The sequence below is a fragment of the Dasypus novemcinctus genome, chromosome 14 (assembly GCF_030445035.2).
Source record: "Dasypus novemcinctus isolate mDasNov1 chromosome 14, mDasNov1.1.hap2, whole genome shotgun sequence".
NCBI lineage: Eukaryota > Metazoa > Chordata > Mammalia > Cingulata > Dasypodidae > Dasypus > Dasypus novemcinctus.
This window is the reverse complement of record NC_080686.1, coordinates 26,260,479-26,332,567: the sequence shown is the minus strand read 5'-3', so window position 1 is coordinate 26,332,567 and position 72,089 is coordinate 26,260,479. Positions and strand designations below refer to the sequence as shown.

Sequence of the window (72,089 nt, the reverse complement as noted above, 5' to 3'; positions counted from 1 at the left end):
ATACCTTAAGGATAAAAACATTATAAAAATATTAAGTACCACATTTAAATGCAAGAAAGATTTCTTTATAATCAGATAATCACCAAAATATTTGCCGATCATATTTGTTATTAAATATTATCTAATTCCATCAAAAGTATTTTATACCATAAGCTTTGAAATACAAATCTGTCTACATTTAAATGAGAAGAATTTCTCTTAGGTAATATCAGAACATCACCTTTTACAAATAATTTACAAAGAAAAAAAGGCAAGAAAATAAAGTAGACTATATAACAACTATCACACTGTCATTAACAGCAGCTGACTCTAAAAGGGTTGTCTTCTAAACTGAAATAGGGAATAAAGGATTAAAGCTATTTCTATATGGTCTTACTACATCATTTATTTAATTTTTGACTGTAGTGATTGGAAAGCACAAAGAATCACATTTTATAAAATCCTTTAGCAGCCTTCCAAAATGTTAAAGAATAATTTATAGATCCTACTGTCACATGCATTGTGGTAGACATATACCAAAATGTCGATGAGTTGCTGGCACAAAGTAATTCAATATTCTAGCAGCATACTCTCCGATCAGGCCCTGAAAACAGACACTGGAGGCAATTTCAACTCCTAAGGAAGCCTCAGTGTAACAGTGTGACGTTCAAAGGCAGGCAAAGATTATGGCCATCCACATTCCAGTACCAAATAATGAAATGCCATTTGTAAGCTTCTACCTGTCTTACCCTGTTCTGAACATGTAACCCATTATGTTACTTGAATAATTAAATAGGTCTTCATTTGCAAAAACAAAGTTCTTCCGGCACAAGATCTTTAAAATACTCATAACATTGTTTCTATATGTATAGGGTCTGCTGTTGTAAGATTAATTACATAAATCCACATGTGATACCATGATTTGTCAATGTTAATACTCTATCCTTAGAGAGTTTAACAAGTCAGATTTTGTGGCATAAGGAAGAAAATTAATACATGAGAAAAGTGTAACATAAACCTGTTAGATCAAAAGAAGGCTCTCTAGAAGGATATTACAAGTTCACCCCCTGTATAAGGTACGTCACTGGACTGTACAGTGGCAATTGCTGTAGCGGGGGGCACAAGGTGGGAGATGTTTGCTCAGCTGGACTCAGGGACATGACTGCTTCTTCTAATGTCAGCATCTTGCCTCAACAGATATGACTATACATTAATGCCTTTGTATTAATATATATTTGTAATATATCATAGGCCCTAAATGCAAATCACATCATTTAGGTGATGTTCAATTGTCCTCTTCCCAAAATGTGATCTGTTTCATAAGAAAAAATTGGTAGTGATTAATTTATTGCTGATTTCTTATATGGTTCATTCCTAAACAACTTTCAAGTTTAAATTGGACTCCCACACCTTCACTCTCTACTTCCTCATCCTCTACTTCAGAGGCACCCTTGCTGCAATCAAAGGTTGGAATCTTAAATCTACAAGGACTTGGTAGGTCATCTGAAGTTAACCTCTTATTTAAAGGAGAGAGAATGCCCTATAAAGAACACCTGACTTACTCAGGTTGTACTAGGTAGCAATAAACCTGATACCACTTGCAAAGTAGTTTTAACTCCACAGTCAATAATGTGATTCTGCTGGAGGGACTGTGCCTTCTCAAGAACTTGCACATTCCCTCCACGCTCAATAGTCAAAAATCTCCCTTGTTCTGAAGATAGCATCCCACTTATTGACCTTCTGTTGCTGCCCAATCAGCTCCTATCTTGTATTGCTGCAAGAAATTCTGGGTTTCCCACTATGAAAGAGCATGAAAAATGAGTCATTAATTACTGCTGGTAAACTTACTATCTTCCCCCTGCCGTAGGACATGACTCCCAGGGATGAGGTTCTCTGGCACCAAGGAATTATTGCAAAGCATTAATCAGTGATGCATTTGGAAAAAGACATTGACCAAAAGGGAAATAGTAAATAAAATAGAGATTTTATGACTAAGAGAATTCAAAATGAGTCAGGAGGTAATTCCCAAAGGTTACGCTTATCCAGGTCTAAGACAGATTTCATAAACTGCCACAGTAAATAAGGGCTCAAACAAAAATGCTCCTGAGGGTCCTATGGACATCTAGACACTATTGGCAAGGTACACAGCCTCATGAAATCGACACCCCCTCGGCGGGCCCTATCTGAGTATATATGAAAATCTATTTCCCCAATATAATATAGTAATACTCATTTATAATTCCCCTAATTATGATTTTTCTACTCCTTTTATTTGAATCTATAATTTTCAATTTACCTGTTAAGTATATTTCCCAGAGACTTAACTCTTCTGATTCTTCATATGCTGGTTGAGTCATGAAACCCAGCAGTTTGGCCAACTCCTATGCTCAAGTTCTTTGGGCTTGCCATGGGCAACTAACAAAATGATGAAGATGGACTAGTCTCATCCCCAAAGCAAGGAGTTTCTTCCACTTGAGGCAAAACAATTCCATTCCTCTGCCCCATGTACCAGTTTGATATTATTGATGAATTCCAAATAGAATTATTGGATTATGTTTGCAAACTGGCCTTTTCCTCTGTGCATATGAGATTGTATTGGATTCAGAGGTTTACTTGATTAAGTAAACCTTTGTGTCAGTTGGGTGTTGAGTATCCATCCCTTGGTGGGTGGGTACGCACAGATAAAAAGCATGGCAAAGGACTGAGCTGAGGATTTTTGATGTTGGGTTTTGATGTTGGAGTTTGATACTGAAGCCTTAAGCTGGAGCCCCAAGAAGTAAGCTCACAGAGGAAAGAGAAGCCAGCCCCAGAAAGGGAGGAACCCAGGAAGCCTAAACCCTTGCAGACATTGGCAGCCATCTTGCTCCAACATGTGAAAATAGACCTTGGTGAGGGAAGTAATTTATGCTTATGGCCTAGTATTTGTAAGCTCCTACACTAAATAAATACCTTTTATAAAAACCAACCGATTTCGGGTATTTTGCAGTAGCACTTCTTTGGCAGACTAATACACCCCATAATATCTACATCCCTTTTCAGCCTAAAGCAATGAGTGTGGACATCATCCCAAATCCTTCAAGTTTGAGGAATGATCAAAATTAAGGGCAAAAAGCTGGTTTAAAAATGGGCAAAAGACTTGAAAAGTCAATTGTCCAAAGAAGAAATACAAATGACAAAGAAACACATGAAAAAATGTTCAACATCACAAGCAATTAGGGAGATGCAAATCTAAACTACAATGAGATATTACTTCACACCAATTAGACTAGCTGCTATCAAAAAGTTGGAAAACTGTAAATGTTGGAGAGGATGTGGAGAAATAGGAACGTTTATTCACTATTGGTGGGAGTGCAGAATGGTACAGCCACTGTGGAGGACTATTTGGCAGTTCCTAAGGACATTGAATATAAACTTGCTATGTGACCCAGCAATACATCCAGAACTGAAAGCAGAGGCACAAACAGACATGTGCACACCAATGTTCATAGTGGCATTATTCATGGTTGCCAAAAGTTGGAAACAACCCAGGTGTCTATCAACTGATGAATGGATAAACAAATTGTGGTGTATACACACAAGATGGAATATTATGCAGAGGTAAGAAGAAATGAAGTCGTGAAGCATAAGACAACATAGAAGAATCTGGAGGACATTGAATGAAGCAAACCAGACACAAAGAGACAAATACTGTATAATTGCACTATTATGAACTAAATACATTGTGTAAATTCATGGAGTTAATAATTAGAATATAGGTCACCAGAAAACAGAAGGAGGGTAGAGAATGGAAAGCCGAGGTTTAATCTGTACAGAATTGGTAAAAATGTTGTTTGTAAATCTTTGGAAATGAATAGAAATGGTGAAAGTATATCATGGTGTTTGTAACTAGCAGAGCTATTATATGATACGACAGTGGTTGAAAGGGAAAGTCTATAGAAGGAAAGCTAAAAACTTTAACGTAGTACTGAATATGACAGTAAAGCCTCATGTAAAACACGAATACGGGTGATACTGCATATGTAAGACTGTTTTTACAAAACAAATATAAATGTACTAGAGAGAAGGAAAAAGAATAGCAGCTATGTACAGCAGGGGAAGCACAGAGAGACTGAGAGGATGTGTTTTTTTTGTTTTGTGCATTTATTATTATTATTTTTATTATTAGAATAATGAAAGTGCTCTAAGAATGATTGAAGTGATAAATGCACAGATATGTGATTATATCGAATACCACTGATTATACACTTGGGATGGATTTTTGGTTTATTAATATATATCCAAAAAATTGATTTGTTAAAGAAAAGCTTAAGTAGACACTGTTGGGAACTTTGAATGATTTTATTTTTGATGTGAGAGGCAGAAGTTAAGGAGAAATGCTCTGTATGACCCTGCCACTGACCTCCTGCCTTTGAAAGTAGTGTGGGGTTGATCTGCAACCATTTTGTGACTGTGAGGTGAGGCCAAAAGAATCACAGAGATGCTGATTCAGGGCCTTGTCATCTTTGAACCAATGCTACCAAAGATTTACATCAAAATATTTGTTATGTGATGAAAGTATATTTTACCTGTTTAAACTAAAAAATAAAAATAAAAAATAAATTAAGGGAAGAGTACAACCACAGATCAAAGCAGATTTGTTGTTATTGTAGTTATTATCTTATGTTAACAGAGTAACTTGTAACATTGAAATAAAAAATTTAAAAAGAGACATACTTTAAAGGTAATTGCAGGAATTCACTATAATATTGCTAGCTTTGTTTGGCCTTATAAAGTTAGGAGACCAAAATTTTGAATGCTAGAGAGAATACCAGATTAGAGAACAAAAAATCTAGCTTTGAGACTTTGGGGTAAATGTCTTAATCCGTTTATTTCTCATTCATCTTATCTGGAATTTAAGAGGATTGTAGTAGATGATTCTTAAAGTTCCTTCCAGCTAGAAATGTCTGTAATTTTTTATCATGCAAAATAAAGTGGAGAACTGAGATTGTCATATAGTTGCTTCAAAGGGTAAACAAGGCTCAATACTTTGCACATTTCAGATGAAAACTTTTTAATCCTAAATCACCAATAAAATTGCCTCTACTTTCACTTGACTCTGTGTACTGATGCAGCCAGAACCCTATACTTCACTCATACACACCAAATCTAGTAGACCATATCAAACAGAATGCTATATTGAGCCTAGTGAAATTGGCATTCACTGTACTTAAATTAAAATGGATCCCCATTCCCTGTGGCAGCAACAGGAAGGCAATGCACACAAACATAAATAAATGGAAAACTTCAAGGCTTATTTACATAACTACATTCTAGTTTATATATGAAGATGCTGCAATTAGCGAAACTTTGCTTGTCAAAACTGGTCATTCAAAATTTGTTCTCACTTCCCCCTTGATTTTTTTTTAACAATGATTTTTTTTTTAATCACCTCCTTCACCAAAAATAAGTTGAAGTGTCTCGTCAACTCATTTGCACTTTCAGTCCCCCAGATTTTCCTGGTGTTTTTTTTCTTGTATGTAGCATTAAACAGTTCTGCTCTGGTTCCCCTGAATTAACCCTGGGGTTGAATTTTGCCTTTATATGCACACATCAATGCATTTGTAGTTCGGTAAACTTTTAATTGAGTCCTTTAAAGGATATTTAAGCTTATCAGTAGAAACAGAGCAAGTGTTTAAGTAAGAGTGTGTTCACTATTTTCCTCATTTCAAAAGTTTTCCTGAGAACACCCAGTTTTTAAAAGTTCCACTACTAAATCCTCTGTTTCCCAGTGGGAAATGGAAATAGTTTCCCAATTAAATTCTTCCCTTTCCTGTAGCCCCCAATCCCTAGATAATCCAGAAGTGGACACTATATTCAAAATAGGAGCCAAACAAATGCCTTACAAAGTTGTAGGCTCCCTCTCTCTTCCCATCCTCTTCCTCTCGGATGAGGTAACCCAGTAAATCCAGGTTGCTTTTTCTAACGCGGCTGTGTGCGATGCTGATAGTTTTGCAGATTTTCCCACAATATCCTCCAAATCCCTTTCTGGGTGCATGTTCTGCATAATTGGCTCCCTGATCCTGTACTTATTAGTTTGTATCTTTATACTGGAACTGCATTTGGCATCTTCTCCCTTAGTCACACACAATTCAAATCCTTTTCAATCTGATAATATTGCACCTTATTGTTTGCTAAGACTTCAATTTTAGTATCACCAGCAAATTCAATGATCTTTTGTCCTCTGCACATGCTCTAAAAAATGTAGGCCTTATTCCCTGAGCTCCAGAGAGCATACTATTTCTAACCCCCGTTGAAGCGGAGCTTGCCATCTACGCCTGCCTTTTGTCTACTACTCTTCAATTGGTTTTCTGCTACAATGTACTATTTTACCTGCTATTCCCTGGGCCTGTTTTAGATATGAATCTCCGATGTGAAACCTTGTCAAATGCTTTTTGAAAATATAAGTACACAGCAGCAGCCACTGAATTTGCCTTATCTATTGGGGCAGTGGTGCTGTCCAAGGGCTCTGGCAGATTAGAAAAATATGGCCCCCCATGCACCAGGGTGCTAGGATTCTCTGTCTACATTAAAAGCTAACCAAGCAGTCTCTTAAACTAGTCATTGGACAGAGAAAGCAAGACACAAACATTTCCCATTTCATTTTCTTATAGGTTTGGGGATGGACGAGTAGAGCCCAAATTTTCCAACGCTTTGTTTGGAGAGAAGTACACATTGGTGAGATGGTATTTGCCACAAAAGGCTCAGATTTAGGACAGAGTGGTTTGTGCAACCTAAGCGTTCATGTATGTACTGGGCAAGCTATTCTGGACAAACTGAAGCTATAATATTGATGAATCCGACTAGAGTTTATGAAGCATTTACTATATGCCAGGCTCTGTTCTAAGCCATTACATTATTTTGATCTAAGTACATTATTCTGAGATAAATATAGAATTACAGAAAAGTTATAAAAATAATACAGAGAATTCCCTATGTACCTTATACCCAGCATCTCCTAATGTTAACATCTTGTACAATCATAGCATGCTTATCAAAATTTGGAAGCTAACACAGGTACAATATTATTAACTAAACTACAGACTTTATTGAGATTTTTAAAGTTTTTCCCTTAATGAATTATGACCCACACCAAAACATGTTCAAGTACTAACTCCCAGTCCTGGGGGTGTGGACTCCTTTGTAAATGGGAACTTTGAAGATATTATTAAGATGAGGCACAAATGAATCAGGGTGGGCCTTAGTCCAACATGACTAAGTCCTGATAAGCAGAGGAAATCCAGATACAGTCAGTGGGTGGAAACCAGATGGAGAGATAGAAAAAGACAGATGACCACGTGGTGAAGGATCACCATGTGGTGGAGGGTGGCCATGTGGAGTGTGGCCACGTGGCAGAAGATCACTATGTGGCAGAGGATGGCCACATGGTGGAAGATGGTCATGGGTGGGTGGGGCACAAAATGGAGGGCTGACACGTGGTGGAGGATGACCACATGGTGGAGGGTGGCCACACAGTGGAGGATGACCATGGGTGGAGGGCGGCCATGACATGGAGGGTGGCCAGGTGGTGGAGGGTGGCCACATCGTGGAGGATGGCCACACAGTGGAGGACAGCCATGGGTGGAGGGTGGCCAAGAGATGGAGGGCAGACACATGGTGGAGATGGAGGGCGGCCATGCAGTGGAGGATGGCCATGGGTGGAGGGTGGCCATGCAGTAGAGGGTCACCACATGGTGGGGGGGTGGCCATATGATGGAGGATTGCCACATGGTGGAGGATGGCCACATGGTAGAGGAAGGATGGCCAGCCACCATCAGAATGCTACAGACTTCAGAGAAAGCATGGCCACTGTGACTTTAATGACTTTAATGTTGGACTTCTAGCCTCCAAAACTATGAGCCAATAAATTCCTGTTGTTTAAGTCACCTAGTGTGTGTTATTTGTTATAGTGGCCTGGCAAACTAAGACATGTCCTTTGTTCTGTTCCTGGATCCCACCATACATTGGATGTCCCTGGCTCCTTGGTTGCCACCAGTCTGTGAAAGTTCCTCCAACTTTCCTTCTCTCACATGACTTGATACTTCTGAAGCTTATGGGTTAGTCATTTCATAGAATATCCCTTAAATACTGATATATATTAATAAAGCATACAATTTATCCAAAGGGTACAATCAATGGTATCTGGTAGGATCACACTTCACTTCAATCATTATTAAAGCATTTTCATTATTTCAATAGTAATAACAAACAAAAAACAGACAAACAAGAAAATTCCTCACCTCTCAATCTCTGTTTCTCCTGAGTACATAGTTGTTATTTCTGGCTATTCTTGCACAATTATTTACTTGTTAAGCAGTTTTATTGAGATATATTCACATACCATATGATCTATCGAAAGTGTATAATCAATGACTTTTAGTATAATCATAATGTACATTCATCGACTCAAAACCTCAGTTGTTTTTTTCCTGATGTTTTCTCATGATTACATTAAGATTATGCACTTTGGGCAATAACACTACAGAAATTATGTGCCCTCTGAGTGATTCATCTCAGGGGAAGATATTAAACTTTATGCTTTGGTTAGGTGGTATCTGCCAGGTTTCTCCACAGTAAAGTGACTATTTTTCCTTTTGTAGTTAGTAAATATCTTCGGAAAGTACTTTGAGACTATGGAAATCTTTTTTCTCCTCAAACTTCTGCCCACTAATATTAGTATCCATTGACATCTTACCTGCAACAATTATTACTGTGTTCACCTAATGGTTATTTTCAATTTTTCTTATTCTTCCACATTTATTAATTGGAATTCTTCGTAAGAAAGAGATTTCCCTTGTTCCCTATTTATTTTTGTATTCAATTATGTATGTATATCAGTAAAATTGCACGGGTATCTCGTTCATTCTAAGGATGATGCATAAGATGGCCTCTGAAGATTTCCCCAATACAAAAGTATTGCTAATTATGCCATGAGAACATTGGCAAGATCCATGTCAGAAAAATAAACCCAGGAAAACATGCTTTAGCATTTTGCAGCATGAGTAGACTTTTCTGATCACTAAAATGGTTTGCCAGGACTGCTCTAACAGGCAAGTTTGCCTCATCAGATTTAAAGTAAAGGAATGTCGCCACTCCTGCATCTTACCTGATAAAATGTAGGATTGAAGAGAGGCAAAAACAGAGCGATACAGATTCAATATCAGAAATGACTGAGTAGCTAATTCTGATAATTTGGGTACAGAGGCAGGTAACAGAATATGATAATGCAAGTGCATGAAAAAAATGTTTACAAGCTGCCCATGGAGGAAGCCAAATCTGAGAAGTGGGATGTACTGGCAAATAGCAGAGAAAATTGAAACAGATAGGAAGAATAATGAAATAACCCTCCCAAATGGGCTAGCTTACCCAAGGCTGTTATTAATAAGTTGCTGACACAGTCGAGGTACTTTTCCCTGGGGTACCAGCCCTTCATCATCAACAGAACAGAAGCCCAGGAGGGTAGGACTGAGGCATCTGATATTATTCCCATCCCTGCCATACCTGGCTCAGAACTGGCAGGACAAAGAAAAATGAAATAGATGACTCTATCCAGCAGAGGCAAAGTTTTATAGCAATAGTTTTATTGAGAACATCCATGTATCCATCCTTCCAAATATCCCTTTATTTCACCAACAAATATTTACGGAGTGCCTACTCTAGTCTAAGCATTCCAAGCTAAGCTCCAGGAACACACCAGTAAATAAAACATGTTCCCTGCTCTCAAGAGGTATTTACAATCTTCAACTTCCCTCTAAGCCCCTGTTTGAGAATAGCCACCTCCGATTAATTCATTCATCAATTCAGTAAATATGCAATAAAGATCTACACTGATTCCTGCATGGTATTACATTACAGATATACAAAGATCAAAGTCTCTGTATTTGTTCTAAAGAAACTCACAGGTCAGCCTGATCAGTAAAGACAATTGTGATATGGTGTGATAAGTGCTGCAATGAAGATGTGCACAAGCTCTATGGGAACAAATGAAAGAGGCACCTAACTTGGGTCAGTGGCAGCAATGGTTACTTAAAAGCAAAGGCACTGGGCTGAGCCTTGAAGGCAGAGTAAGCATTGCCTAAGTAAGTAGTTTAGAGAAATTGGTTAAAGAAAAGCCAATTCCGGGTGCATGAGACAGCAAAGTTCCTTTGTGATAGAATTGCAAGTTATGGAGTGAGGCTGGATAACGGAGTTCAAGGAGAAGAGAGGTAAACTAGGAGTGGACAAGAAAATGAAGCACCTTATGAAATACTCTACATACATTAAATTTTTCCTGAAGGCCACTAGAAGTTATGCATGAAAAAGTAAAAAAAGGTGACTTGATCAGATTTAAATTTGGGAATGAACATTTCGAAGGCAGTGAAAAGAATAGATTTGAGCAAAGTAAAGTACACAGGGTGACAATAAAGGATGCCATTAAAATAAATCAGGCAGGAAATGACCAGAAAACAAACAAAAGAATAAAGTCTATAGCCAAGGTGTTAGAACAAATGGGATGGACTCCATAAATATTAAGTGGTCAAGATGTGCTAATTGATTGAAGAGGCATGTTCAGGATAGTTTATGACTCAGGAAACAGGGTTCCACTTTCAGAGAGATGGAAAATGAGGGTGGTAGTCGATTTTAGGTAGAAATCAATTTGCACATGTCAAATTAGATATGTCTGCAAAATAAATATCTGAAAGTGCCCAGAGAGAAGCAGAGAGTCTGGGGCTCAGGAGAACTCTGGGCTGGAGGTAGAGATTCTGGAGTCATTTATCATTCTGGGGACACACAGTCATTCATCATTTACTGTCTGTCAAGGTAAGTGCAAGAAATATCAGTGAATGCCAATGGCACAATCCCTACCCTCAAGGAACTTACAGTCATGAAAAACAGATGCCAGCAAAACCAGAGAAGTGGGAAATACCACTGAGTGGAGGGATTCTTTTCTCTACTCTTTTTTTCTTGCCATACTCTACACCAATTATTCTCAAACTTCCAGGTGCATACAAATCACCCAGAGATCTTGTTAAGAGGCAGATTCTGGGGCAATAGGTCTCAGATGGGGCTTGAAGCACTGAACTTCTGAGAAATGCCCAGCTGGTGGCTTGGTTACCACACTGTGGTTGGTTCATATCGGCACTGCTGGGGGAGGCTGAATTACAGGAACCAACACAGGTTCCTCATCATAATCCATGGTCCTGTGGGTGTGAGCCCATTGCAAATAGGACCTTTTGAAGAAGTGATGTTCAGTTAAGGTGTGGCCAATTGAGGCAGAATGAGCCTTGATCCAGATTACTGGAAGCTTTCAAATGAGAACCAGAAGTCATAGAAGCCAGAAGGGAGAGGAAATTGCCACATCACTGGAACCAAAGAGAAAAACCAAGGAACCCCAAGGATTTCTGGCAGCCAGTACTAGAACACCACAGTCCTGCAGAGGCAGCAAGCCCCATTGATACTTTGATTTTGGACTTCCCTTGCCTTAAAACCATGAGACAATAAATTCCTATTGTTTAATCCAGCCCATTGTGTGATATTTGTCATAGCAGCCTGGCAAACGAAGACAATTGCCTTTTATGGTAAGAGAAGCTAAGAGGCATCATTAGGGTGAAAGTCATCATCAGAGAAGAGAAGTAAGATAATGTCTGACCACTGGGAACAGAAGGAGAGAAGATGTGGTAGCAGAGGGGAACGGGAAAGAAATTCTTCACAAAATATGACCTTCAGTACTGGCCATCCACATTCAGCATGTACTATTCTGTAAAATTCCATGAACCTGTTAAAATCCCCAAGCACAATGGGTAATGGCTCTTCTATTAATGAGTTGGATGAGTTTCTTGTTTGACAAAAACTCTAATGTGAGAAGGCTAGGAAAAGCTCTGAGAGAGGCTGCCCAACATAGTAGGAGGCACTGGAATTGGAGTCAGAGCTTTATGGGAACCCAGATACACCACTGAGCATGTTACTTTTCCTGAGACCCAGGTCCCTATTCTACAAAAACGGGGATAATGCTTCCTTTCCCATAGGGTATTGGGAAGATCACAGGGGCTAAAGGTCACTAAGGCCTGGAAGATGGCATCTGCTATTTCTTTATGTTGTACGTTCTTTCCTTTCTTTTCTGAAAACACTTTTCTCCCATGTGGCACTTTGAGCACATACAAGTATTGGGCTCATAATTTCTGGAACAGGGGGCTCTACATCAGTGGTTCTCAAAGTGTCATCCTCTGGCTAGCAGTGTTGAAATCACCATGACATTCTTAGAAATGCAATTTCATAGGCCCTAACCTAACCCACTAAATCAGAATCTCTGGAGATGGCACTTAGGAAAATGCAGTCTAACAAGCTCCTCGGGTGATTCTTCTATGCATTGAAGTCCACAAACCATGACTTTTATGATCCCACCTCAGTTGAGTGTCCCTTATTCCAAGATTTTGGGTTTATAGAAAACTAAGGAGTATGGTCTTCCCCTCAGCAAGGAGAGGATCTTGGTGACCCAAAACAGGCCTTTCGAATAAACTCCACAACTTCCTTCTTAGCTTCACACATATACACACACACACAGAGGCTATGCAAGGGCTAAGGAGACTGAACTCTCCCAAATTCCCTCACCCAAATCAATGTTACTAAATGAAACTTTCATTTCAGGAGATCATATAATCATAGTTTCACACACTCATAATGTAGCAAAAATTCCCTTTCATATTTCTGTAATGTAATTCTTCTCAGAAATTATATCACAGTGAAGGATGTCTCAGAGAAGGAAGGTAACTCAGCTAAATGACAGACCTGGGGTTCAAACAGAACTCTGACTACAGTTCCTTTTCCTGCTACTTAGAAAAGATTCATAATGGTAGCTTCCAAAATTAAATCCCTCTTTTTTTCTAAAAGCATCCCTTATCAAATCAATACATTTTGTGAACCTGACTACATCTGGTTAATTTTGTGAGAGCACACACTATTTGGGCACTGTCTTCAGAAAAACCTCTTAGCTCTCTGAAAGTCATCTTTCACATACTGCCTTTTTCCTCTCTCAATTAGCAAAAAGGCCTGCTTACGGCTCAGCCACCAAACACACAACAGTAAATGTCAGAAAAATGAAAAGCCATTGTTCTCCCTTTGCCACTGCAGCAGGGCATAATAAGCTCAGGGACAATGGAGAATTCTGTAGAAAGTCCTTCAAAATTCTTGCACAGAGACAGACCAGAATCATTAGTCAGCATTAAAACTATAACTAAGATTACTTTTAAAATGTACTTTGCCCCACTGCTGTGATGAGCAAATTGTGTTTTTACCAGCCCATCAAAAGCTATAATGCATAATAGGGAAAGTGCAAAAGGAAAGCAAACTCTAAGACTTTAGTATCAATGGCTCTTTCCCTCCTTACTTTCTCACATGCACACTCTAACACAGAGACACCACTAAAAGACAGATTATCAGTAACTTTCTCCACACAAGCTTAAACTCAATCTGGAAGAGTTTTAAAGGCAATGGGAAAAGGGGTGGGAAAGATTCCCCAGAAACACATGAAAGCTTGCAGGATTCCTTGGGACTGAGGAATTGCTTGCTTTGAGGATTAATGGACTCAATTCTGCCAGCCTGAGGGAACAGGAAAACCTGGTTCTGTTTGGATATATGGCAACACTTTTTTTTTCAAATGAAAATAGGACATTGATACTGTCTGTCAAGTATGACTTCATATCAAAGACATTGATTATTGTATGTGTGGAATCATTCTTGACATTGTTACTCAGTTTCTAGAAAGGAAGTGGCATTCTTTATAGGATAACTAATACTTCATACCAAAAATTTAATCATGGGCTTTTATTAATCACTTTGGATACAGTCTTGAAAATTATACAGCTAACATTTATATAAAGATTCTGCTTTAAAGTTATTTTCACACATATTTCATTTTGAACCCCCGAACCAAATTAGTTTGAATAGTCATATTATCCCATCTTACATATGAGTAAACTAAATCACAGGGATTAGGTGAATTGCCCTAGGTTAGAAAACAAACTGCTGTCAGAAGCAGGATTATAACCCAAATTACTAACTCATTTTTACCTTATTTCCAAACAATCTGGCAATCTAAAAGAAGATTTTTGGTATGTGTACTGCTATATATACCAGTAGATTAGAAAACAAACTGTGCTGTCAGAATCAGGATTATAACCCAAATTACTAACTCATTTTTACCTTATTTCCAAACAATCTGGCAATCTAAAAGAAGATTTTTGGTATGTGTACTGCTATAGGTACCAGTCTGAATTAATTTTTTATGGTAACTTTTGATAGTTTGGACAATCTTTAATTCTTGAAGTCAATTAGATTCTTCACTATTAGTCTAAAAATCAAATTCAGACAAATAAAACACACAAGGAAAAATAAGAGTATACTCCTAGAGATGTTGTATCTGAATATGATACTCAAACTCAAGGGTAAATCGCTGTCCCACATGTCATATATTCATTCAATTCAACTCAAAATACAAATATGCTATGGCAGGCATTGTGAGGGATAGAAAATAAAATAGTCATAGACTACAACAAGCTCATAATATTAAAGGAATATTAGATACAAATGAAGGTATGAAATATACATATTTAAACAAGCTATAATCGATAGCATATGGAGACAGTTTTTGTGGTAGCTATCAGCTGATATCAGTAGTTACTAGATTATTGTTATTTGCTGTTAATACATTGCTTGTGTTCTTTTTTTTAACATTTCAGTTGAAACAGAGAGTTATTAACATAGATAAGTACTACCAAATAAAAAAGTTTGTGTATATATCAAATAGATGTATTTAATATGAAAGATCTTAGATGACATCAAAAATATATTTGAACATCCTAATTCTTTTGGGAATCAAAAGATTAAGTAACTAAAACCATTGGAAAAAAATAATAGGCTTCTCATGTCACTCTTCCATGCACAATACTCTGCTGTGCTTTTTAAGGGAAATTACAGCTGCTGGAGCTAATTTAACTTAATGTAGTTTAATTGTTGAATTTGTATTTTGTACACATCATTGGAGGCCCTAAAGCAATGGTATGTTTTTATTTAAATGAATGATTGTCTCTCCCAGTTTAAGGAAATGATTTGCTGAGACGACAGTAGTTGACTGTAGAAAACTAACAAAATATGCAAAGAATCATCCAAAATGGTTTTCCTGACACCAACCCACCAATGAAAGCAGTGAAGGAATTAAGTACTTTATTTCTCTCCTTTTACAAAAATGTAATTTGGTCTTAAATTCTCAGCAAATGTCGTGGTCACAGAGCTCAGAATTGATGTTCTCTCCCCCACAACTAACTTTCCCTCACCCAACTTTTCCCAACATGCAGCTCATGCTTCACCTTGCTTTGACTCTATGAAAACAAGTGCATTGACATTTGTGCAGAAGTACATCTCTCATTCAATTTGTTTTACAAATTTGTCATTAATATCAGTAAAAAGAACAGTCCCTAATCCTAAGCAGGTTAATAGATTTGCTTAAGTACACTGAAATTTAATGAAAAAATGAAGGAAAATTTCCTTATATCTGGCTTGGGTTATCATTGCTTGGGTTTTTTTACTCTTTTGGATGTCATCTATTTTCAAGTCATAGTTTCTTTTCCCCTGCCTCACCAGCAGCCCTCATCCTTACCGGATTCCTGGTCTGAACTTTTAGAGGTCCACAGGAATAGAAGGATTTAACTGCCCTTGAAAATTTGTACTCCTTTTCCTTTATGAAGGCAGATTGATATACCTAAAAAGCAAATGATTCAGTAATAAGGTAGAGTTAAAAGACATACTTAAGTCCTCTTTATTTTTTAGCATTTAGATTTCAAATTCTTACTATGTTTTAGGAACTTTTTACTCATTTAATTATTCTTACATACTTGAAATCGGTATCATTATACCCACATTTTACCTATGGGGAAACCAAGGCAAGTGAAGTTAAATAACTTGCCCAAAGTCACAGAGCACAAAAGGCAGAGTTAGAATTCCTTCCTTAGACAAGATCAACCCTGAACTGGTTTTCAATGAGATGTTCAACTACCTTATCGTGCTGCTTGCCCTCTACCCAGCATTTAGTGAGACATTTATGACCATATTTGATAATAACTGCAAATCTTTAAAACAGGGAGCATAAAACTGAAGCAAGCATGACTTAGGTATAGGTCATCAGGATGTGATTAACTGAAAAATCAAGAGTGAGATGTTTTCTTCCCTGTTTGCTGTGCATAAATCTACCCAGTTCTGTAGAAGGAGGATTTTTGATCAAACAATGGCCTAGTCTCTGTACCAAATTTCAGAACATTTCCTTTTCCCCAAAGTATCCACGACTTTTTCCCATCCTAAACCAAAGTCAAAGAAACATAAGTTATAGAAAACTAAGGACTCTGAACAATGTTACTTCGTAAATCCCTTACTGTTAAAAAAAAAAATGAAAGCATTTAAAAAATCTGTACCCTTGCTTTCATTATCCTTGAGCAGCTAAGCCAGAAACTCCCTAAACTGACACCTTTATCTCCTGCCTGATAAACTTCACAGGAAGGCATAAACATCTTGATTCTGTTGGTGTTATTTACAATAACAGAGCAAGAGTCCTTGTGCTCTGGTATCTGCCGAAAACCTACGGCAGTTTCCACTGGAGAGATCTGAAGGAATGCCATTGGTTTCTAGAAATTTCCTTGATGACCCATGTTCCATTACAGAGGAGAGCTGAGGACACTGCTCTGCTGCCTGCCATTATTTACCTCACGGATAGACAAACGGTCCAGCAGCAACCTTGCCCTGCCCCACGCAGAAGTTCAGACATATAAATAATTAATAAGGAGGGTATGTTGAAGAAACAGCTTGATTTATCCCAACCATGGGAACAGAACGAAAGGGAAGAAGACCAATGTGGAAAAGAGTTATTTTAAATCTGTGTAAAATCTCTGAGGAAATAGACTTGAGGCCCCCTGGGTCTGCTCATCTCTCTGATGACAGGATCTGGGGAAACACAAGTCACCCATCTCGGCTTTACTCGAAAAGCTTCTCTGGAAGGAGTACTGGATAACAAAGCAATCAGAGAGCATAATAACTGACCGCAATGGAGGAGGCTGCTTCGGGGCCTCCGCCAGGCCGTGGCACGCGCTCCTCAGGTTTTGCGGCCTGAGCCTTTTTCAATTCCTGAGGCAGGTGCGGTTCAGGACCTGCTCTCTGGGTATCTTGTGTTTCCTATCGTTACAGCAAACCTATCACTGAATTTACTCGATGATGAGAAGCATTTATTAAAACCACTCACGTGGCACAAACAAAGCAAGGCGGGAAATGGTAGGGTTCCTTTAAACAGCGTCTCTCAGGGCAGAAGAGGACTTAGGAAAGGAGAAAGACTCAATCTCCTGACATCAGCATTCCTGCTCTTTTGGATTTCTGCTGAAATCAGAGGTGGTTTTAAAGATGGATTTTAAAGATAACTGCCCTGGACTCTCTTCCATCCCTTCTTCCATGCCCCCCACCCCCCTTGCCTCCTCCCCCAGGGAATTTCATTTTCTAAATTTTTGTGTATAGTTTGTAAACATCTCAAACCATCTTTGGAAATATTTGCTTTTAAAATCTTCCCTGGCTACACTTAAGGGAAGAATCTTTGTCTCAAAAGACCATAAAAAAATCCAAAAAGAGAATGGTATTATACAGCATCCCAAAGATCCAGGCAGCACCTAACCATGCTCCACAAGAGGGCAAAAAGGTTAGAAGAGTACCATGCAGAAATATTACAAGAATGGCAGCTTTTCAAAAATGTCAGCTAAGTCACAATTTCTATGTTCACTGAAAATAAACAGAGGGACGAAGATGTGGCTCAAGCGATTGGGCCCCTGTCTACCATATGGGAGGCCCTGGGTCAGTCCCTGAGGCCTCCTGGTGAAGGCAAGCTGGCCCGTGCTACAACCTGGCCTGGGCAGAGTGCTGATGTAACAAGATGACACAACAAAAAAGAGACACAGAGGAGAGACAATGAGAGGCACAGAACCAGGAACTGAGGTGGCTCAAGCAATTGAGTGCCTGTCTCCCACATCAGAAGGTCGCAGGATCGGTTCCTGGTGCCTCCTGAAGAAAAGACAGGCAGACATAGAAGAATGTGCACTGAATGGATGCAGAGAGCAGACAAACAGCAAGGGGGGGAGGGATAAATAAGTAATAAAATAAAACAGAGGGTGCTCTTTCAGAAAAAATTCAAAATGTCCAAACTCTCCCTGGTTGTTCTACCTCTGTGTTTGGAGCCAGCCAAACTTTTAGCAACAGTTTTAACTCCCCTCTTTAACTGGTCCCCCTTCCCCCTGCCTGCACTGTTCCCACTTTACTCCCAGCTCTCTTCACACCCCGGAGGTGACTCATTTCAGTGGAAAATGAACAAGAATATGCCCAAGGTTTGAAAATTTTCAAATGAGAGTGTTAAGTGAATGCGGAAGATTATTCTTAAAATACCTGTCACAACTCAGGTGGCATCTGTTTCAAGAGCACAAATAATCCAATATTTTGTTGTCTCATCATTCATGGCTCTTTGAGAGAAAACAGAAAGCAGAAAGATCTACAAAAGAAACCAAATAAACAAATTTCAGTTTAGACAACGGGGACAAACCAGGCTATTTTAAAACCTGAAAATGTAATCACCTTATTTGCTTATAGGAAGTGCACATATTATTACAAAATTTTAAAGCCTACACTTTCTGAATTAACAGGGTTGTCCAAATACCGTTTGATTTAAAGTGAGAATGATAGCAGTGAGAATGAAAATGGAATACATAGCCACTGTACTATACAGAAGCAATATGGCAAAAAATTACACATTTACACCCATATATAAACTTTATAAGCAATAAGACAGGATCACTCCTTAATTTGTAAAATTAAAACCAAATGCTTTATATTAGAGACCAGTTGACACCTTTCAAGAATTCAAAATAGATTAAAAAAATAGTAAGCTTTATCTCTTGAATTTTATTTTCTATTTGTGCAAACAAAACAAAATAGAAATGAATATCCTAAAGGTTGCCATGCAAGTTATTGAAATGCATGATTTTATATAATTCGATCGCTCACATACTTATATCAATATTTAGAGATTTGCTCTAGAGAGAGATTGATTTACCATATGTGGTGATAACAACCATTACAAACTCCCAATATTTCACAAACCATGATATAAATTGACTTTACTTCACACTCCTGGATGCCTTTAGGCTCCTCCCCTACCAGAGAAATTGTTTCCATGGTAACTGAAGGGGGAAAAGAACAGGGAGGAAAAATAAAAGGCAGAAAAGCTAACAAAATGAGGTACCTATGGAATAAACAAAATATGGGAAAGTGCTGGATGTCATAATACTTTCACTGCTTTTAGACCCACAGACTCCTAGGACTGCTAAGGCCACAGCTGTCTAACAGATCGAATGGAAAGGAAAGATTCTGCCTGAGCTTGGGCTTGGTAAAATGGCCAACAATCAGCAGGGCTGCCTGATATTCCCAGTGTCATAAATGGAGCCTGTCACCTCTTTCTATCGCCACCAACTCTGCAGAAGCCGTGTAGACATGGCCAGAATAATTCAGAGTACGTAAATAGTTAGATTGGAAACAGAGCTATTCAGAGCAATGCCAAATCACCCAAAGGCATCTGTAGCCCTTGGTTGAGTCAAACATAATTCTCTGGTGGGTGTCGCATATTAAAATCCATTCAGATCAGTTGGGGCACCCAGGAAGGTCTCTTGATCAAAACATTATGTAGCACTGCTTTTATCTTTTTCCTCATGTTGCCCAAGTAAAATATGCAGCTAATGTAATTTAATTTTTATTAGATTCTGCGTATATGTGGCTTTTAGAATGAACTCAAGGGAATACACATTACTTGAGGTAGGTAGGGCTTATAAACATATACTTTTTAATTAATTTTTCTTTGTAATTCAAAGTAGATGTCTAATGCATTCATAGAGTGATATGGGCTCCCTCTGGGGGGCAATTTTAATACCTGCAATTCCCTAGCTTGTTAATCAAAGACTTTTTAGCCTTGTAGATAATTTATATCTGCTTAGGTTGCTTTCAGAAGGTTGAAATTGCGTCTATATAAAAAAAAAATCCTTACCTTTGACAAAATCAGAAAAAATTTTAAAAAACCACATACACCTCACAAATTTTACGGATATTGGGAAGAGTGGAAAAATTCTTTCTTCCTGACTGGTTTCTGTGAGAATATTTTGTGGCTTTAAGGGGAAAAAAAATGTTATTTGTTGTTTTTTTCCCAAAAGACCTAATTTAATTTCTTGGCTTAAAATGCAGCAGTGGCTAGGATTCTCCATCCAGAACGTTTATTTCTAGCAGTGTTGTATTCTGAAAGAAATTTTTTATTTTTTGTGTCTTATGAGAATATTATAGGAAAAAAATTCACGGAAGAAATTCAATTTGCAGGGGAGTTCAGCTTAGGCTTTATGTTCATTTTTGCTAGCTCTGAGGCTCCATTTGGTTCTCTTCTGTAATATTGATGTTTCACCTCATCATTGACTCAGTTCTCTCCCAGAGCTGGAGGAAGAAGTGTTCCAAGTGCGCTAAGGGTGGTGGCTTTACACACAGAACTGAAAAGAGGAGGGACCGGAAGTCAGTCGAGGGAAGTGGACAGGGCACAGTGCCCTCTCCTGAGCTCCCTCTCCATGGCGGGACGCTGGTTCCTTCCAGTGTGTGCACACTGGTACAAGCACGTGCACATATACAAACACATGCACACGTAAACACATACACACACACACAAGCACACATAGACACATACACACACACACACAGCTGTATTTTAACTTACACTGGGTGAAGGAATGGAATCATGGACAATTAGGAGTTGGAAGGAAGATTTGAGCATTTTCAGGCTAATCCCTCACATGGTAGTGGAAGCTTCTTAGAGCAGTGCTGGAAGGGGTAATTCAACCTAAGCTTCAATACTCTGGTGAAGGGAAGCCCATTATTACATGAGCCAGTCTAGAATATTATAGGATAGGCTTAAGTTATTAGAAAGTTGTCTTTTATATCAATCTTTTTTTCTGCCTTTAAGAGATACTACTGGTATTGTAGTTGAAACCAGATAGAATGTTTTTGGGTTTTGTTCGTTTGTTTTTACAGTCAGACAGTTCTTAAATTTGTATGAATGCAGTCACTCCCTCTTCACCTTCAGCCAAACATCCCTCTTTGCCTCATTTGTTCCTCCCTAGATAGGGCTTCTGGGACTCCTACCCTCCTGATTGGCATACTTAAACCAATACGGCACCAAAACTGTCCTCAGTTCTCCATAGTTTGGAGGACAATAGACTCTTGTTTTCATTTACTCGTAAGATAGACTTTCATTGACGCAGTGTAAGTTCAGTGGCCTAATCGTCACAGTCAGGTCACACTGCTAGCAGCACACACTAAGAATTAACTAATACCCCTAGGTCTTTTTACTGCTTGAAGTCTGGCCTTCCCCTCAGTTCTGCACTTGCCCAGCTGACTTTCAGAAGCCAAAAGCAGATCATTATATTTAGCACTGTTAATTAATCTCACAGGTTTAAGGCTTCCTTCTAAGAGCCTCTTATGTCATTTTCAATCCTAATTTTATTCTTTTCCTATTTGCTGCTACTCCTGGATCTTGAGTCAGTCACAGAGTTAGATAGGATGTGATTTATGACTCAATTTAAGTTTTTAGTAAAATTTTACCTCGGACAAGATTGGGAAGGGGCATTTGGGCTGCCACTAAAGACTTCTCTTGGATTAACAAGAATATACACTCTGGTGTATATTCTGGTATATGTTCTTCCTCACTGTGCTGGCAGACCACATTTTTGCATTTTATCCATTAACTGAAACCATGAAAAGGCAGTTTGAATCTTCTTGAAATTAAGGGATATCGTTCTCATTCACTGTTTGAGATATAGATACGGAAAGGAAGGAAATGTGATGAGTTTGGTATGACTGGAACATCATGCGCTGTTTTCAATATTCTTTCCTTCTGTTTGCTCCTTAGCTTCACTGGGCCTTCTTCACACCATTGTTTTCTACGCTGTGAGTACCATCCTACCCAGGAATTATTTTAATAGTTGTATCTGGGCATTTTTCTCCCTCTTATATATTTCCACTTAGAAGACTCTGGCTATTGTAAGAAAATCTCTTCCCAGATGCATTCTTCCTGATCACCATGAAACGAGAACCCAGAATTCAGTATTACAAACCCTAGTCAAGAAAGCCAAATTCTATTATTTGTCATTATCTCTTTGGCCTGCCTGAAAGTCACAGCAAGCGATAGGAATGAATTGATCACCTTAGCCTATGTCTTTAATAAAGCTTTTTTCTTTTTTTTTTTTTTCAGTAACTATCACTTCTTCATGTGAGACTGCAGAGCTGGGAAAGAGTTCCTGGATTCTGTGAATCTGGATAAGTCTGTCCTTGAGGATACAGTTTTCATGGAGAAATCTCCTGCTTCCAAGTACCCTGTCGGGATGTGGGGCTGCTTGGCTGCCTCCTCTCCCTAGGAGAAACTCGAGTCCAGTTGGATGGCCACTCAGAGGGGTTGAAGAGACAAGAATAGAACACAGCTTGGGGCAAGAAAGTTTCTGTCTGATCTGGACCACTTACCAGTGCCTACCCAGCCATGACCGAACCACAGGTGCTAAGCAAAAGCTCTGAAGACTGCCCCAGAGCCTCCAAAATTCTCTTCTGGGTCACATTGCACTATTTCAGGTCCTCATTCAGAACCCTTATCTCTCTTCTGCATTCCCAATTGCCAGTCTAATACCACATGGCTGGTTTCTACCTGTCTCATTCACCCCCTTTCTGGTACTTTCCATGGACTATCTGCTTTTAATATGAATTTCACCCTTGACATTATTTTTTCAGATCTGTTATTTGATATCTTTTGATACTGTGAACATTTTGTGACCCTGGGGGTCAGGGATGAATTAAGGATCAAGGATGAAGTTAGCTATTCTTTGGTCATCATTTGTTTCAATGAAAATTTTCTCTCCAGAGCCTGAAAACACTTATGGCATCAAAATGGCTGTATCAAAATGACTACTTCGAAACCTTTCTTCCCTGGCTCTCTGTTCAGCTTCTGACCTCTGCTGCCCACACCTCATTCCCAGGGATAGCACGCAGGACGAGGCACCCAGCCTCGAGTCCTGAGCCCTGCCTACCTGGGAGGTGAGTTCAGGTCAACGTGTGAGGCGATTGAGCCAGCTGTGTACAGTTCTGGCCACTCCTAATTTCTTTGTTCTTCTTATGCAAAGAGAACAAACTTTTCTTTCAGTGTTTAAGTTGTTTACTCTCCAAACGGAATACAATCCTTCAGCTAAAACAGGAATAATGAGACAGAATGGTCTGAGAAGTACAATAGAAAAATACTGTTCACTGGTTTATTTTTTCAAATGAGCAGTAGGCTATTTACAAATAACTTCTTTATGATGTTCACCATTCTTTCATCAGCTCACAGAGAAGAAATTCGGGGACAATCATCACAGAGTGCAAAGATTTGAGGGGACATAAGGGTTCAAATATAGAGCGTGGTGATACAAGTTCAATCGTGTATAGAGTTTGGAGCAGGCAAGTATTTTATAGATTTATACAGTATTTTTTGCATAATAGGACAATAAGCATTCAGGTGGCTAAAGAGCCATGTAGAACATGACCAGAAATCAGTGCTGGACCATTGCAGAAGGAACCGTCCCCAGTAAGGATGACTATTATCCTGCAAGACAATAGAAATGGGACAGTTCATGAGGAAAGTTAGATTTTCTCTGCATCCTGGCCTTTTGGAGTCTTAAAGTTGGGGAACCACTAAACTGTTCAGGACAGCAAAACGACTACACATCCAGTGCAGATATTTCCAGGCTTTCTTCCATGGCCACTTGACTCTCATGCACGCTCGTCCAGCTCTGACTTCTCCTCTGAGCAAAAGGTGATTAATCTAACTCCCACAGAGACCACAAATTTCACAGGCCCAAAGAGGATGCTTGATTGTTCTTCTTTCCCCAACCTACTCTGTCCCCAAACTTCCCTATAGCATTGCTGTCTACCTAGTTGCTCTAATTCCTTCACCACCCACACCTAATTCAGCAGCAGGTCCCATCAGCACTGCCTCATGATGATATCCCAAATCTGCCCACTTCCTCCTTCCTCCCCTGCCCACTATCTCAGTTCAGGTCACCAACTGTTCCTTCCCTGGGCTACCTCATTAGCCTCCTAACAGGTCTCCTTGTAGCCTTAGATATCAGTTCACCTTTTTCCTGATCAAATCCTTTGATGACTTCTTACCATAATGAAATAAAATAATATCCAAACTCTTAGCCGTGGTCTGTTAAGTCCCCTGATTCCTTCCAGCCTTTCTATCTTAATCTCCTACTACTGTCCCCCCCTCAATGTGCTGAAGGCTCACTGCCTTCCTTCTATTATGCACTCCCACCAAAACCCTTCCACCCCCAGGGCCTTTGAACTGACCCTGTCTGCTGCCTGGAAGCTTTCCTCCTCCAGACCTTCTACTTGATAAACTCCTTATATTCAGATCTCAGCTCAAATGTCCTTCCTCAGTGGGGAGATTCCAGCCACCCTATTTGATATTTCTGAAATGCACTCTCATTCTCATGGCTCTGTAGTATTTTCCTCATCGCACTTGCCACCTAAAGTTGTCTTCCTGACTTATTGATTTCTTTACTTATTCTTTATCTGTCTCTCCAACTAAAATGTAAGTTCTCTGAGGGCAGACACCTTATATAGCTATTCTACCACCACAACTGCTGTGCCTGAAACATGATGAATGAATGTAACACAGTGAAAATCCACCCCTTCCTATTTAATTTCTAAGATCCTAATTTATAAGAGTTTAACTATACTTTCTGAATACCAACAAAGTACATACACTGTTAACTTATAATGACAATATAGTAAATTATTGATTCAAATAAAAATTGTTGAGTAGCTACAAAAACCAGTGAACTAACAAATATTGCTTTATAACAGGGTCATTCTTCTAGATCTCTCATTGGAAACCATTAATATCATTATAATTTTCTAATCTTCTATAATTATGTGAAATTTCAGCTTTATACAGAATGTCAAGAGAAATAGACTTTTCAACTCAGACCAGCAAAATATCTCAGTGTACATGTAGGATCATGTGTTAAAAACTGATTTTTGACCTTGAATAAAAGGGGGAAATGGCAAAGACAAATGAATTTATATGACTAAGTCTTCAAAAAAGAGTCGGGAGGTAATCAGAGGGGTCACGCTTATGCACGCTTCGGCATGACCCCAGAGACAGCCAAAGTAGATACAACCCCAGATACTGGTTCTCCTGAGGGCTATGGAGACCCGCAGGTTCTGTGGTCATGGCAGATGGCTCTGGAATTCAGCGCCATGCAGTTGATCCTACTTTGGAATTTGTGTTCCTGAGTGTGATGGAGTTGGACTCAGATGTGACCTTTCTACACATGCCCCTTCTGTCACTTTTACTGAAACTGTGGTTGGCGCTGGGGTTTCTGTATACTCAGGAGACTTGAAAATCTGAACTGGCCATGTGCTACCTTGGCCCTGAGACTCAGCAGAGTTGCAACTCCTACCCTCTGGTTCATTGGACTTACCCAGGCCAGCTGACAGGGAGGTGAAGATGGTCAACCACCACACCAAGAAACCGAGAGTGCCTAAAACAGCAAGCAGGAGAATTGCATCCATCATCTATGTGGAATCTAAGCTCCCTCTCAATATAGAGGTGGGGTGCACATAACCATCCCAAGGTCCACAGGATGGAGGAATAAAATATGGATTAGAGTGGACTTACTAGTATTCTACTATGGAACTATTGTGACTAGTAATGGAAGAAACTGTATCATTGATGTGGAGAAAATTGCCAAGGTAGTTGCTGAGGGCAGGGAGAGGGAAGAAGAGATGCGATTTTGGGGCATTCTTGGGACTTGGAGTTGTCCTAAATGATATTGCAGGAACGATGCTGGACATTATATATCCTGCCATAACCCGCTGAATGTATTGGAGGAGAGTGTAAACTACAATGTAAACTATTATCCATGTGGTGCAGCAGTGCTCCAAAATGTATTCACCAAATGCAATGAATGTGCCACAATGATGAAAAGGGTTGTTGATGTGGGAGGTGTGGGATGAGAGGGGGGGTGGGGGTTATGATAACATCTTATATATTTTTTAACGTAACATTTTTAAAAAAGGAAAAAAAAAGAGAAATAGACTTTTTCTTGATAGCCTCACTTCCTTTCTTACTTGTAGATATCCCTTGAGAGGACATGAGGGGATTGGCAAGGTTGTGCATACACTAAGATGGCAGAATTTGTGGCAATTAAACAACCAGAAATAGGTAGTATTGCTATCTCCATTTAACTAACATACAGAGAGATAAGGTAACTTGCCCAAGGTCATAGCAAGTATTCGGTGGAGTTAGGATTTGAACCCAGGCCAACTGCAGAACCACTATGCCATCAAAACAACATTGGACAAGGTCATGAGACAGCTTTCACGGATTCCTAAGATTCCCAAGGTTAAGTCACTTTTATACCCTCTACCTCTGTTTCCTATTTATAGAATTAAAGACTGGAAGACACTACTTCTTGTAAACTATATAGTCTTATATCTTCCTTTAGATGATATGCATAGATATATATGTGCATATTTATACCCACACATACATTTTGGTGGTGGTGGTTTGTTTTCCAACTGAACCAATTCCTGCAATACGCACATTAAGTTTAACCAAGTAACTTTGTCCATGTGCACTTGTTTCTGTCCAATGAGGCCAGGGATATCTGATTCAGAGTGTCTATGTGAGGATATATAATTGGAAATGCTTCTGGAGGCAAAAGTAATCAATTGACTTAAGGTATTGCAACTTTTTTTTTCTTTATTTTCTTTTAATGTTACATTCAAAATACATGTGGTCCCCATGTACCCCCACCCCACTCTTCCCACATCAACAACCTCTTCCATCATCATGGCACATTCACTGCACCTGGTGAATACATTTTGGAGCACTGTTGCACCACATGGATAGTGGTCTATATTGTAGTTTACACTCTCCCCCAGTCCACCCAGTAGGCCATGGCAGGACACACAATGTCCAGCATCTGTTCCTGTAGCATCACCGAAGACAACGCCAAATCCTGAAAATGCCCCCACATCATATCTCTTCTTCCCTCTCCATACCATCAGCCGCTAATGTGGCCACTTTCTCTACATTTACCCTGGCCAGCTAACTGGGAGGTGAAGAAGGTCAACCATCACACCAGGGATATGAATCTTCTTCAGTCTGCCACCTCCCTCTGCAAAGCCCCTCTCACTAGGACTCTCAGTCTAAGGGGATTTATCTGGAACCTCAGTCTACTCTCTTCAAGCAATGCTCCCTTGTCTCAAATCCTTTTTCAATATGCCCTTTGGCTCAGTTAACTGGCAGTTCTGGAATGTAACTGAGGAAGAAATTTAGAACATTAGAATTTTCCTAACTTAGGAAAACCAAAGATTAGGTAGTTGAGAGAGAGGATGAAGGTAGAGGGAAAATAATCCTTAGAATTCAGAGTAGATTCTGAATAGTATGAGAGAAATCATTCAAACATCTCAATCTTGTGGCAAAAGGCAAATCTAAGACCATGTCAGTAGCTGGTTTTAAGAAACTGGGAATTTGTAGGACAAATAGAATGAACATATATTGAGAAATGAGAAAGATCTAGGCATAGAAGTCCTTTGGAACCGTTCCACGGCCCAAGTCTTTATTTGGTTTATGAGGCTCCACATAAGATGGTCTCTGTCATACCTCTGACTTCATCTTCATTATTCTCACCTCACACACTCCACTCCAGTAACCTTGGCTTCCTTGTTGTTCCTCCAGTAGTCTAGGCATGCTCCACTTTATAGCCTCTGTACTGTTCCTGTCTCTTCCTGGAATGTTTTTCCTCCAAATAGCTTCACAATTACCTCCCACATCTCTTTGAAGTGCTCTCTAAATTGTTACCTTCTCAATGTGGCTGCTCTGACCATCCTGTTTAATACTGCAATCTATTACCCTCCACCAACAGCTCTGCTGATTCCTAACCCTATTTCTTCTTTATTTTTCCATAGTATTTATTACCTTCTCATATATTATATAATTTACTTTTGTAGTATGTCTATTGTTTATTGTTTATTTCTAGCATTTAAGGTCTAAAAGGGCATGGATCTTGCTCTATTTAAATAGATTGCAAAAATGCCTTGATACTTCACCCTTCCTTATATCCATACCCTTTGTCTTGTAACTTTATAGGGCTCTTTCACTCTAGGCTTGGTCATGGGGTATGCTTTGCTCAATGGTATATTAGGACTAGAAACAGACCTTTAATAAAAGGGGGAAATGATAAAGACAAATGAGTTTATATGGCTAGGAGACTTCAAAATGAGTCAGAAGGTCATCAGAGGGGTCGTGCTTACCCATGTCTCAGCAGGATCCTAGAAACAGCCAAAATAGATACAAGCCCAGGTACTGGTGCTCCTGAGGACTACAGAGACAACCAGGTTCTGTGGTCATTGTAGATGGCTCTGGAGTTCAGGGCCTTGCCAGTGGGCCCTACTCTGGAATTTGTGCTCCTGCATGTGAAAGAGTTGGACTCAGATATGACCTCTCTACACATGCCTCTTCTTTCACTTTCACTGAACCTGTGGTTGGCGCTGGGGTTGGTGTATACTCAGGAGACTTGAATCACTGGACTGGCCATGTGCCAGCTGGACCCTGAGCCTCAGCAGAGTTGCAACATCTACTCTCCAGTTCATTGGACTTACCCAGGTCATCTAACAGGGAGGTGAGAATGGTTAACCACCACACCAGAGAACAGAGTGTCTACAACTGCATGCAGGAGAATCGCATCCATCAGCCATGTAGAATCTAAGCCGCTTCTCAGTTTAGAGGTGGGGTGGACATCATCATCCCAGGGTCCACATGATGGAGGAATAAAATATGGATTAAAGTGGGCTTACTGGTATTCTACTATAGAACTATTGTGACTCTAGCAATGGAAGAAATTGTATCCTTGATGTGGAGACAGTGGCCACAGGAGGTGCTGAGGGCAGGGAGAGGGAAGAATAGGTGTGATATAGGGGCAATTTTCAGGACTTGGAGTTGTCCTGAATGACATTGCAGGGACAGATGCAGGACATTATATATCCTGCCATAACCCACTGAATGGACTAGGGGAGAGTGTAAACTACAATGTAAACTACAATCCATGTGGTATAGCAGTGCTCCAAAATGTATTCACCAAATGCAATGAATGTGCCACAATAACGAAAGGGGTTGTTTATGTGGGAGGAGTGGGGAGGGCGGGGTATGGAGCATATGAGAACCTCTTATATTTTTTAATATAACATTTTTTTGTGATCCATGTATCTTTTTAAAAAAAAAAAGGATGAAAGATAATTTAAAAATTTTTAAATGATATATTAGGAAATGTGACATAAGCAGATGCTTGAAAAGCATATATATGACTGTACTTTCCCACTCTTGCTCTTCTTTCATGGCCATGAGAACATGCCCAGACTAGCCTGTTGAAGAATGAAACACATAAAGCAGATCTGTATTTCCGCAGTTGTACCTTATCAGGCCATCTTAGATGAGCTACAGTCAGCCAACGTCCAGATGTGTGAACAAGCCCAGCCAAGCCCAGCAGCGTTACCAGGTCCACCTATAATGACTGCAGACTTATGAGTGAGCCTGTCATGATCAGCCAGGCCCATCCCAGACCAGTCAAACCCTTCAAAACACATTTATTGTATGGTATGGCACTAAGACTTCATGTTTATTTGTCATATAGTATGGTGGCAATGGAAAACTGATGCAACTGTTTTGCTCACTGATGCATCCTGAGTGGCAAGAACAATGCCTAGCACATAGTAGGTGGTCAATAAATTTTTGCTGAATGAATAAATGGGCAATGTCTAGTGTTAAATCCATATAAACAATGCTTGGTCCACAGAGAGCCTCTCTTCAAGAGCCATTATCCATTTCCATAGGGATCCCTACCTCTGGCTTAATCTGCTTAAGTTTCTAGGTGGCATCATTAGTTAGCATCCAGTATATGATTAATTATGGCTTAATGGGTTTACTACTCTTTAAGGACTTCATATTTCTTCAGAAAATGATGCCTGAAACATAAGAGCACATGTGTCATGCTGATAAGGGAAAAGTTGAGGAGAAGTCTTTGAAAGCCTTCCTGCTGACCCTTGTTTCATTAGGTACAGCAAGCAACTAAATCCACCATACTTGCTCTTGGCCCAGGCGGGCCTCGTGAGTCCACCCTAAAGCTGTAGGCCAAAGTAAGCTGTATAAAGATGGGGGAAGAATATTAAAAAGAGGAAGAATGGAGTAATTTTTGTGAAAATAAATGAAAATTTAGGGGGAAACTACTCTCTGGGGCCTGTGTGATGCCAAACATCACTTTTACAGGCTCTTCCCTCAGTGTGGACAAATCTCCCCCTCATCACCCCACTTCATCTAGATTGGCTCCATTCTTTCTTTCAGCATAAACATCACTTCCACTGCATGGCAGTGGGACAGGGAGCAACTCTTTCATACCCTTTCCAGCCCCACCCCTGGACCTCTTATCTACTCTCATAGCACCTTTTATTTGCCTTTACATTTTCCACAGTTCATGATTACAAATCTATGTGACTTGTGATTAATGCATATCTCTTGCAGTAGATTTTGACTTCAGGAAGGTAAGACCACCATGCCTGGCAATAGCAGATTTTCAGTAAATATTTGCTGAATGAATGATTAAATAAATCAAGGGTTAAAAAAAAGAATGAAGAGAGTCTTCAGAAGCATGTCAGAAGTCACCAGAGAATACCATTTTCCTTTCTGAATCGCCTGTTTCATGACTTGCAAGCATCCAATCATTTCTTTCACTTTTTAAGCATCCATATAGATATCCCATCTGTATGCTGAACCATAAGTTAAAATAAACTGAAAATGCTCACACTGCAAAGTGTACATGCCTCTGGCACATGTTCGGTTTCAACACTGGCATAACCAAAATAACTAATGCGATTGTTCAGTCCTAAGATCAGCAACTTGTCCTCTCTGAATTTCTAAATCCCAGGACAGACAGCTTTGGGATGCTAGAATGAAGAAAGCTAAGAAAGAAATCACCAGTTCTTTTGTTGCCTCATTAAGTCTGGAGTATTCTGTGTAATCATATCTTCCTCTAGAAGAAATAAACTATTTGAAGAAAAACACATTCCTAGCATCTGAATGCTGCCTTTCAATGAGGATCAAAGATCAAAGAGGGTGTGTTTTCTAATCCTTGACCATTAGCAATGTTCCTTGTACTGCAAAATGGAATTACTTAGGGCTGATATGAAGACCCCTGTAGCTTTCAGCATACAAAGGGAATGTCTTAATACTGTATATGAAATTAATTGCAACATGTTTAATGTCCCTCAAATAAATTGGAAAGAACAAGGTATTAGGCACTTGGTTATTTATTTTAGGTATTTCATCAAGTGCACGAAGCTCTGTGATGTGTCTTATATATTTTACACAGATAAGATACTTACCAAGCTCAGCATTTTTTCCTAATATTTGTAATTTTTGTCATAAGAATATTGGACAGTTTTATCACCAGGTAATACTTGCTAACCAGTGTCTGGGAAAGGGAAAAAGATGGATGACTGCTGTATCAGCATGTGGCTTGCCAAGAAAATAAAAGGACACTCATAGTAAGTGCTTTTACTCTGTTGGTCAGTGTCCTATTCAGTATGCCAGATTTTTTTTATGAAAATGCAGAGAAAAGGGCCATAGCACATGGTGGTGAAGTGTATAACTTTTGTTTCATGATTAGCAAGGAAAGAGCAGGCAGCCCATTGACAGGTGAATTTATTCTCTATCTTTGAAAGGTAGCACTTGGAATTTATTACCCAAAGGGAACCTTCTCATTTTTGTAATTGCCGTATCATTCCAAGGGGATGCTAGCACAGTGCACCTCTCCCCCTCCTCCTAAAGCCCCGAGAATTTCTGCCTCTTAATCACAAGACCTTTTGCCAAGAAAGCATTTATAGAAAATTGAGATGCACATTCTATATGGATGAAGGCAAAGGTGTCCTCCACATTTTTCACGATTCAGCCATGCCCTTTATTCTTGGACATCAGAGAAAATCTGCTCTCTCTCAATTGGAAAGCCAGCATGGTTTACAGCAGATGGCTGCTGACCTTCAGGCAACAGAGAATGGGAGCGATTCCCAACTGTTCTCATTACTCTAGGCAGTGGCCTCCTCTGGAGCAACAGCCCCCAGAAACTGACACCAAAGAAACTTACTCTTTCTCCTTAAACAAATAGACTCTCTAGTGGTTGTGTGCCGAGAAGCTCTAGACTGCTTGATTGTTACAGTGGCAATGCCCTGTGCAACATTCATTGACATTGCTCTTGACCCACTGAAGTCAAGTTGCTGGCAGTCCAAATGTTCTTTTTAAGTAATGAAGACACCTGAGTTCCGACATCTGGAGATGTGAGAATTTTATTTTTCCATTTCTATATCCCTATGCCTAACACAGTGACAGTAAACATTCAACACGTGTGTGTGTATGGTTCGACTGATTGAATGCTTAGAAGAATAAATGAGGGCTATTCAACCTATTTCGCATTACCTTAAGATATATGCAGAAAATATATACCTACAGAAACACAGACATTGAAAACATATTTCATTTTGTTTCCCAATTGTGTTTCCCAATACTGCTTCCCCAGCTAGATGGCTGACTGAGGTTAAAATTATATATCTGAAGTCATGGAATAGTTTCCCTGTAGATTTCCTTTCAGATTCCATGCCTACTCAGTCTCCACTTATTTGCATACTTTAAAGGAATAAATGGCTGCACGTGAGCTACATTGGTAAACTTGCTACAAAATTGAGAGAGCTGATGAATGCTTTCCCAGGGTTGGGATAAGGGTATTTTTCAATTCTATTTCTATCAGGTTGCCTTTTAGATCTGATCTGACCTGACATCTCCCCCCAGGAAGTTTGAGTATGCAGGGTTATCAGTCCTCCATCTATTTCCTATTGTCTAGGCCAGGAGACTCTTGCTGGGCTGGCTCTCTAGCTCTCTGGACTGCATATATTAAATGAATAAGGCTGAAAGAATTAGGTCATTGGAGCAAGTGAATCCATTTATTGGGCCACAGATGAAGGGAAATGTAAAAAGCATCCTTCAATATGGACTGGATCTGAATCCAGTGTTATGTCACGTATTGGTTAAAATCACAGACAGAACAGCCCTTTTCACCCACACAGCCATACAAATATAGCTTCTTGGCAAAATTATGTTCACACACAAGATGGCAGTAAATGAGATTTAAAAAAAAAAATTGATCTCAAAACAATCCACTTTCTTTACATCATTGTGCCATAATTCTGTCACCTGGCTAAGCCAAAGTAACTGTCACTCAGGTGTTAGGGCAGAGTGGAATGAATCTCCATTACAGAGAGAGAGAAAATTCTGACACAGGTTTCAGTGGTTCTGAGGGAGTAGCCTGTGGCTGCTGCTTGTCTTCGCTTAGAAATGTTCATACTGCAGTTTGTTTGCTGAATACTTTTGTGCTTGTCTTACAGGAAGGTGGGCCCCAAGTCAGAGTGAAGAAAAACACTGATCTTTAGTCCCTCCGAAGCAGAACTTTGACATAAAGCTAACAACTTTCCTTCTCATACTGTCTGATTTCCTCCAGCTTACCAATTATCTAGTCTTCGGATGTCGGTTATCAAGTATTTACCAGTTGAAGAAAAGGAATTTTTATATTTTGTTACACATTCAAAGAAAACTATTATAAATCTTTAGGGCCTTAGTTTTCATTTATTCTATTCTATTCTATTTTTATCTTAGGGAAAACTGTAATTGGCCAGAAGGCTGTTTATCAGGTACTTTTGAAAAGACCAAATAATAGCTTTTCAGCATATCCTACATTAAGTAGCTTCAAAATGAATCATGAAAATAGTATCTGACAATGACTTGGCAACTATGTGTACACACGGTTATGGCATGTTAATGTGTCGGCCTATATTCTAAACTTCATTCACAAAATCCTTCTGATCTTACGGATGCTTTTGCTTACATTCATGTTTATTATCTGGGACAAACCTAGGCATCTCATAATCATCACTTTAAGCAATTGATATGGATTGTTGGAATTTGAAGGAAATTAACTAGTCGGTAATTTGAAATAGCAAAACAACCCAATATGTTTTTAGTATATCTCTTGTTGCATGGTTAAGAAACTTCACAACTAACATATTTCACAGTCTTATTCATGAAGAATTTAAGGATAGGGTTTTCTTCCTCCCAATTAAAGTAGATGCTTGTCATAATGGGTTGGAGGGGAGAGAAATGTCCTCTGCTCTCGTCTGGCTTTGATTTAGTCAAAACTTCATATGGCTAAGGGACATAAGCATAGTTTTCAAGAGCCAACTCTTACATATGGGTTTTGACTGCTTGGAATATTGAGAAAAAATTCTGAGACTCCACCCAGGAGCTATGGGAAAGTGTTATCAATTAGAGATGACTGCTTTGGGAGCACAAGTGAGGTGCCATGTATTTGTCATCTACTCTTTAAGGCTTTTCTTAAATATAATTACTTTTGGTGAATTCAACTATATAAAAAATAATTGTACCTAGTGATATAAATGCCTTGTGTTTTGAGGATTTTTAAATTTTGTTCTTGCTATCTGGTACAAAATATAATACAGAACAAAAATTTCATTTGTATTACATTTTCCAGGTTACAAGGGCTTCTCTCACAGACATTATCTCATATGTGATCCACAGCCCTGTGGAGCAGGCATTCTATTTTCCTTATTAAGGCATGAGTTCCAATAACGTTTCAATAGTTACACCCCAGATGACATTCATGTCTCCTAAAAGTAGCACAATGCAGCTGTTGCGAATCCCAAGAACGAGAGGTGGACACTCTCTCTTCACAAATGTTCCAAAGTGAGATTTTTAGAGGTTGCTCTCTAGACTCCTCAGATACAGGCGATTCACAAGCGCTCCCTTATATGATCCAGTCAAACCAAGCTGCTTTGCAATTCCAGAATGAACACCCTACATTTTCCACACCTGTCTCCTCTGAAGTATCTCTTCCTCACTTTTCTCATCTATCTAGTTCCTGCATCCAGGCGTCTCAGGCAATACTTCCCTTTAAGTGCCTTGCTTGTCCCTTCCTGAAACTGAAAGAAGGATACATCTTCTATTTATCCATCAGCCAAGGAATGTTCTACCACAAACACACCAGGACACTTTCACTTCTGCCCACCTTCTTCCTAGTGTTTTTCTTGGAGAATAAAAGGCTTGTTTATTGAATCAGTCAGATTTCCAGAGCATTCATTGAGGCATAAGAGCTCACCATGCCTAAAAGGCACAAAGATAGGCTTGAGATGGCCTCCTTGGAGAAAATTCCTGTTTCCCTACCTCCTTGTGATATGTACATCCTAAATGACCTAGCTCCTAAAGGTCATCTCTTCCACTCCTTGGGTGTGTTCTTAGATGTGAGACCTTTTCTTTTCTCTTTCTTTTCTTCCTCTCACTCTTCTGCTTCCAAGGGTTGGCTCAAAGATTCAGAATGGGTGGCTAGGGGGATCTTTTTACTGAGTACCACTTAAATTTTTCTCTATTTCTGCTACTGTTAGCATGATGCATATTAAAACAATGCTGCTCATATAAAGGTCAAAGGGTTAATGTACCAAATCATCCCCATAGCTATTTCTTGTCCTTAGATTAAATTTCTTCAGAATTCATAACCTCTCTTTGTATAAAAACATAAACTACACAAGCTAAGCTTTGTCCCACCTTTATGCCGCTTGTTTGCAGATTATTTAAAATTGACTAGAAAAGCAAAGAAGAGTAATATTGTGAAGGATACATCAAGACTGAGAACATTTAAGTGTCTGTGCTAATACACAGCAAATATAGTTCACTATAGATAAATGCAAAATAATGAGCTTTCGAGTAAAGAATATGAAATTGGAAATATCTGCTTAATGGAAAGGTGCTGCAGCATACTGATTAGGAACACATTTGAGAAGTTGCTGAACAATTGTATCCATTTAGCCTTTAGCCCAACATGGAATTGCAGAGAGATGCCAAGTTAAATTACTGAAAAAAAAAATGTATTGTAAATCAAAGGTAGAATTACTGTTATACAAAGTAAGTACACATTTGCCCAGAGAAAATAAAAAGCATGGGTCACTTTGTTTTAAAAATCAAGAATCAAAATAGTTGAAAATGGGTCACCTGCTGGGTTCAAAATGAATGAAGCTCAAATCAAGTTTGATGAAACTAAAAGATAAAACTTATCTATAGGAATAGTAAATAACTACACTGAGATAAAAACTGCCACTGAAATAAACAATATAAAGAGATACAATGTTCCAATCTGGGGAAAAGAAAAGAAGTGCAAAACATTTTTTAAATTATATATATTTAAAACTGTTTCAAAAAAGTCTCCTGAAGCAATATAATCAGTGAAATAAAGACACAATTAAGTACTTTTCTAGCAGATTACAGACTGCTGAAAGAGACAAATGAGATAATAGTAGGAAAATTAATGAACCCGCCCAAATTACAAAAAAAAAACCTATTAGTTTTTCAGTTTGTAAAATAAATTTGTATTTTAAGTTAATCCCATAGATGAAGTGAGCTACCCTGCTAATCCCAGGACTTTCATTGAGAAAATCCTTAGCTGTAGCACAAATGTATTTCCCCAAGTATAGATGCTAAATATTACAAATTTTCCTTGTTTTGGATCCAATTTTTGAAATCTAAGAGTTCTGTGATACTGTTTCTCAAAGAGAAAAGGTTAAAAAGTGTGTCTTCAAAAGACAAATGACTCACAAAAAAGTGAAAGCTTCTTAAGTGAAAGTGTAGGTAGTAAGTGCCCCAAAATTGTATCTAGATATTTATCTTATTTACTTTAGAAAAAAGTAGGGGTGTATGAAAGAATGTACTTCAATTAAATATATATATATATATATGCCCTAAATCTTCAGCAATAAATTAGAAAGTTTTTCTTTTAATTTTTTATATTACCTTTGTAATTTCCTAAGATTTCATCAGAATGCATGTTCTACCCATTAGCCTTAACATATAAATAAAAATATTATCATTTATCTTATCTATGATATCTTCTAACTCTAAAGGCTATTTTCTTTTGATGTTCTGGAGGTTTGGACAAATGTCTACTATTTTTACTAACATTCATTACCACAATATAACAGTATGGGCTTTCACAAACAGCCCCCAAACACACACCTACAAGCCATGTGAGAAGAGAGCCAAGATCTCTGGATATTTAAGGAAAACTACAGAATTCCAGTTCAATTTTTTTAGATTGAATCAACGATTATTTTTCCAGGGTCTCTTTTGTGCAAAGCACTTTGGTTTTGAAAATGTGCCCCTAAAAATCCACAAGATGGATAATCCCACACCGATTACTCAAAGTAGGGGCAGTTTTTGTGTCCTTCATCATGGGGGTGACCTTGACTTCTTTGCTTCCACAATCGTTTTCTTCGGAGGAAAAGCTGGAGCTCCTTCATCTGGCTTTTACGTCCGTGGGGTCGGGTGTGTTTGGTGCTCTGGCAAGGCCATGGGCTGAAGCTTAGATATGAATCTTGGGTCCTGGAATTACCCACAAAAACCTGGCCATGATGTTGTGGTATAGGCCTGGTTTTAAAATAAATAAATGAAAGTCCCAGAGTATGAACCCCAACCCTTCCATCTGCCCTTGACAGTTCGGAGCGTTCAGTGTGGGCTGGGAAGAAGGACCGGGAGATGCGTAAGGAGAATTTACAGAGAATCTCCTTCTGCTTCTCAGGCTGAATCCTGAAGCAGCTGCTCAGCGCTCTTTTATGTTTATTATCTCTCTGAGATCCTTAATCCTCACGAGATCTCAATGAGGCAGGCTGGACTATTATCCTCCGCGTACAAATGGGAAAGTTTGAGAAAATGAATCATCTGGGCCTGAAAAGCAGTGCTTATCACTGCATCGCTTCACCAGGGCCACCTGGTACGGGTTCAGTCTCCGGGGTGGGGGCGCCAGTGCCGCGGGGAGGAAGAAGAAGTAGGAAAACTCGAGCTCTGTTTTGCTGGAAGGGAAGACTGGCAGGGAACTTCACTCCAGAGTTACTCTTTACCCTACAAATATGTAACCTTGACTAACTCTCCAAGCCCCTCTTAACTGTAGATGTAGGGGTAGATTTAGGAGCCTCCACTGATTTTTCTCCTGACATTTTTCTAATCTAAATTCTCTCTACAGAGGGAATACAGATTCACTTTCCAAGCCTCCAAATAACTAACTCGGGCGTTGGCAAACTCAACCTGGTCAGGATCTGTCCCTCCTGAGGTCCCATCCTGATTCCTGTGGCCGGTAAATGCCTGTTGCCTTCATTCATTCATTCACCAAATGTTTACTGAGCACCTGCAGTGTTTCCCACACTGTTTTTAATGCCAAAGACTTAAGAAAGTAATGGGGTTCCTGTACTTAAAACATTTATTTTCTAAAGGATGAAATAATGAATTGACACAATACAATGAGGTAAATTGCATGATCAAGGTAAGTATATGATGTAATGGAAATAGAGAGGAATGAAATGAACTCAAACAAAGGAGTCAGGACTCTCAGGAGTTTTGAGGGAGTAGAGAGAGAAGCAAAGTTGTGGGAAAATTGCTGGCATGGTATTATGAATGGAGGAACAGTAACAGAATCTTGAGGGAAGACGAAGTAGAGAGGATGGCAAGGGCCCTGATATGAAATATGAATTTTATACTGAGAGCAGTCAAGGGCTATTTGAGGATTAAAAAGGGCATATACATTGAATACAGATCCCTCTGACAGCAATGTGGGGAATGGACTGGAAGAAGGGACACTGCACATGCTAAGGAGTATCTGACACAATGACAATAAAATTAGAAAGCTGCCGCCACCACAACTGAAAATAAAAATTATTTGTAAACTGGAAAAAGTGATTGTCTTGCCCCTTTTAGAATCATGTAAACCAGCCTTGGTACCTAAGCTATCTATTTCAGTCATATCTGATTAAACTTCATGTCATAAGTATGTCCTCTTTCCTCCAGCTCAAAACACTGGTTCAAAGTTAGAATATGCTCTGGCTTCTGAACTTCCTTATATTCAATTTGAATGGTATTTATAGGTTTACTAAGAAAAACTGTATGTTTCCTTTTCTAAAAAATAAGATTTACCTGATAACTGGAGATAAAAATCACCAGCTCACATAACAGATAAAATCTGGTGGGAAGATTATTATATACTCGCTATGTATTAAATCAGGCATTGCCCATTAATCTGCATATTGTTGCACATTCTTAAGAAATATAGTGACCATAACATTGAAGAATTTTTGATATGACAGAAAATGTATTTTTCTCTGTAACAAAGCTAGTCTATGCAAAATGTCTTCCTACCTTCTCTAGTATAAAATTGATTCTTAAATGGAAACACCAATTCCACACAGTCTGATGTTGAAATTCAAGTTTACTAAAGTAATATATGAAATAATCACAACTAGTTGTAATGTATATTGATAATGATGATCTATCATTTTAAAATATTTTTTCTTTGAATTTTCATAAAAAGGAAAAAAAATACTATTTACAGAACATCAAGTATTTGCCATATGTTTACCATGTATTATGAAATGTTTCACAGCAAACCTCTAATATAGAAATCGTGATCTACTTTTATCTGATGAGAAATTGGGGTTCAGAGAGATTAAGTGGTTTATCAAGGATAACACAGCAAGGAAATGGTAGATCTGACTCTATTGTGCATTAGTTTTCATCCACATAAAACACATTAATTGAAACTGCCTTATATTTTACAAAATGTTTCCATATACATCTGCTTACTTGATCTATTTTGTAGAAGAGAAAACTAAATGCAATAGTTATAAAGCTATTTAGTCACTTGGACATAGACATAAAACTAAGGAGTGCCAGACACAGCACTGATACCCAATCTTCATAACAGGCCTTGCCCCCTTATCACTAACATCTTGATCCTCTGGGATATATTCTATAGAAAATAAAGATGGAAAAGTGCATCAAAGTGTACTGAGGGGAAGGGACAAACAGAGAGCTCAGGCATTCTGAGTTGTTTTTCTTTTGTGAGTAACCATTGAGACACAATCCTCTAGATAAGTGCTCCTTCTATGGGGCATCAATGCAAAGTCCTTTGGTATTAAACTATAGAGGAAAATGAGGGTTTGAAATGTAGAATACAGATAGTAAATTTGAGAAATGATTCTCAATGTGTGTGTTCTATATAAACAAGTACACTTACAATACATATGTGAATGCACACATATGCAAATACATCACAATATGTAAACATTTTATTATTCCTACCAGAAATCCAAAAAGATATAAATAAGATTCCTATAAATTCCATTAGCTAAATTAATAAATTATTTATTTCCCATAAACATAAGCTCTGCAACACTGGGATATAAAAGTCTTAGTTTCCCTGTTTTTCCCCTAATTGCTAAATCAATTTAATCAACTGTTTGATGACTTGGAATTACTATACTTTCCAGTGAGCACTAATGGGCAAATGCATGCTAAGTTGAAATGATCACGGGAGAAAAACAAAACAAAACAAAACAAAAAAACAAAAACAAAAAATGCAATATTAAAAGAATTGCCTAGTGTTTCCTCACTAACGTCTGAACCTTCTGGTTGGCCAGGCTGCCATGACAAAATCCGACACAGTGGGTTGGCTTAAACAACAAGAATTTATTGGCTCACACTTTCAGAGGCCTGAAGTCCCAAATCAAGGTGTCGGCAAGGCCATGCTTCTCCCCACAGTCCAGCGTTCTGGTGCTGGCTTGCTGCAATCCCTGGGATTCCTTGACTTGCATCTCTGCCTCCTTTGGTCACATGGTGATATCCTTGATCTCCTCCTGTGGCTGGCTCTGTTTTTGAATTTCTTCTGCTTACAAAGGACTTCAGTAACACACATTAAGGCCCATGCTGATTCAGTTGAGCCACACCTAAAAGGCATCTTAGAAGATCCTATTCATAAATGAGTCCACACCTTAACTGATAATAACATCTTCAAAGACCCCATTTACAAATGGGGTCATACCCACACAAATGCAGATGAAGAGCATGTCTGCCATTGGTGTATGTAATTCAATCTACCGCAATAAAATATCCAAAATATCGAAATATAAAAGATTTGTGGGGAAGTGTGTTTGGCTCAACTGATAAGAGCATCCACCTACCATATCAGAGGCCCAGGGTTTAAACCCAGGGCCTCCTGACTCATGTGGTGAGCTGGCCCATGCACAGTACTGATGCATGCAAGGAATGCTGTGCCATGCAGGGGTGTCCCCCACATAGGAGAGCCCCATGCACAAGGAGTGTGCCCCACAGGGAGAGCCGTCCTGTGTGAAAAAAACACAGCCTGCCCAAGAGTGGTGCCACACACATGGACAGCTGACACAGCAAGATGATGCAACAAAAAGAGTCATAGATTCCCGGTGCTGCTGACAAGAATGCAGGCAGACACAGAAGAACACACAGTGAGTGGACACAGAGAGCAGACAATGGGGGCAGGGGGGGAAGGTGAGAGAGATTTTAAAAATTAAAAAAAATACATGGGTGCATGAGTTTGAGCACTGCTTCTGTCACTAATCTGTTACCTAAGTTTTCTCATGTTATCCTATTAAAAGGAAATGATCATTTCTTCCCAGTCTACCTTGTGAGTTGTTTTAATATGTGAGATAATCTATGTAAAAGGCATTTTGAAATTATGGAATGCCACAATATAGTATGTTGTTATTTTTGGTGTTGCTTATTTATTTGGACTGATCTACACTGTAGTCATTTTGATATTTTCAAGGGACAAAAATTAGACAATGCAGAGCATTTTCACCAAAGTGGTAATGAACATGGCTTAAGCTATAATTGCATTAATTCAAAACCAGAGATAATTCATTGTAAATAATAAAAGTAAACTTACTGTTTCTGGCATTTATATAAGGAGGTATCCTTATGTTACATATTGTTTCTTTCTTTATAGTTCCTTCATTTCCTCTACTATAAAAACCTTCAACTCTACTCTCTTCCAGAAACCTATTCTCACAGACCAATCTGAAATTCACTGTTACACTAAATGGACCAGCTTCTGAAATCTTAATCTCCAAAGCCCTGTCTTTTACTAAAACTTCCTTTCATCCAGCTCTCATCTTCTCTCAAGTCTATCCAAATATTTTTCAATGTCATGGAAGCCATCAGTTACTTGACCCTTTCAATTCTAGTCAATCAACCTCTTCTTCCTTCACCACTGAGCGATGAACTCATGGTCCATCTCTAGAATCACTCACCATCGTTCTCAATCCTTCAGCTCCCTTATCTTTCTACCCTACTGATCCAGCAAATCCCCAGTGTATAAACAGAGCAGCTATCCAGATGGAGAGCTCCAGGTAAACAGTGCTATACCTGTACAGCTGCTGGATGACATAGGCATATATTGGTGCCACCAACAAATTGTGGTTCCTAACTTAAGTGGTTGATCAAATGAGCCAAGGCTATTTTTAGACTCTGGAATTGACTGAACCTTTGTTTTATGGCACGATATATTACTCTATTATAACATTTGTCACATTCTGATCTACACCAAGACACCACCAGACAGTGCTGTTACCTGTTCTCTCTCTCCTAATACTAAAAGCTTTATATCAAAGATAGTCACCTTCATGTACCTCAGAGAGGTGCCACAAGCCCTGATCCTCATGCCTCTCTTCCAAAACTTCCCACTGACCTCTGGTTCCCCTGTCACTGTCCCTTTGGTTAGATTCTTGCTGCCTAACTCCATTGATTAACTGGTTAGCAGCTTTCCTAGTTAGTAAGACCATGCTTTGCCCTAACATCCAAATGGTCAATATCCCACACCTTACTCAGACTTTAGACTTCCACAAAGATCTGGGTATTAGACCTCAGTTTTGCCTGGGACATGTGGACAATGATTGCTTCTTTGTATGTCTGCATCATCTACTAGTCAGTACAGCCCTTAAGACTCAGGACGGCTAATGAAGTTGTTTAATGAGAGCTCCTGAAGGAATGTCTTCCATAGATAGCCTGTGGAGGGATCACCAGGGATGCTTCTGTTTTCAAAATGCAGTTTCCCATGCCTCACCTAATATCCATCACATTGCACTCTCTGGGGTGGAGCGGAAGCATGAAAAAATCTCCCCAGATGATTCTTATGCACTAATGATTGAGAAGCATTGCTCGAAAGAGATGCTTAGAATGGTGGTGAGACACTTGAGTGCTTTAGGGAGTCCAAGCAGGGTGTGAAAATGGAGAAATTAGAGTAAGCCCTGTGTTAGGTTGAAGAGCTACTTGGCTCTGGAATATCACTGCCCCCTCCAAAGGGGGGATCCAGGGATGCCATACTTTTAGATATTCTGATACCAGAAACCTGAATTTGTATGTAAAATATGTTGTCTTTTAAACAATGGTAAATAATTGGCAATTTGCTTTAAAAAGAAAAAGAAAAAACCTTTTGAATCACAGAAATTATGTCTCCAGCCAGTTTGTGATTCTGACTTTAGAGTCATCTAAACAAGAATAACAAGAAAACACGTGTATTTGAGGGCTGAGCAAGGGAGGAGGGTCACTTAATTGAAATGGTCCAAAAGGAAAGAGAAAAATGAAGAAGAGGTCAAGGGAAGAGAGAGTTTCAAATTAGGAGTGGTCATCAGTGTCATGTGCTGCAGAGAGGTCAAGTAGAATGAAGACCGAAAATAGACAATTGGCAATTAGGAGGTCATTGGTGACTTTGGTGAAAGCACTCTCAGAGTAGCAGGGCAGAAGCCAGGTTGTAATGGGTTGAGCATGAGTGAGATTTAAAAAGAGAGAGAGAGAGACAACAAGTATACGTTTTTCTTTCCAGCCATTTGGCAGTAACATTCAAGAGGGTGATGATGTAGTGCACTGAGAGAGGACAGCAACACAAAGCAAGCCACTTTTATAATGGTTTGATTGAAATAGAGCACAAAGAAGCACGCAAAAATCTTAACTGTAAAGTTCTCAATCATGTCTAACTTCTTCATCCCCAAAAGTAACTGTTATCCTGACCTCTAATATCACAGATCAGCATTGCCTTATGCAATCTTGATGTAAATGAAATGATAGAGTATATCATCTTTAGAGTTGGCTTATTTTGCTCAAATGAATGATTTTAAGATTCAACCATGTCACTGCATATTTCCAGTGTTCATTTATTTTCATTGCTGTATAGCATGGATAAATTACAATGTATTGGGGATGGACTTCTGGTTTTGGTTATTAAGAATGCTGCTGTAAATATTTATATATGTATGTGTGTTTTAGGCACATGTGCATGTTCTTCTAGGAGAAGAATTATTGGGTTCTAAGTTAAGTGTATGTTCAAATTAATAGACATTATTCCACTTTCCGAAGTAGTTGTACAGTTCACATTTACATGTACATTCTCGCCATAGCATATGTGAGTTCCTATTGCTCCATATCCTGGAAGCATTTGGTTTGTCAGTCTTTGTAAATTGAACTACTTGGTGTTTTTGTAGTGACATCTCACTGTGATTTTAATTTGCATTTCCATGAAGACCAATGATGTTGAGAAACTTTTCATGTGTTTGTGAAGTGCCTGCTGAAGTCTCTGTCCATTTTCTTTACAGAGGTATCTGAATTATTATTGAAATGAAGGAGTTTTTCATATATTCTGGACAAGATCCCTTTTTTAATTATATATGTTACAAATATCTTCTCCCACTCTGAACTTACATTTCCATGCTCTTAGTGAAGTTGTTTGATGAACACAAGATCTTAAATAACAGAGTCAAATTTATCAATCTTTTCCTTTGCGTTTAGAGAAAATTCTGTAGCTCTTTAGAAAGTCTTAATATCTAACAGAATATGGTCTTCCACCCTGCTTATCTTCTCTAAATGTGTCTTAGCTATTCTTGGCCATTGCATTTCTATAAAAATTATTATTTTTTTAAATTTCCCTCCCCCCCCCCCCGGTTGTCTGCTCTCTGTGTCCATTTGCTGTGTGTTCTTCTGTGTTCACTTCTATCCTTATCAGCAGCACCGGGAATCTGTGTTTCTTTTTGTTGCATCATCTTGTTGTTTCACCTTTCTGTGTGTGCGGTGCCATTCTTGGGCAGGCTGCACTTTTTTTCACGCTAGGCGGCTCTCCTTACGGGGCACACTCCTTGCGCATGGGGCTCCCCTACGCGGGGGACACCCCTGCGTGGCAGGGCACTCCTTGCGCGCATCAGCACTGCGCATGGGCCAGCTCCACACGGGTCAAGGAGGCCTGGAGTTTGAACCGTGGACCTCCCATGTCGTAGGCAGACGCCCTATCCATTGGGCCAAGTCCTCTTCCCTCTATAAAATTTTAAACTCAGTTGTCAATTTAAGAACACACACACACAAAATCTCCTGTAATTTTTATCCGAATTTCGCAGAATTTATAGATCGCTTTGACAAATGACCTCTTTATAATACTGAGTCTTTCAATCCATAAATATAGTATATGCTTCTATTTACCTCCTTTATCTTTCAATAATGTTTTATACTTTTCTTTGTAGAACTCTTTCAAAGATTTTGTTAGATTTATTCTTAGGAATTTGATGTATCTTGATGCTCTTGTAAATAGTGTGATTTTTCAAATTTTAAAATATTTTAAATTGAAACCTTACAAATAATTCATAATTTAACTTATTTGTAGACTTTAATTTTCTACATATTGTGAGGAAATAATGATAGTTTTCCTCCTTTGTTTCTAACACTTTTCCTATTACGTTTTTTCTTGTTTTTTTTTTAATACTAAGATCTCTATAGAATGTTGAAGAGAAGGATAGAAATGGCCATTCTTCCCTTGGTCTTGGTTTCAAGTGAAAAGCTTGTAACATTCCATCATTAATCATGCTTATATAATTGATTTATAACCATTCTCTTCTTCTAATAAATACATTTTAGGTTTAAGCTGCCATTTCCATTTATTTTGATATGAAATAATTCACAATAAGTTTTAAATTTCTATTGGGCTTTATCTTTTAACCATTGAGTTACATAGAAATGTTTTTAAATTTCAAAACATGTGGGGATTTTCTAGTTATATTGTTGCTTATTTCTTAATTTCACTATGATCAAAGAGAATATTAAGTATGATTCCAATTATGTGAAATACCTTAGATTTACTTTATGGCACCGCATGTGGTTAATTTTGTCAAAGTTGTATATACATTTGATAAATATATATGCTCTGCCATTTTTGGATGCAGTATTCTAGATATCATTTATGTAAACTTTGTTAATCATGTTATTTAAATCTTCCATGCATATATTAATGTCATACCTGGTTATTCTATCAGTTACAAAGAGAAGGGTACTAAAATCTCCCTTCCTCTATAATTATGAATGTCTATTTCTTTTGTAATTTGTGATTTTTTGTTTATATATTTTGACATCACTTTATTAGGGTCATTATTAATTTAGAATTGGCATATTTTTACAATTAATTGGAATTTTTGTTATGAACAATTACAAGACTTAATTACTTTTTTACATAATCAATATTCATTGAGAGTACCCAAATAATTGCCACTTTGGACCTTTATTCCTTTCTGCATCACAAAGTAGGCATCACAAAAGTCATTACTATTTGCCTGAAGAATTCTCTTTAGAGTACATCTCTTGGTGACAAATCCTCCTAGGGTTTCTTCATCTGAAAATGTTTTATATCACTTTCATTTTTTTAAGGGCATATACATTGAGAATAGAATGTAATGATAGCAATTACTATCTTTCAGGACATTAAAGGTAGTAGCGTTTCTTTGTCCTGTTTTTCACTTTTTATGTTGAGAAATTGGCTGTAATCCTTATTGTAGCCCCTTTGAAATTAATATCTTTTTTTAACAATTCAATTTTATTGCTACATATTAATAAAGCATAAATCCATCAAAAGTGTACAATCAGTGATATTTGGTATAATCACATAGTTGTGCATTCATCACTACATTCATTATTAGAGCACTTTCATTATTCCAATAATAATAAAAAACAAAAAAAGGCAAAAAAATCATCACCTCTCAATCTTGCTTTACTTTCCCTGCCATACATACCTGCTATTCTGTTTCTGTCTCTCTAGTTTATTTGTATTTATATTTTATAAAAACAATCTTATATATGCAATATTACCTATATTCCTATTTCACATGAGGCTTCACTATGTAATACAGGACCCATGGTACGTTCTTTTAGCTTTCCTTCTAGTAATATACATGTCCTAAGATTTACCTTTTAACCACTGTCATACCCGTGTAACAGCACTGCTGGTTACAAACACTATGAAGTGCTTTCATCATTTCTATTCATTTCCAAAGATTTACAAATAAGTTTTTTATCAATTCTGCATATATTAACCCTTAGTTTTCCATTCTCTACCCTTATTCCATTTTCTGGTGACCTATATTCTAATTATTAACTTCATGAATTTACGCAATATGTTTAGTTAATAGTAGTGCAATCATACAGTATTTTTCTGTTCAGCTTGCTTCACTCAAAATAATGTCTGCCAGCTTCATCCATGTTGTCATGTTTCACAACTTCACTTTTAACAGCACATATATTCCATCGTGTGCATACACCAAAATTTGTTTATCCATTCATCAGCTGATGGACACCTGGGTTGTTTCCAAGTTTTGGCAATTGTGAATAATGCTGCTATGAATATCAGTGTGCAGATGTCTCTTTGTGTCAGTACTCTCAGTACTTCTAGATATATACCTAGTAGTGGTACTGCTGGGTCACATGGCAAGTCTATATTCAACCTGTTTAGGAACTGTCAAACAGTCCTCCACAGTAGCTGTACCATTCTACATTTCCCACCAACAGTGGATAAGCATTTCCTTCTCTACACATCCTCTCCAACACTTTTCTGTACTTTTCTGACTTTTTAATAGCGGCCATTCTAATAGATGTGAAATAATATCTCACTGTAGTTTTGATATGCATCCCTAATAGGTAGTGATGTTGAACATTTTTTATGTATTTTTTCACCATTTGTATTTCTCCTTTGGGCAAATGTCTATTGAAGTCTTTTGCCCATTTTTTAATCAGGTAGTTTGTCTTTTTATTATTGTAGTATCTCTTCATATATCATGGATATTAAACCCTTATTGGATATGTAATTGCCAAATATTTTCTCCCATTGAATCCACTGCCTTTTCACCCTTTTGACAAAGTCCTCTGAGGTACAAAAGTGTTTAATTTTGAGGAGGTCCCATTTATCTATTTTTTTATTTTGTTGTTCATGCTTTGGCTCTAAGATTTAAGAAACCAGATGTTGAAGATGTTTGTCTTTATTTCTTCTAAGAGTTTTATGGTTGCAGTTTTCATATTTAGGTCCTTGATCCACTTGAGTTAGTTTTTGAATAAGATATAAGATAGAGGTCCTCTTTTTTTCTTTTGGACATAGATATCCAGGTTTCCCAGCACTATCTCCCCACATGAATAGAGGGCTTGATAGCCTTGTCAAAGATCATTTGACCATAGATGTGAAGGTCTATTTTTTGAGTTTTTGAATCAAATCCATTAGTCAATCTGTCTATCTTTATGCCAGTACCATGCTGTTTTCTACCACTGTAGCTAAGTAATATGCTTTAAAGTCAGAAAGTGAGAGTCCTCAAACCTTGTTCTTTTTAAAAACATTTTTGTCTATTTGAGGGCCCTTATCATTCCAAATAAATTCAATAATTGGCTTTTCCATTTCTGCAAAAAAAGGCTGTCAGGATTTTTATTGGGATTGTGTTGAATCTGTAAATCAGTTTGAGTAGAACTGATGTCTTAACAATATTTAGTCTTCCAGTCCATGAACACAGAATGTCCTTCCATTTAAGTCTTCTATGGTTTCTTTTAGCAATGTTTTGTAGCTTTCTGAATTTAGGCCCTTTATGTACTTGATTAAGTTTATTCCTAAATATTTGATTCTTTTAGTCAACACTATAAATGGATTTTTTTCTGATTTCCTCCTCAGATTGCTCATCTGAGGATGATAATGTGGTATTAATCTTGTATACTGCCACTTTGTTGAACATATTTATTAGTTCTAGTGGCTCTGTTGTGGATTTTTCAGGATTTTCTAGATATAGGATCATAATATCAGGGAAGAGCAAAAGTTTTGCTTCTTCCTTTCTTATTTTGGTGTCTTTTATTTCTTTATTTAGACTTATTGCTCCAGCTAGAACTTCTAGCACAATATCAAATAACAGTGGTGACAGTGGGCATCCTTGTCCTGTGACTGATCTCAGAGGGAAAGCTTTCAGTCTTTCACCACTGAGTACAATGCTAGTTGTAGGTTTTTCATATATGCACTTATTGAGAAAGCTTTCTTCTATTCCTATCTTCTGGAGTGTTTATCAAGAAAGGATGCAATATTTTGTCAAACGCCTATCCTACATCAGTTGGGGGTATCATGTGATTTTTCTACATCAAATTATTAATGTGGTTTATTACACTAATTTTCTTGTATTGAATCAACCTTGCATACCTTGGAATAAACCCACTTGATCATGGTGTGTAATTCTTTCAATGTGCTTTTGGATTCCATTTGCAATTACTTTTTTTTCAGGATTTTTGCATCTATATTCATTGAAGATATTGATCTGTAATTTTTTTTTTTTTTTTGTAGTAGCTTTATCTGGTTTTGGTATTAGGGTGATGTTGGCTTCATAAAATGAGTTTGGTAGCATTCTTTTCTGTTCATTTTTTTGGAAAAGTTTGAACATGATTAGTATTAGATTGTATTTGAATGATTGGTAGAATTCACCTATGAAGCAATCTGGTCCTAGGCTTTTCATCTTTGTGAGGTTTTTGATGACTGTTTCAATCTCTTTACTTGTGATTTGTTTTTTGAGGTCTTCTATTTCTCCTAGGGTCAGTGTAGGTTGTTTGGGTGATTGTAGGAATTTTGTTCATCTCATCTACATTGTCTAGTTTATTGGCACACAGTTATTTATAGTATCCTCTTATGATGTCTTATTTCTGTAGGGTTTGTCCCCCCTCTCATTTCTGATTTTGCTTATTTGCATCTTCTTTCTTTATTTCTTTGTCACTCTAGATAAGGGATTGTCGATTTTGTTGATCTTCTCAAGGAACCAAATTCTGGTTTTGCTGATTCTCTCTATTGTTTTTTTGTCATCGGTCTCTGCTCTAATATTTACTATTTCTTTCCTTTGATTTGGTTTGGGATTAGTTTGCTCTTCTTTTTCTAGTTCTTCCAGGTGTGCAGTTAGATCTTCAATTTTAGCTCTTTCTTCTTTTCTAATGTAAACATTGAGGGTTATAAATTTCCCTTTCAGCACTGCCTTTGCTATGTCATATATGTTGTGTTCTCAGTTTCATTTGTCTCAAGATAGTTACTGAATTCTCTTGCAATTTCTTCTCTGACCCACTGATTATTTGAATGTATTGTTTAGTCTCCTTATATTTATATTTTTTCATCCATTATTGACTTAGCTTAATTCCATTAAGATCAGAAAAAAATATTTTGTATAATTTTACCTTTTTAAAATTTTTTTGAGACCTGTCTTGTGATCCAACATAAGGTCTATTCTGGAGAAGGATCCATGATCACTTGAAAAGAATGTATATAATGCTATTTGAGGGTATAATACTTTATAAATGTCTGTTCGGTCTAGTTCATTTATGATACTATTCAAGCTCCTTCTTTATTTACCCTCTGTCCAGATAGTCTATCCAATACCGATAGTGATGTATTGAAGTCTCCAACTACTATTGTTAAGGTATCTATTTCTCCCTTCAGTCTTGCCAGCATGTGCCTCATGTACCTTGGTTCACCCAGGCTGGGTGCATAAATATTGATTATACTTATTTCTTCTTGGTAAATTGCCCCTTTAATTAATAATGACTTTATTCATCTCTTATTAACAGTTTTGTATTTAAAATCTATTTTGTCCAATGTTAATATTTCTACTCCAGTCCTTTCTTGGTTACTATTTGCATGGAATATCTTTTCCCAGCTTTTCATTTTCAGCCCGATTGAGTCCTTATATGTAAAGTCGAAAGTAAGTCTCCTGCAGAAGCATATTGATGGCTCATATTTTTTATCCATTCAATAACATCTATGTATTTTGATTAGGAAGTTCAAGCCATTAATATTCAATGTTATTACTGTAATTTCTTTAGTTACTTCATCCACTTTATCCTTTGACTTTCTATTGTCATATCTTACTATTATCTGTCTTCTTACCCTTTGATTTATCCTTTCTAATAATCTCTATTTCTACACTCTTCTCCAAGTCTCTTGTCCTTGTTTTTTCCTTTCAGGCTGCAGCACTCCCTTTAGTATCTCTTGTAACTCTGATCTTTTGGTAACATAGTCTATCAGTTTCTGTTCATCTGTGAAGACTTTTTTTTTTTTCTACACACATTAAACATCAGCTTCCATTTTCAACTCATGTTCTTCACACCCCCCTGCTGCCCACCCCAGTTGTCTGTTCTCTGTGTCTGTTTGCTGTGTCTTCTTTGTCTGCTTCTGTTGTCAGCGGCATGGGAATCTGTGCCTCTTTTGTTGCATCATCTTGTTGTATCAGTTCTCCATGTAGGCGGTGCCATTCCTGGACAGGCTGCACTTTCTTTCACGCTGGGCGGCTCTCCTTATGGGGCGCACTCCTTGTCCGTGGGGCTCCCCTACGTAGGGGACACCCCTGCATGGCACAGCACTCCTTGTGTGCATCAGCACTGCACAGTGGCCAGTTCCACACGGGTCAAGGAGGTCCGGGGTTGAACCGCAGACCTCCCATGTGGTAGACAGACACCCTAACCACTGGGCCAAGTCCGCTTCCATGTGAAGACTTTAAAAGCACCCTCATTTTTGAGGCACAGTTTGCCAGATACATAATTCTTGACTGGTAGTTTTTCTCTTTCAGTACCTTAAATATATCATACCACTCTTTCTCACCTCCATGGTTTCTGATGAGAGGTTGGCATGATGTTCTCTTGTACGTGATGCTTTGCTTTTCTCTTGCTGCTTTCAGAATCCTCTCTTTACTTATCATATCTGTCATTCTGAATCACAGGTGTCTCAGAGTAGACCTATTCAGATTTATTCTGTTTGGGGTGTGTTGTCCTTCTTGTATATTGATACTTTTGTCTTTCATAAGTTCTGGGAAGTTTTTGGTCCTTACTTACTCAAATACTCTCTCTGAACCTTTTCCATTATCTTCTCCTTCTGGGACATTGATAATACATATGTTTGTGTTTCACATTGTCCTTCAATTCCCTGAGACCCTGTTCCATTTTTCCCACTCTTTTCTCTGTCTGTTCTCCTATCTTTTCCGGTTCAGATGTCCTGTCTTTGAAATCATTAATTCTGCCTTTGAGCAATTCAAATCTGGTGTTATATGCTTCTAATTTATTTTTAATCTCATCCATTTTGTCTTTCATACCCATTAGCTTTGTTACTTTTCTTTGCAGGCTTTCTAATTTTCTTTATGCTCACCCAGTGTCTTCTTAATATCCTTTATCTCTTCAGTCATATTTACCTTCAATTTTTTAATTTTTTTAGGATATTTGTGTGATTAGCATTGGTTTGCTGTCTTAAATCCTGCATCTCTTCAGGATGTTTGGTTTGTTCCTTCAGCTGGACCATCTCTTCCTGTTTCCTAGTATGGCTTGTAATTTTTTCTCATGTCTAGGCATCTGAGTATATTGGGAAACTTACTCTGATGGTCAATTTCTCTCTCTTGCCTAGTGGTTTTGTGTTTTGTTTTTTCCACAGCTCTTCTTTGATTTTTGATTCAGCTTATTCGGAGTCTTTAAAATTGCCCAGCTTGTTATCAAAATCGGGCCGGGGACTCATTAATGGGGCACAGATTTTCTCCTAGGAGTTCAGGTTAAAAGAGACCTGAAAGTAGTTTTTCTCCTGCAGTTTTGTAGCCTGCCAGCAGATAGCACTCATTGGTGAACCTTTCTAGAGGTGGTTCTTTCAACCTCTGCTCTCCTGTATTTCTGGTCTGGATCAAGTCAAAATTCAAAGCAGGCTCTGCTGGCCTAATTTACGGAAAAGAAACCACTCTCGACCCTCCTACACACACCCCTTTTCCCAGAGAGGAAGACATTTGTTCCCTTCTCATTTGGCTGCAGTGAGCCAGGGGCTCTATTCACGCTTGACGTCTTGAGGGTGTAGGATGGTGCTCCCCTCCCAGTCCCCACAGCAGTTTAGTAAATCAGGTTTGTTGTTTTAGGTTCTCGTCTCTTCATCCCTCTCCCTACTGGGGGGTGGGGGGGTGGGGGGAGATGGTACAGCGCTGTCCTAGTTTGCTGACCTGGTCTCTTAGACAGCTTTTAGCCCTTTCTCTGCTTTTTGTGAGAGAATTGAGCCCTGACTGCCTATTCCAATGCTATCTCCCCAGAACTCCTAATGTGTCTATACCAGCATGTTTTAAACATATTTTTCTTTGTCTTGGTTTTCATCAGTGTTTATATTATATACCCAGTTGTGATTTTCTGTACAGTGGTCTAGTTTGGGTCAATAGAGTTCACTGTTAAACAAAAAAAACAATAATGATTTTTAAAAAATAGAGTTCACTGTGCTTCTATAATTTGTGGCTTATTTCTTTCCTCAGATTTAGAAGATTCTCAGTCTTTATCCTTTAAATATCCTATTTTTAGCTGTCAATTACATGTATATGTATTTTTACTGTATTCTCTAGTCATTTTATACTTTTATTTTAATTTTCCATTATTTCATCTATGTTTCATTTTGGCTATTTTTTCTTCTCTTGTAATTCACTAAAGCTATGTCCTTTCTGTTGTTATTCCCAATTAATGATAATTTAAATTTGATTAAGGTATTCTTCAGTTTGAGAATTTGGGGTTTTTTAAAAATGTATTTAGTACTTCCAGGTTCATGTAACATTCTCAATCTTGTTTTTATTCCTATTAACATATTAAACATAAGTTTAAAGCCTGTGTCTGATAATTCCATTACAGACTCTCCCATGGATCTTTTTCTAGTATCTGTTTTCCTTTTAACTTTCCATTAATTTCTTTTGTCTCCCCATATGCCTGATCATTGTTTACTGAGTGCAGGCTATCATACATGAAAAATAGTAGAGATAATTTTAAAGTCTGAGGTGACTTTTTCATCTACTAGAGAAGATTCATCTTTATTTTTAATAGGTAGCTAGAGATACTAGCAATAACAGAGCATCTTAATTTAATCAGGGTCTGAGATAACTCAAAGCTGTTATTTAGTCCCAGCATGACAAGTCTATTTCTGAAGTAATCTTACTTCTAGGATACTGATCTTTGGTTTTCAACCCAAATCCTGAGTTGTATTGCAAGGTTCCAAAAAATGCTGGTAGCTTGAACAAGCAACTGAATTAATAAGTAGTGAGCATATTTGAAATATATTTTGTAGGGCTGAAACAAAAAGATTGAATGTGGGAAGATGTAAAATATTTAACCCTAGGTTTCTGATGAGTAACTGAATACTTTTAACTGAGATGAAGAAGAGTAATGGAAGACTTTGGTGAACAAAAATTAAGAAATTTGTTTTGAACATGTTCATTTTGAAATGCATATTAGACATCTATGATTCACCATGTAAACACACAGCAACATCACATGATTTCATGATCATATCTACTACATAACACATTTTTTAAAATCCAGTCATGGATGAACCATCTTTATCTTATCACAGAAGAGTTGCTCTTACTCTAACGGTTACTCTGACTCAGGACATGACACTACTAACATGACCTGATACAAAACAGTCCTCTCTAAGAGGACTATCATGTCTATTCAAAGTAATCACTGCTGCATTTGTTGTAATACTATGGCTAATATAGAAGGGAGAGAGATACGTTCTATGGCTGGTAATAAAAAGGGGAAGGATTGTGGCCCAAACTTCAGACTACAGGAGCTCAAAAGATGCAACAGAGGGAAACGGACTTGGCCCTGTGGTTAGGGCATCTGTCTATCACATGGGAGGTCCATGGTTCAAACCCCGGGCCTCCTTGACCCGTGTGGAGCTGGCCCATGCACAGTGCTGATGCGTGCAAGGAGTGCCGTGCCACCCAGGGGTATCCCCCACGTAGGAGAGCCCCACGTGCAAGGAGTGCACCCAGTAAGGAAAGCTGCCCAGCGCGAAAGAAAGTGCAGCCTGCCTAAGAATGGCACCGCCCACACCAAGAGCTGACACAACAAGATGATGCAACAAAAAGAAACGCAGATTCTCATGCCACTGACAACAACAGAAGCAGACAAAGAAGAAGATGCAGCAAATAGACACAGAGAACAGACAACCAGGGCAGGGGTTGGGGGGTAAGGGGAGAGAAATAAATAAATAAAAATAAGTCTTTAAAAAAATTTTTCTTTAAAAAAAAAAGAGATGCAACAGAGGGTGAAGAAGTGCTAAGCTGGAGATCCAAGCACCATCTACCTATGGATTCATTAAGCTCTGGAAATATACCTGACCTAGAGGCATCATCTCAAGGAGCATGGAGAGGTAAAGAATGGCTGCAAATCTGAATTGACAAAACTGGGAAGCCATTTGCATTTTTATTTTTACAAATGCAAATGTGTAGGGTCTCGTAGAACAGTTTTTCTTAAAATAATTTTTAAAAGGGTTACATTTTCCCAATGTGGAAGATTATCTGACTGGACTCCTATCTGTCCTACCTGCTCTTAGGAACCAAAAGAAAAACTTTGCCCAAGTTAAATCAGTAATACAAATGTATTACATCTTGAAATAAATTTCTTACTTGCAATTGGTTCAGAAAATTGATGATTCAAAGCACAAAAGAGTTCAACTGTTAACAGTATTACCAAGAGAAAATCCTGCTCAAGTCCAAACTTAAGTACTCATACTTAATTATAAGTACAAATTTTTTTATCATTTCAATTTACACAGACATCCTTAAGAAATAAAAGTTTTGAATGACTTTAGGAAAAACAATATTGAATCCCTTCATTGCTATTACACTCCCATTTCCAAAAAAAGGTACAGGGGGAAGACTACAAGAGTAACTGATACCTACAGAAGAGTATGGTGAAATAGAGACTTAGAAGAGAATAATAGAAAATTACCACAATCTTGACCAACTTTATGAGTAAACCTGCTTTAAATTCACTTAGCTTATAAAATAGTTCTTTTAAAATGTACTCCTATGCTAGATTTTTCCTTATTTTAATGGCTATGCTCAAAATTACACTGGATAAAAATGCTGCAAGTTAGAATATAATGCTATTTGTGACAACTAATGATAAACCAACAGAGTTGAACTTCCCAGAGCAACCCCATCCACTTTTCAGAATAGTAGATCAGAGCTCATTAATCTTTACATAAAGTCAAATAATATGTTTCTCCATTTTCCTACATCTTGTTTCCTGTTGTTATTGTTTTGTTTTAGAAGTCTGAAGTTATGTATTTATTGATTGTCTATATTAGATGAAACAATTAAGATCATGGAGAAATTGGGTCTTTCAAAGGCTTATAATAACAAAAAAATAAACTGGGTCAGCTGCTCAAATATTATCTAAGTTGTTAGAACTTAGAACTATTTGATTGCTTGTGGATGAAATGAGTTAGGGTTCTTGATACAACATTCAGTAGATATTTGTCTGTATCATAGAAAAATCAGAAATTAGCAAGCCTTCTAAATTTAGGGAAGAGCCCACCAAAGGGTAATATAGTAATGATAAATCCTTTCACATCCAATTTCTAGCTGTTTAAATTAAGGGTAAAAGGAAAACATAGAGGATAACTCCCTGGAAAACAAATTCAATCTGCAACAGAAAGTAGATAAACAAATATTTGTACTTTTTACAACAATTGATAATGTTAAACATGTAGGACTAATATTTAAAAGAGATACCTACATTAGCAACTGGCTTTGGAAATACTTAGCTAAAATGACCAGTTCAGTGCTAAATTCCAGTAGGTCAAGGATGATAATGAATGTGGTCTGGGATATGTTTATTTACATCTATCACAATCAAACCTACTATTGAAAACATTAAGTCACTGTTGAACATCTCCCGCTAGTTGTATCTTTTATAATTATGCCTTGTCTCAGAAAACAATACAGAAATTTACATGTTGACTAAGAGAAAGAAAGAGATATTAACACTTATTTTTCTTTTTAAACAAAGAAATTAGATCAGAATTATTCCTGTCCCAAAGACCACGCTATAGTATCTCTATAAGGAGACTTACTCTTTATTCTTACATGAGATTCTATATGCAAGTGAGAGCATTTGAGAGCAAGAGATAATATGACATAAGGCACTACTGGCAATAGAGTGAAATGTTGGTTTTTGCCAAGGACACCTGGTATCAAAGATCAGAGAAGTCAGATGAGATTAAATGAATTTACCCAAGCTGTAACAATCCGAATCTCCTCTGGATATTCTGATGAGAAAGGCAAAAAGTATTGGATTATTTATACATTTAAATTAAAAGGGAGAGTAAACACAATAGATTAAGTGATAATCACTCTTCTGTCAACTGCTACAGGTACTATATAATTCTCAGATTTTTAGATGCTCAGTTTTCCTCTGTAATATCCTTGGAACAAGTACTTCCTTATTCCATTGGTAGAATGCTAGAAGAAAACTTGGATGCTATAACTTGGGTTCATATTTCTTAAAAAGAATACACTCAAATACATAAGCTATATATTTCACATATAGAATATAAAAAGAGAATAGCAGATTTCATGTCTATGAGCACGGGCGCACGTACCGTATGCTTGGCACAATATGGCACAGAGCCCTGATCTTTTCACAGTAGGAACTTCCGGAGTGGCACAGAACGCACACACCCTCAGATAGCTACAAACACACAATCGTTACTGTGTAAAGTAGTTGTAAATCTTCTAGGAGCCACATTAAAAAGATAACTGAAAATAAACAGTTTAAATTAATTTTAATAATATATTTTACTTAATCCAAGATAGCCAATATATTTTCAACATATAATCAACATAAAAATTAATGAAATATTTTACATGTTTATTTTTTCTTACTAAGTCTTCAGAATCCAGTGTGTATTTTATCTTTCCAGTCCTCTCACTTGGGATTAGTTGTATTTCAAGAGCCCAGGAGCCACACAAGGTATACTTATAACCTGAAGACTATCTCTGATTCCCAAATCTATTCTGATCCCAATCTCTCTCCTAAACTCCTGACTCATATTTTCAACTGTTACCAATCATGCTATTGTTGATATTAATTTTTTAATTACTATCTAATCTTGTGACTTCACCTCTTAAAAATTCTAATTTTGGTTGATGGCGTTACTATCTATCCTCCTCAAACCATTTAAATAGAAACCTGAGAGATATTCTTCTCCCTTATTCATCATCTTCAATTGAATAAAGTAAAAAAAAACCATCCAGAATCTGCTCCCAGTTTTGTTTTCTTATACTCCCAATCTATTGAGTCTTAAAAATCATGGATCCGAATTATTAAGGACCTCCTAACTTTTCTCTCTCCACCATCCATCAATCCTTACATCTCCAGACTGGTCTCTTGTGCTATTTCTTAACTTTTTAGAACAATTAAAATTGAATTACATAACTCTTCTAAATAAAGGTAAGGTGTCTTATAAGATTCTTTCAGGAATATTTTTATTAAAAAACAATTTTCAAATATTTTCTCTACTTGCATAGTGTTAGAGATATAGCAGCAGACAAGACATTCCCTTTACATTCTCAAGTTGTTTGGAGTACGGTGATTATGAGAGGAACCCCATAAATGCAAAATCAAAGTTTTAAAATATGACCCCTGTCTACATTTCCAACATTCCCAAGTAGACTTATGATTAGGTATGCAATCAAGCAAAAAACAAATTCATCCTTGTGATCAAAGGCTTTCAAAAAATATTTTCATCAGAATCATTGGAAGGCATGCTGTTAAGTACCTACAGGACTACTTCAAGGTCATTTTCCCTAGGTAATTAAGGAACATTTTAACTTATCACTGGATGAAGTTGAGATCCTATATATAAAAGTTTAAAAGGAAAAGAAATTGTTCTAACTTTCAACAGTGCTTTAGATACCATTTTCTGATTATATTTACCTACCAGCTATAATATTATCAGTCTGTGACCTCCTTTACCTGCTTTATTTATTTCAATTCCTTCATTTCTGTTCTCATCCTCATTCATTGTATAGTTTCTTGCCTGTTTTCACCTCTATGGAAATCTACAAAAACGTACCTCTGGGTATTGAGAAATAAAATATTTTGGGGGCAACATATTCAACTCTATAAAACCTGTTTGAATTATCCCACATAGTTGCATTAATGTAAAGACACTGTGAGTCAGAGAGTACAATATATGGACTTATTCCAAATAACACAAGTTAGAGACATTTCAGAAAACCTCAATATGCTGGAAGAAGTGCATATAATGGCATTAAAATTACCTTTGTCTCAAATTATTGGCTGGTTTCAGCACAGGTCTAAAATATCTAACGGGATAACAATTGGCTTTGCTTAAAAGAATCATGGTTGAAACAACAGCTGTTATTGTGATTTGAATTTTGTTCATTCATTGATTAGACACTTATTCTTTAATCATTGCTCACCTGAAGCAAGCAACCAAATTATCATTATTCTTTTTCTGATTCCATGTAGTTGTGTTTGGCACTATGTTACTGACTGGTGCTAATCTAATGGACTGGCTGATAAGAGAGGGTTAGAAGGAAGAGATCAACCTCTCGTGGAGCACTTCTGAGTCTGGAGTAACACTGTGCCCAGCATTTCCTGGATTATATTCAACTGTATCTCTATGACAACTTTAGGCATGTGTCCTAATCAGGAAAGGCTAATATCCACAACAAGCAACCCCCAAACCTCAGGAGCTTTAATACTGTAAATAATTATATCTTCCTCATATCATTTATTTTGATCCAAAAGGGGTCAAAAGGGTAGGATAAAGGAGCTAACAGAGCTACTGAGACATTCAGGTTTTCCTGTTCTCTCTACCAAGTGGCTCTGCCATCTCTTGGAGTTTCGGGGTTCTCCAATGGAGCTGGAAAACAAGGAAAGAAAGGATGTGGAGGACTCTGCAGAAGGTGTCAGGGGCCAGGCCTAGAAATGGCAAACTTCACTTCTGCCAATACTGCACTGGCAAGAAGGCAGCCATACGGTCTGGGAAATAAGTCTTCCTGAATGCCTACAAGGAAAAAGAAAAGGCTTATGCATAACATAGCTACATTTCTGATGTGCCAGGAAGTGGATATTTTTATCCTCACTTTAAAAATAAGGATAGGCAGTATTATGTAGCTTTCCCAAGATCACACACCTAATAAAGAGGCAGAGATAGAATTCAAACCTATCTTAGGCTGACTCTAAAACCATTCATCTCTCCACATTTGTTTTAGGCTGAAGGAAAATCATTCTCTCCTTTGATGGTTCCTTCCTTGGACCTTTCAGAAGTCATGGGAAGGCAGTGGTTGCCCTACTTCTATTCCCTTACTCTTTGTAGTGACATTTAATTGATAAATTTGAAAGAAGCACCCAAGCATGTTCAACTAGGTGCCTCCAAACTGTTTAGGGCAGCCTGTCTTCAGAATGTTCTTGTTCTTCTTCCTGCGCGTAGGATGTGCCTGCCCACTCAGGGATGCCTCACAGCTTTGCCCTAGATTAGAGCTGGGAAGTGAGGAAGAGGTTTGTGAGGGTGTGAATATTAGAAGGATTTGGCTATAGAGCCGTATCACTTTCTCAACCAAAATTTTCAGTAATATAGTTGATATCTTCATCGCTCTCCATCTCAGTTCTCTCTCCATATGGTTCCAAACTTCAGAGGAAGAGGAACAGAACTTATTCTTTGAAGTTTATGTTTTATGGATTTTTCTAGAGTTGGAATTTATTAACATGCGAAGTGAAAAAGTCAAGTTATACATAAGGTGGCTAACTCCTTCCCAGAAGGAAATGTAGCCATTAGCAAGTCTAAGACAATGAAAATAATAAGTTTTAACATCTTGCACAATACTTAGCAGTTTTATTTTTAATCATGCTATTTAACTTTGGTTATCTACCGTAATGGAGCAACACCCTGAAATGGGCAGTTAGTAACATAAATGATGCCCAAAATAGTTTCGTCTCACTTCAGAATGCACAGAAGCGTATCATTCTAGGGTGGCCTAGCAAATAATATAGACCCTCACATGAGAGAAGAAGAAATTAAGATCAGAGAGCTCAGACAGCAAGAAAAGATAGTGGCAAGAGGAACTTACTTCTCAGAACTCCTAGGTCCAATCTGTTCCATACTACACTACGATATTTTCAATATCTAAATTTTGAGAGCAGATTTAGTCTTCTGAATTAACTTAATTTGCAATAGCATAGGGTTACTATTTCACCTCTGTTAATCCATGAAGTGAATCAAAGTGCAATTAATTAGGACCTGATTTTAGATTACATTTTTTTGATGGGATAGTTATTTATTAATGAATATCTCTCTTTCCCCAGTGGAAAACAAAGGTGCAGGAAACTCAAGTTACATGTTTTAGGGCATATTATAAGTATAAAGTCAAGCTAGAAAATAAGCTAAAATTCCCTCTCCACCACTTATAAGTACAACATAATAAAATTCATTATAATATCTTTTTAGTTTTGTCATAAAACCATAACAAACCATAGTTATTACATAAAAAATTGAGTAACTAATCTTTTGCCTAGTAAAACTATAGTAAATTGGTTCTAGTAATAGCAACACTATTATAATCATTCTGAAAAATAGCTGCATGTTACAATCTGTATATTTACTACGCTATTATAATAATTATAGTTCTACCATAGATTTCTTTTATACAAAAGCTAAATTTACCCTAGTAATTGCATTCTTTTTTCTCTTCTGCATAATTATAAGAATATAAAAGTGTAACTTTTGATGTGAAGTATGAGAGCTTCAAATCTGTTGTTTTTTACCATTAATAAATAATTTAGGATTAAGAAAGAATATTTAAAGAAGAAAAACACAAAATTTTCCCAAGGATAAACATATCTACCAATTGTAAGGCTAAAAAAAGTTTTTAAAATGTCAAAATTAAGAGGAAAACCCCAGTTTTCTTAATCCATAGAATACAGAATTAACTAGAAATAACTGAACTTACCCAAAAAGGCGCACTTAACGTATTTTATGCCATCCCCATGAGAAACCTCTCAAGCTTTTCTTGAAGGGGTGGCAAAGACCAGTGGCCCTGGACACTGCCTGTTGCTCTATCCCTGAGAGAAAGAGGAGTGAGAACTCACCAAGAACTTCTAAAGAAAAATGACCTAGAGGGGCTCATGACCATGCCTCTGGGAATATAATATCCCATTGAAAGTCAATGAGATTAAGAAATCCAACCAGCTTTGTTTCATCTTTACAATTAGGTATGAACACTTATTAGGAGATTACAGGCCTCAAAAATTTTAACCATAAAAAGGAAATTTCTTCCTACTCTGCCATTTGCTTCCACCTGTCATTAAACTCCAGTGAGTTGCAGGGATTGGCTAGACCCTCACCAAATCTGTTTCCCTTTCTGGGACGGAAGGTCAAATTGCATTTCCCAGCCAGTTTATGACTAGACTGGGGTCACATTCTGGCCAAGGGAATACGGGCAGAACCAAAATGCCACTTCCAGGACCATTGTCTTGTGACCTTCAGAGTGCCCTTTCCCCTTTGAGGTAATTAAGCATAAAGTAGCAGCACCACAAAATGAAAAGAGCTTCTGTTAGGAGTTAGGCTTGGGGGAGGGCTTCTCCACCTACACAGCACTGAGAATTGGAGGTTGTTTTTATAGCAGTTAACCCTTCTCTCTCGTAAGAAGCTCAAGTTCCAGGGCTTCTCTATTTGTAGAAGCATCCACAGAAAATGTTTTTTTCCCTTTCACTTGTTACAGTTTGAAATTCTTTTATGAATCCTAAAAGAGAAAGATGTTTTTGAACTAATCCATATCTGTGGGTGTGAGATCCTTTTGATTGGATTACATCAGTGAGGCGCAACTCAGGTTGTATTTCTGCCCTTTTGCTGGGTCTGATAAAAAGTGGAGACACAGAGAGAGACACACACACAGAAAGGAAAAGGAAACTGACATATTTGATCCTGCTGTGTGAGAGAATGGACTCCAGGTTCACCCACATCTGAGCTCAAGCAGAAAAGCCCAGAGAGGCTCAAAGAGCTCAGGTCCAGGGAGAGATGAGCTGTGAGCCAGGTGAACTCGGGAAGAAAGCAGAGCAGTGAAGACTGAAAGAGGAGCCCTGGTAAGAGACAAGTCTTATGTCTGGGAGATGGTGAGCCTGGAGGGGAAGGAGAGACCTCAGCAGAGATCGGCGGCCATCTTGCTTCACCACATGGCAGGACCCTGAAGAAGCGTTTCCACTGATGCCTTGATTTGGACATTTCACAGCCTTGAAACTGTAAGCTTTTAAATAAAACACCATTATAAAAGCCAATCCATTTCTGGTTCTTTGAGTCAGCAGCCCTGTGGCAAACTTAACTTTCTTCCCCCTCCTTCTTTCCCTCCCACCTTCCCTCCCTCCCTCATATTCTCCCTCCTTTCTTACTTCCATTCTTTTTCTTGCTTGTTAATGTAGATGGTACGCAGAGAGCAGTACTTTTCATTATCCTTGGTCTTACCTTCCTTTACCTCTCTGTATCACCTCCTTCCTTGCTTGCACTGAATTATGCTTAGAATAATATTGTTTACTCAATTGTATAATGTTTTGACTGTAACCTGCTAAGAACCTCTGCCGAATTTCTATAAAAATGTAGCACTGAGATCTAAGCAATAAAATGTTTACTTATAAACTGTCTGAATAGCTTAAGGAGGTATTGCAACAATGCCTTTCCCGTTATTTAATACTACTTAAAGGAGAAAAACATCAAAGATTTTAATTCTGAGCTCTATAATTCCTAAGGCAGAAAAATAATTCTATTTCATTATGTTTACACGGTTTTCTGTGATTTCCTGTCTATTGCTTGTTTTTAGAACTGGCATTGTGTTTTCTCCTTCAATCCAGCTTCCCGTACTCATATTCTGCTGTTTCCAGATCATCTCTTTCCCTTGTTACAAGAGAACTTCAATAGCCAGTTGCTCTCCCCCATATTCATAACAATAACTACAGAATATTTTCCAAATTGCAATGCATCATGTCACCATCTTCCCACTGCCTTTGTTTTCTTAAATGGATATCATCTTATAGCACCTCATATAGCCTATTACGAAGAATTATCCAGAACACACCAAAATATGCCAGACACTTTCAATTTCCCCTCTCAGCGACAACAACAAAACAACAAAATGTGAAAGAAGGCAGTAAAACCTCAAGTACAATACATGCCTATATATTAGACTGGGCTTACATTTTTAATTACCTAGAAGGGAACATATTTTTAAGAAAAATTGTCAAATGCGGATTTTGTTCTAAGTGAAGTTTGGGTTTTATTTTTTATGCATTGCTAACCTGGGCTAACCTGGCTAATTGGTTTTTAAGGCAGCAAGTATGGGAGCACTCCACTGCCCTTTATCTGTGAGTATGGGGTGGAGAGTGGCTTCATTCCTGAGAAGGGGATGCCTGACCCAGGACTTCAGTCCCTCCCCCTCTACTCCCTACCCCTGGACCACCACCCCTTGTCAAGTGACACCAGAATGCTTAACAGGGTGCTAAAAGAGGCCACAATCAATTGATGGAAATTAAACCTTGAGGAAGTTATTGTTTAATGGGTTCAGTGTTTCTGTTGGAAGTGATGAAAAAGTTTGGCTGACGGATGGTGGTGATGGTAAGGCGATATTATACATGCAATAAGGACCACTGAATTGTACATTTTGAGTTGTATATACGTTATTACAATAAAAAGCCAACAAAAATTAAAACGAGTTAAAGTCGACTTGCTATTTCTTTATGTAGGGTATTAAGATCAGAAAGGACGGTGTTCCCATCTCTCTCTCTCGTTAGTTAACAAGAAGAAATTGCGCGCACTGCCATTCACCGGCCACTAGAATTGAGTCCAAAACCTAGTGTGAGGCTGGCACACTGACCACCATTGCCAGCCCCTCCTGCTTCACGTGCACAGCTCCCTTCGCGCAGGAAATTGGCCTCAGAGGGGCAAGGTCACTGCTGGCTCAGGCATCTGCCTTCTCAGGGATCCAAAGCCCCGACCACTGCTCTTTACCAAACTCCTCCTGGATTTTCGGACTTCTTTTAAAACCTCCTCAGGCAGGTCTGACTTTCACACTTTGTTGGACAGTAGGACAGCCAGCACACCTAGCTAACAGTATCGGCGCTCACCTCCTGGAGCTCAAACTGCACTTCTTACCTAAGTCACCCAAAGATCATATCCTTAGGGAAATACCCTGCAGAAGTCAACACAACACGCATGCGCAGCCGCAGGCGCATGCTCACACCCAACTTCTACTACTGGACCGGGCATCCTACTGCATGAGTCAATTGCCCACCGGGTGGTCCGGTGAACATATGTGTTAATTCCCTTGTCTCCCTGGGTACATCTGTTGTGCCTCAAACTAGCCCATCCTTTATAATAGAAAAAGTGGGAAGGTGAGGGGGTGTGGGGGTTGGGGCATAGTCTCATCAAAGCAGAATTTTAAGGGCCTCCGCCTAAGGTGGGTAGTTGAAATACTCTTGGGTTGAGAAATGGAGCCCTCAGATCCTTAACACAGGCCTGTGGGAAGGAGAGGTCCTTTGTATGTAAATGTAGGGCTAAGTCTCTATGCCTCCTATAGAAAGAACAATGGAATAAGAATGTTCAGGAATTGGGTTTTGTTTCTTTTTTAATTCCTTACTGATAAATCTTCCTGCGCAGCTAGAGAACTGAGGTCTATGACTGTTTTACCTGAGCTAAGCAGGAACTTTCAGATCTCAGGACATCCGCTAGGGTAGATTCAGGAGCCCCACTTAAGGGTCCTTGGCAGGGAAAAGCAATCATCCTGAAATAAAATGATCTTTAGGAAAGAAAGATTGTGAGTTAATGCCCTGGAGTCCATAAAAGGGATTAGGTGTTGATTGAAGAAGGCTTTTGTTCATTTGCTTGCCACCTTGTAGCAGAGAGAAGTCGGGTGTTTGCAGTATTGAAGGCCAGGATGCAAGAATCTGAGAAGGAAGATTTATTAACAGTGGCTGGAATCAGCGGACTTCTGTCCTATCAAAAACCAAGCCCTGAATAGGATTTTTGGGTCCTTTTTATACAGAGAATGTAGGAGTGGGGAGTCAAATGATGCTTTTATGCAAAAGGACTTTTTTTGTTAGTTTCTTAGAGTTTTAAGTGTTTTATCTGAGTACCAGATAGGTCTTGAATTAAGGTATATCCCCACATTCCAGGTAAGCTTGAATTAGCACATATCCTCCAGGTAAGCTTGAATTAGCACATATCCTCCAGGTAAACTTGAATTAACACATATCCCCCACATTCCAGGTAAGCTTGAATTAACATATTTATTTAGTCTGCATCCTCCCTGAATATTCAAAGCCTATACAGCCTATATCACTTAATTGGCTTTCTGGGAACTAGGCAACTTGGAAATAGAATAAGTTTGTATTTATGCACAGGCCATATTAACCTCACGTGCCAGATTCAGGAAGCTTCTACCAATCCAGCCAAGTCCAGGACAGTCATTGGAGTTTGGGGAAAATGACCAAGCATGTGAGTGTGAACTATGAGAGCTGGAATGAAGGCTTTCTTGCAGAGCTGGCATACTTTTGACCAACCAGGGCATTTTGACCGAGTAGATGAGTGTAGATTAGTGTCTGTCAAACAAACAGAAATGACTCCAGGTCGCATCAACGAACAATGGCAATGATGCCTTTTCAGGTTCCATTTAGATTAGGCACTCAAAGCCCTGGTTCCACTTTAGAAGGTGAAAGCCCACAGAGGTTATTGAGCCACTGAGGGGTGGGAAACAGATAGGACTTCATTGCTCCATGATGATTACCATGCCCAAGTGATTAATTGAGAAAAGTAATATAAACTGAACTGATAAAGCAACACATTGGTTTATTTTCATATGAAATGTCCATTTCCCTTCTTATTTCTTGCTCTATAATAAACAATGGGAGAAGCTAATCTTTGTTTCCATAAATGGTAAACATCTTGTTTACTATAGTGAGTAAAATAAAAAGAAGCTGAAGAAATCACTTAAAACTCAAGCATGTAAATGGGAATTTGAAACTTTATTTATAAGGACCTTCAAAATTTTTGCCTATAGGTGGTAAGGACTTCATATAATAATGTTGGTAGTTGGATCATAATCTACAGTTATTAAGGACTAATTCTATACAAGGCAGTACATTTGAGAGCATAACTTTGAGAGGTGGCATAGATTTATGAAAAGTGTCAATTCATGAGATTGACTGACTTGTTCACTTTGCAGCTCTGCCAATTGTTAATTTTGTATCTTGATCTCTCTGGGCCTCAGGATCCTCAAATTGGGTATAATAATAGAACCCATCTTAAGGCTTGATGTGACTATGGAATGATTGACTACGTTGGCACCTCATAAGTATTCAGTATTGTTATCTTTATTCTTGGCATAGTTATTACTAGTAGTTGTAGTATTTTATTACTTGCCTTGATTAAGGACGTAACACTAGTCCTTTCCTTCCCAGACAAAGGAATTGTAGACTGAGAGAAATGTGAAGAAAGGAAAGGGGGGGGGGGGGGGGGGCGGAGGGAGAGGGAAGATCCTCAAATGGGAAAAATTATTGAAAATGCAAAAATATTAGTTTGGGAGGAGAAATATTTTCAAGCAATTGTACACACTTAGTCAGTAGACAAAAGAAATACTTAGATAAATAGAGATTTAACTTTGTAAAGCAGAAGTCTAGGATTCATTACACTGCTGTTGGATTTCCCTCCCCAGTACTTTCTAGGTGTGCAAATATAAAATATCTAACAGCTAGCATTCCGTGGGCTCTTCCACAGCCCCAGATTTAGGGCATGCAGGAAGTTAGCTTAAAGCCACTAGTTGTTCGTTATTGAACAAGATAATAATTTCCACACTTCAAAGAAACTAAATATAGTGTAGTTTGCTGTCTTGATTGTTTTAAATAGGCATGGCCTATTTTAAAAAGTCACAATAATAGTTTAAAATCTGAAAGAAATGTTGATTTTCCTGAGGGTTTGTTTTTTGGTTTTTTTTTTGGCATTAAATCTCTCCTTGGACTTGCTCTTCTTTTCTATAAAATGACTTCAATCAGAAGTTACAGTGGAAAAAGAGGAAATGCAAAAACATTTTTTTTTTTACATTCCTCAAGGGGAAAACAGGGAGAAAAATAACTCTCTCTATATAAATAAGACAGAGAAGCACATGTCTTTTAGGAGAAAGATTATTTTTAAGTTGTTTCTGCACTAACAGTTGATAAGGGTGCTAATTTAGTTGTTTTCTGTAACTATTATCAAGCAAGAAATTGGGCAGTTCTTTTCACTCAAATACTCTATTCATTTCTTTTCTTTCTTTCTTTTCTTTCTCCTGGTTTGCAAGTGAAGGAGTTCAAGAGTCAAAACAATTGCTGGTCCAAATAACTGATTCAATACATAATTTTTCCTTTAAAAAAACACACAATTATCCTGATACCATATCATACAAAGAATTACTATACCCCAATTCAGAAAAACCTAAATGTGGCTGATGACCTTACCATATTCAGATGTCGGGAACGGATTGCTATTCCCTGGTTTATTAAGATCTAAAATTGGACCCATTTTTCTTTCTTCATCTTTCAGTTTCTTCTGTCTGTACATGTTAAATTTTTACCTTTTTTTGTGGGGAGTAGTTTTTAAATAAACTTTTAATGACACAAAGGAGAAACTGCACTTTGCAGTTTGGGAAAAGCTGGTGCTTCAGATTAGTCACTGCATCTAACATCAGCCACTCTGACAGAAACAAACTCCTGCCAAGATGGCTGGTGGTAATGACCATGGGGAAAGGGAAGCAAAGGCACAGGAGAGGAAGCTACACCCTCATGGGGGGGAGGAGAAACCTGGCAATATGGAAAATGAATTTACCGTGTTATGATTTTTTAAATGGGAAGTAATAGTTGTTCACACAAACACAACTGCCAAAAGGATTAAGGAACTGTACAAAATTGTCTTCTGGCCTAATGGTAACTCATGATTTAATATATGACTATCACATCACAGGCAGCTTCTACTGGGAGAGTATTAAGAGGTCCATCTAATTCTGATTTATATCAGGATACATTTCTTCCACTGACAGCCAGAAAATATGCCATTTTCTTTTTTGCTTTTATGGGCACTCTTTTTTTTTTCTGATTATAAAAGTCATTCATACCCACTGGAGAAAATCTAGAGTTTCTAGAAAAGAATAAAGATGAAAAAAGAAGTCAAACCTAATCTCAAATCCAGATATAACTTTTGTTAGCATTTAATTTTTCCCTGCATGTGTGTGCATGTGTATGTAATTACAATTATAATGTAGAAAAATGTTTCATTGCTTTTAAAGCTATATTTTATTTTATAAGTAATAGATGCTTATTGTAGAAAATGTAGAAAATATGGAAAAAGAACAGTCATTCATAATTCTACTATTCATATATTAGGGCATATTCATCTAGACTATTTGTCTCTATATACATATTTGTAAAAATACTCTACATACTGTTTTTATTTAGTATCCAGTTATCATATCATCAAATGTTTCTGTAACATATTTTTTAATGGCTGAGTAATATTCCATAGAACGGCTGTATCATTTCACCAATCTATTATAGGGTATTTGAATTATATGAATGGCTGTTTTCTAATACTTTTTAAATTTTGTAAATTGAAGGCCAAGGGTGTTTGTGTATGAAAGAGAGACATTAGAAGTCAAGTGTGATGAAAGTATCTAGTCTGTAACTAGAGACTTGTCCAAAGGTTCATTATAGTCTTTGCATCTAATTTAACATAAACAATGCTAAACCTGCAAAGCTGTCATTGAATTGAATTATTAACAGTCAAACTTACCAAATGAAGGATAACAAAATAGCAACAGTTTTGATCCAGAGCAGCCAACCTTGGCCCAAATGGAGAGAGCTATATTAGCCCATCTCTCTTATACAACAGCATTTTTATTTACCAACTTACCAAAGAGAATAGGATGGGTGCTTGGCATTTCATAATCAAACATCATTTCACAAATGTCCATATGCAAATTCACACTAATCATTGGAATTAATTACTATTCACAGCAACTGTGTGAAATAGCTTTCTGGTTTCCAAGTTCTGTAAATGGAAAAAATAAATAGACATAAGACAACATGCCTTTCATAAGACAACAGAGGAAAACACAAGCAAAACAAGGCAGAAATTCTTACCTTTTCCTTTGCTTCCCCGTTTAGAAAAGCATTAAATCTAAAATCAGGAAACCCATGTTAAAAATGTTTTCTTGAATAAAAATTATTCATTCCTCAGATGCATCTGAAGCTATACACTATTGTAGAAAGCTTTACCCTTTTCAAAGGTATTAGGTGGTCAGAACATCTAATTAAACAGTTTATTTAACCAAGTCTTTCAAAATATTAGTTAATTTTAACTGTATCAACAAACTGGTCATTAGTATTGATTAGATAAACCCCCAAAGGAAGAGGATGTGTGCATATTTAGGTAAGTGTTTAGTACTCAGCTTTTCACATTTTAATACATTTTGATTAAGTAAATCAATAATTTTAATCAAGTCAATAAAAATAATCATTAAGTCTAACCATATTATTAAATGGTCATTGGTGTTGATTAGATAAAGGGATGAGTGTTACTGCATGCAAACATGGGTATGTTCTATCTGTGTGTAGTGTAATTTTTTATCCCGTTTCAAACACACGTGTATCTTCTATGTTTGAAAGAAATATTATGTTCTATCTATAATGTTGCTAGAAACTCTCTCTCCTCTCCAGAAACCAGATGAATCCAAAGCTCTGCTCCATAGAAATCCTGCTGGACAATATTGCTAGTAATGACCATTGAACTAAACCAAATAACTGGCAAATCAGTTTAAAGTATCAAACTCCTTTTCTTTGATTGAAATCATTGGTCAATTCAGTCAAAACAATTGAACTAGGAGCCTCGACTGGACAACACTCGAAGCGTCTTCACAGGGTTTATAGAACAGAACCAATTTAGTTTTAAAGGCATAATATGCAGTGTAAGAAAGTGTAAAAGTATCCTCAGAGCAACAGTACTCAACTAAAAATAAACAGCAGAGATTCAGCCATGTGGAAGAGTTTCTACCTCACAAATCCCTAAAGGTTTGCATAAGAAAGCTTAAAATAATAGCTGTGTGTGGTGCTGTGGGTTTAGCAAAATGTTTAGCAGCCAGTTTAGCAAAATGGTGTATGGTTGGGATAGGATGTGTCCAGTCAAGCTATTGTTCCCTTCCTCTCTCAGAAAAACAGGGTTTTTGATCTATAGAAAGAAAAAAGAAAGCTAGATAAATTTCTGTGTGGGATAGAAGATGTGAATTATTCTTTGTTCCTAATATAGAGAACACAGGCATTGGGACAAGATGAGCTGTGTTTAAATTCCCACATATCAGCTTTGTGACCTTGGGCCAGCAACTAAGTCCAGCTTCTTTCCTTGTAAATTGGAGAGGGTAATACCTGCCTACCTCTTAGGGAGATATGATAAAATGGTATACTGTGAAAGGAAAAACTCAGCTCAGCACCAGGCACTGGCCAGGTAGCCAATAAATGTTGGTTTTGCTTTTTCCTTTTTCCTTTCTCTTTCTTTCTTTCTTTTTTTTTTTTTTAATAGTCTGATGAAAATCTAATGAATGGCCACCAGTGTGTATCATATACTTTAGGTTTTTGGCATTTCTTAAATTCTCTGTTTTATCAGGCAAGATCAAGGTGTTCCCTTAATTTATCCTGTGTTTTCCTCATAGCTTACCTGATTTTATTTTACTTCACAGCATTTATCATCATTTGATAAATATGGGCTTGTTTGTTTTCTACCTTGTATCATTAGAATATAAGCTACATGAGGGCAGGAATTTTG

At 37.9% G+C, this 72,089-nt stretch overlaps 1 long non-coding RNA gene across 1 annotated transcript; it reads right to left on the bottom strand.

The window, feature by feature from the left end:
• Window positions 1-23,446: 23,446 nt before the first annotated feature.
• LOC131273353 (uncharacterized) lies at window positions 23,447-28,595 on the bottom strand. The gene is made up of 3 exons (XR_009180562.2): window positions 28,447-28,595; window positions 25,608-25,667; window positions 23,447-23,719 (listed from the first exon to the last, which is right to left on the bottom strand). It is a non-coding gene; the product is annotated as an uncharacterized lncRNA (long non-coding RNA).
• Between the last annotated feature and the right edge of the window lie 43,494 nt (window positions 28,596-72,089).